At 32.6% G+C, this 57,287-nt stretch overlaps 2 protein-coding genes across 2 annotated transcripts in view; both read left to right on the forward strand.

Moving 5' to 3' along the window:
• The window catches only part of LOC124357090, a 23,243-nt gene extending 17,254 nt beyond the window's left edge, over nt 1-5,989 (forward strand). The window contains exons 3-5 of the mRNA XM_046808564.1: nt 2,993-3,182; nt 4,004-4,075; nt 5,493-5,989. Of these exons, the coding sequence (XP_046664520.1) occupies nt 2,993-3,182; nt 4,004-4,075; nt 5,493-5,989 (759 nt within the window). The remainder of the gene's footprint in view (nt 1-2,992; nt 3,183-4,003; nt 4,076-5,492) is intronic.
• Nucleotides 5,990-12,987: 6,998 nt separating this feature from the next.
• LOC124358873 lies at nt 12,988-56,913 on the forward strand. The gene is made up of 9 exons (XM_046811110.1): nt 12,988-13,259; nt 15,713-15,798; nt 16,853-17,048; nt 22,680-22,798; nt 29,422-29,564; nt 43,250-43,351; nt 51,170-51,331; nt 52,792-52,910; nt 56,615-56,913. Exons 1-8 carry the CDS (start codon nt 13,061-13,063, stop codon nt 52,874-52,876), a joined length of 1,092 nt encoding a protein of 363 aa, XP_046667066.1. The 5' UTR covers nt 12,988-13,060; the 3' UTR covers nt 52,877-52,910; nt 56,615-56,913.
• Nucleotides 56,914-57,287: the final 374 nt, after the last annotated feature.

The following is a 57,287-nucleotide window of genomic DNA, read 5'->3' on the forward strand; positions in this document are numbered from 1 at the left end:
AAGTCTTTTCAAAAACCTGACAGGAGAATTGATTGTAGTTGCCATGTTTAGATGTTGTTAGATGAACTCGTAATGGCATCAGACACAAGATAGTGCATGATGTATAAGCGGAAGGAGTACCTAGTTGATTTCTATGCACGATTGAAACTTATCGTTCAATCGGCTGTTTCACAGCATGACCCTTGCACAATACAGGGTTTTTAGAAATGAATATCAGGGTTTTAACACTTTATAGTTTCTTTTTACATATAACTTAAAATGAATATAATCCATACATCAAATTAAAGATCAACTCAAACAGTCTTGGTTGTTGTCAACTGTGCACTTGGAGATGCAATGTTTCCTACTACATCCGTTAGAAAGCACTGGTAGCAAAAATTGGTGGCTTGTGACCAGAAGGCTTTTGGTGTTTTGAATTTTGCAAAGACTGAATCTGTAGTAACTGCAACGTGCATTCCATATAAAGTTCTGTCGTGATCCTCCAAGTGATAATAACATCCGTAGATGGTATCATCTGTTTGAAGATACTGGCTGTCTTTCCAAAGGAAAGGGTACGAGATGACTAATGGGTAGTGAAGAGTGTTGAGCGAGTGAGAGAGAAATTGCGTTTAACACGTAGCTCACACAAATCAGTTTGTAAGGCTAGTAGTGAATTAGCAATTCTAGTAATGACTGTGTACCAAATGGATGAAACACATGGAGTTTAAAACATGAATACTTGAAGCTAAAGAGCACTCGTAAACTCACCTAAAACCAAATCACAACTGTATTGAAATGAAATGAAAATTCGTTTATTTAAACAGGCAAAGTTAGGGCCTCATGGCCCTTTCTTACACTTAACCTGTCTGATCAATAATTATTAACAAATATTAACCAAATTAATATTAACACTAATCTACCTTACTAAATACATTAAATTAAACATTAATCTAAACACTAAAAAATTATAAATATGATACTTCTAAATAAAAATAAAAAAAAATATAATTATACAATCATAACATAAAATAATATTACAACTTCCATTTTTAATAAGAACCAAAAACTATAATTAATACCTAATAACAATAATTTATAAATATATAATAAGAATATTTTTGAAATAAATAATATATATGCAGTTTTGTCTCACTCACACTCCTCCGGTTGGACCCGCCCCGACTAACCGTTCATAGTACAAACGTCTCAGTGCCGCCACAAACCGCCGATCTCTCTCTCAATGGAAGTGATTTCTGGGGGGAGGGAGTTCCACAGACGACAACCCATCACTTGAAAAGATCTATCAAATACTACAGTCCTGTGTTAGGGCATTCTTAAGGTACGAGAACCAGAGCGAGTGCTTCTTACACTATCATGAGATATAAATTGGAAATAGTTTGAAAAATATTTTGGAAATCCAGATTGTAAAATTGAATGAACTAAATTTAGTATTTTGATTGATCGTTGTTCTTTTAATTTCAAAATATTTTCCTGAATATAGTACGGTGTAATGTGTTGGTCTCGTCTCACATCATGAACGTAACGTAAACAGTAGTTTTCAGTCCTTTGCAGCTTCTCACTAAGTGCTACCGTCATGTCATTCATCACAGAGTTGCAGTAATTGAAGTGTGGAAGTACTAGTGATTTTGTCAACAGTAGTTTGATCCGTTCAGGTAGAAATCTTAGTAAGCGTTTCAGTGAGTGGACAGATGCGAAGACCTTTTTACATATATCCCTCACCGCTTCCGTCCAAGTCAAATTCGAGTTAAATGTCAAACCAAGATTTTTCACTGTTTCGTAGTATGGTAGAGTAGTTCCGTCAATAATTAAGGATTCAATAGTGTTCTGGTCCAGAAAGTTCCGTAAACGTGTGTGGCATATAAGTATTGGTTTGGTTTTTGCATGGTTTAGTGTAAGCACATGGTTTCCACACCATGAAAGTTTATGGGCCTTTCTTTTTTGGAGAAGGAACTGTAAATGGTATTTCATATCTTAATGCATTAGAACTATGGATATTTCCTCAATTGGAAGAAGATCAAATTCATTTGGCAGCAAGATGGTGCACCGCCTCACTGACATAACTCAGTAAACAATTGGTTGAATGTCACTGTACTTGACTGGTGGATTGGCCGCAAGGGGCCTAAATGACAGAGCTTATTACCCATGCCCTCCATGTTTACTCAACCTGACGCCATGTGATTTCTACCTTTGGGGATTCATAAAGGATTGTGTGTATCTGTCTCCGTTACCGGCTGACCTACCCGACTTAAGGAACAGGATTGAAGCTACTGCTGCAAGAATCACTCCAGGCACATTGATCAAAGTTTGGGCTATCGACTTGATGTGTGCCGTGTGACGAATAGAGCTCACATTGAACACCTGTAAGCTTGTTGGTATAACTATTTGAGTTGCTCTATAATTTTATATATTAATTTTAAGTTTTATAAAATAAAAGTACTAAACGTTAAAACTCTAATATTAATTTATAAACACACGGTACATAAGTACAATTTGCTCTAATTTGAATTATGAAAATAAGGATTCGACTGATTGGTTTCGTCAATAAGTATAATCAGCCAAGATATGGTATTGTGTTTGGGTTATAATCAGTTTGTATAATTGGGTGTAGATGATCTGGACAGAGATTAGATGGACCTAATAGGTGTCTAGAGCCTCCTCAAGTGGGGGAATAGTAGAATTAAGATTTATGAGAATGGTAGGACAGTGTGGAAATCTCATCTGCTGAATTAATGTGGGTAGAGAGCCAATATGGATAATGGGGCCCAAGAGGAAGCTCAGTGAAGTTATATGTTTACGATTTATTGTCATTCACTTGCTATCCTGATTCACTCATCATGAATATTCAAATCTAAACTTACCAAAATTTGTCAATATTAATAGCATAATGTTTTTAGTGGATATTTATCATTACTTGCTGACTGACTGAATAAGTTGTAAACAAGCACAATATGTCACATATTTAATTTATTAACATGAATTTGTAATCTTTCAGAAAGAAGATATAGTACAACCATCGGAAGAGGATTCCGATAATGATGATCTGGTGAAGTATGTTAAAAATCCAGAAGCAATAAAAAACACAGTAAATTTAAGTCAAATGGCGAGGAATATTTTAGAGGAAATGGTAGAAATGAAGAGAAAAGAGTTAAATTTAAAAAAAGCAAAGAACCAAAATAACAAAGGTAATAATTAACAATAATTGGTTATAATTACTTGTTTAAGAATTCACTTTCACTGTCGGTCTGTACCTAGTATCTTGAGCAGTCTCACCATATAGCATGCCTTTTGGTTATTAGCTATAAAGAACAGTAGGTTTTAATATTAATTTCAATATAAACTTAGGAAGCTGAACCTAGTTTAAAAAAGGCTACTATAAAAAAAAATCACAAACGTAAAGTTGTCATATGAATCACGGTCAGTAAGGACCGCCAGAAAGTGCAGTTGAGGGAGGAGCCTATTTGGCATGTAACCAACCAATGTGGTCTGAGCGACGTTGCCAAACTATAAAGGGCCTACTTGAGAGTAATTGTATTTTTATATTACAAATAAAAATACTTTTGAATTAGTAAAACCATAGCTTTAAATTACGTAGTACATGGTACCTTACAGGAAAAGAATGAACAATCATTAAAAAAATAAATTTAACTTGTGTAGTAAATTTTGTAAATATTTGAGAATTGCTTTTAAATCACAGTCATTTATTAAAGAGTCAAAGCTCAAATACGTCAGAGTGACATACATGATTGAGCAATTGATGAGTATAAGATTTCAGACACCACCAACCTGTAGGTATGGACACAACCTGTAATTTAACCTGAGCTGTGCGAGAGATCAGTTAGGGCCACACTTAGTGGTCTACTAAGGCCTAAGGTTTAAAATATATTCTGATCTCGTCTTAAATGTGCATGTTGAAGCTCTTTTACTTCTGGCATAACATTTACTAAATTTATAAGAATGTTCTTGATACTGATTGTTATTTTTGTATTGTTTGGTGGACACTTAGATGAAGAAAGTAAAGTTCATAAAAAAGCTACCACTGATGAAGTTGAACCCCGTTGCTCAAGAGATAACCGAAGTAAGTATTGCTTTTTACTTAGTTTACAGTTTAAAAAATGAATGGTGAAGAAAATGATTTATTAAACAAGTTAAATTTAAGAGACAGTGAATTGTTGTGTAAGGTAAATTGATAATGTGTGCAAAATCACGTTAGTTTATTTTGAATGTTGAGTATAGCTCTAGTTCACTTTTCAATTACACGTAGCATCTGTAATCTGATACTGTCGAAGACGACTCCTGAAATCTTGAGTCATGTTCTTCTGAAGGGATACAAAAATAGTCGGGGGCGAAGAACAAAGTAGCTCAAACGAAATCTTTGCATCTTTAAGTGCACTCAATTGTGCACCTGATGAGAAAGTACAGTTTTTACAAAGCAGGATAATTTTTCCTTTGAGTTTTTATAGTAGATCAAATGTGATAAAATATTTTTTGTGTGTGCAGGATCAACAATCAGGCTTTCCTTGAATTTATTGTAGGTTTGGATCATAGAACTATAAATAATTTTTACTTTTAGAACCCTTAGCAGCATAAATTATAAGTATCCAATGGTCACCTGCTTCATATAAATGACTTTTCTCCAAGTATAAAAAATAAATGTAAATAGTATAGTGATTTTTTATTTAATAACACAAGTTACTTTTAAAATCAGTTTATCTTAAGAAAACTGATTAGGTCCTTCCTACATACCAACCTCATTAAATCTGTAGCCTTCTTTGTCTTGTGAAAATCAATGTTTAAACCTCATTTAAATTAATTCCTTTCTATTAAGTGCTTAAATTGGTTATACTCAACCTTTTACAATGCCTGCCATTCTTAATAAAATCTGAATTTTATACAACCTAAAAAATCTCCAGTAATCTCCAAGAAGGTTTGAGCCAATAAATCATATTTGATGTATATATCGTTGATATGGTTTTGATAATTTTTTGTGGTGAACAGTTAATTCAGAATCAAGGTGGGAGTGAAATGTACTTTTTCTTGAACACAGTAAAATATAATCAGCTTTATCACACCCAGATGGGCACTGGACCTTGACGTTTGGAAACTGAATTTGTTAACTATTACGTATTTTACTGTATAGATGTACTGTCAGTACAATATAATAAATAATTAACAGTAATGATAAGGTAACTAAACCAATAACACTGTTTTTAAAAGAAGTAAAACTTGAATTAGAATATTTGTTAAAGTATTAAAATAAACAGTCTATTTTGCAACCTATAAGTTTGAGATATTGATGTGTTAAAAATATTTTTGTTGGTTGATTTATGAATTTTCAAAGTTTTAGTTTTGTTAAAATAACACCAAACACCTTTACCCTTATTTGTTGTAATTGACAAAAACTGGAAGTTATTGCTAGCAAATTGTTTGCTTTACAAATCTAAATGCAGAAATAAACTAGCTACATTTTAATGTAACATCTGTTGTTGTAACAGGAGGCGGCGTAGTTATCTTGGCCAAAGAGAGTTTAAAGATGAAACAGCTGGTTTCCACAAAAATAGATGTACTTTGTCAAGATAAGTTGTTTGAATGCTCTAGTGCTAGATTTGAAACAGACAAGCTTAGCTTTTTATTGGTAGGAATATACAAAACCCCACAATTCGAAAATTCAGAGTTTTTAATTCGCCTCAATAACTTGTTTGAATTTTTAATATCTAAAGGAAAGTATGTCATCATCATGGGTGATTTCAATATTGACATCCTTAAAAATACAAATGAATCAAAAGAGCTAAAGAATATTCTTTTAAGAAATGGAATGAAGTATTTAATTGACTTCCCAACTAGAGTCACTGCCACGTCTAAGACATGTATTGGTAATATAATAACTAATATAAGTATGGATCAGTTAAAAGTTGAAGGAGTGGTAACTGCACTATCAGATCACGATGGACAAATAATAGAACTAATGAATTTTCAAAAACAATACAAATAATCAAAATTTAAAATTTTGGACACGAAATTTCTCTCTAGATAACATGAATTTATTTAAATCTCTTTTGGAAAAAGAAAATTGGCTAACCCTTTTTGAATCATCTATTGAAAATAAATACAACACTTTTCACAACATTTTTCAATATTATTTTAATTTATCTTTCCCGAAAATTCTAAAAAAATCCAACAAAAACAAAAAAACATGGATTTCAGAAGAACTAAAGGAAGAGAAAAATAATCTCATCCATCTAAACAAATTAGTTAGAAACTCAGGCTTAGAGATGTTTAAGAGAGATCTTAAGAATAAAAATCAACAATATAAATGTAATTTAATGAATGCAAAGCGAAGGTTTTATGATGAAAAGATTAAAAACTCTGAAAACATAGGTAAAACCTCATGGGAAATCATAAATAAAGAAACAAAGAAAACTTCATCCAAGGTAGCAGAGAAAAGTTATGTTTTAAAGTCTTATAAGGGGACTGTTTCAGACCCTAGCCAAGTGGCAAATAGTTTTAATAATTATTTTGTTAATATTATTGAAAACCTGTTAAGTAGTATGCCCCCAACTCATGATGAAGATATAACTCCTACCAAAATTCCCGAATTTAGGTGTCCCCCATCAGATGAAAAAGAGGTAAATGATATCTTGAACTCTCTAAAAAACAAGTGGTCTAGTGGGTACGATGAGGTCCCCATTAAAATCATTAAATTTGCAAAGGACCCCTTAATAAAACCCTTAGTACATTTAATAAATGCCTCTTTCATCTCAGGGATTTTTCCTAGTCAACTCAAAATTTCAAAAGTGATACCAATCTTTAAAAACCCACCCCCCCCCCCCCCCACCCCCCCCCCCCCCCACCCCCCCCCCCCCCCACCCCCCCCCCCCCCCACCCCCCCCCCCCCCCACCCCCCCCCCCCCCCAACATTTGATCCACAAATAACATATTTTTTTAGCAAGGAGAAGGGCTCTTTTCGGTGGTAAACAACCAGGCGACGAACCAGATGCTAGTATCGGGGAAAAGCTTCTTAGCCTAATTAAGGGCACAAAGATAGGCTTACCCCTCTAACATCAAAGGGGCACACAATAAGCTCAGGTTGACGTGTGAGGATCTGTGAATCCACCCCAATACCCCAACGCAAAAAAAAAAAAAAAAAAATTAAATAAATAACATTTACATCACTTTAAAAAAAAAATGCGATACAGTACTTTTTTAAAAGCTTTTGTTTCTATGGCGTAACAATTAAATTCAAGCTTGCAGTTGCAAAATAACTTAAATAATATGTTTTTAATAAAACAAAAAAGAACCAAATCACTTTTTACAAAATGAAATAATTACATACAGTAGAACGTCGGTTATCCGATCGTCAATTATCCGAAACGTCAATTATCCGAACACGAAAAAAGGTTGCGTGTAACCTGAACTAGACCAAACGTCACCGCGTAATAAACAGTCGTCAGTTTGACCTTGGTAGTCGGCGCTGCCGTGCGACGTAGCAGACGTTAGACGGCACTCACAGCAGTCGCTTCCTTGTCAATCATTCACTCGCATAGTGCAGCGCTGAAAGTACATTACAGTTTAGTTTATAATTTGTGAAGTTAAGTTTGTTTGGAAAGTACAGTACAGTTTAGTTTATAATTTGTGAAGTTAATAGTATTGGACTGTACAGTAGTTTCAAGAACATCCAGTAAGTTAGTTTTTTCTTTTATTCTGTACATTATTGTTGTTTTAAGGTTAGATTAGTTGTAATATTGTAGGCCGTAGGATGTTTATAATTTGACATGGCGACCTCTAGTAAACCTAATAAAAGAAGCAGAAATTAGCTAGCTAATTTTAGGTCCTTAGCAGCTAAAAAACGGTCCTCAAGTTTAAAGCAAAAGACAATAAAAGACTATTTTACAAAGTAATTCCAATGCAATACATTACAGTATTAAAAATGTTACTTTATCATATTTTTATGTTTCTATTTTTTTTTTTAATTTGACATTATTCTTTATAAAATGTGTGAATATTATATTAACTTCAGTACAAAATTACATAAAAGAGTTGATTAATATAATAAAAGTATTATGTATACGTAAATATGTTGTTTTTAATTTCCACATGCTTAACCCTTTTAGCCCCGGCGTCCGATATATCGGACAGAGGTGGTCTAGCTAAAATGCCCAACGTCCGATATACCGGACGTCTCGAGAATTTAATGTAGTTGGCTAATAATATGTCCAAATGCCATCAGTTTCGGTATAGTAGTCGGTGAAGAAACGGGCTACATGCAAAAACAGTAAACCTTCCAATTGGCATCGTATTTTGTCGTCATTGAGCGTAGTTTATTTGTCGATGTCAGTTGTCAGACGACTTCAGTTGCATTGTTGTTGTATGCTGACTTATAACCTCAATTAGTTTGCGTGATTGAAAGCGGTTGTTTTTCGTGTGATTTATTGTATTATTAGTAAAAAAACATGAGTAAACGTCGTAGAGAAAAGTTACCAGTGAGTGAAAACACTTTGATAAACACTGGTACTTTGGGATTATACCGACCACACCCATACATGAATCGTTATTTGACATTTTGCTTCTACTGATTACTAGATTAGCGTAGAACAATATTTCATCAATATAAAACAGGAATTGTTTTATCGCAAACCACTCCCCATCCTCAGACAGAGGTCAAAGTCGAGCGGTCTAGTAGATAAGTGATTGCAGAGTCCCGCCGCGCGGCCTGCCGTAATCGGGATTCTCGAGAAAGATAAGATAACAGCGACAAAAATACCGATCACAATACCTGGAAATGCTTGTTGATTAATGGAATGTTAGTTCTGTTACTCAACTACATCGTTTTATAACGTTCTAAGTTCATTGAAAAAGGTTTAAGCGTTGGGGGCATATAACGGAATCTGACCCCATTCCCAAAGTACCATAAAATGTATATATTGTAAATATTATTTCTTTTACTTTTTTGAAAAATTAAACAAGTTTTAGTCTTACAAACCATTACAATTAGTTTGTGTTATTTTACAATTGTTATTATTTCAAAAGTGCAAAAACAAGTAAACATATCTGTATACTTCTACTGACGTGTATGTGGAAATATATGAAGAAGTGCTTATGCAGCAATACAATTAATTGGATATATCTCCTGCATTTATCAAGGAAAGTTCTTAAAATTTTGTGTGTGTAGTAAGAAATATGTGTACAACAAAATTGCTTCATTTTTCAGGGGCTACAATTTTTTTTTCTACTGTTTATGTATGTCCAAACTATAAAAAATAAAAAAAATAAAAAAAAGATTTATGTATAAATACGCTAAAAAAAACAAATCATTCTGTAAAAGTATTTTTTAACTATTACATCTAAGAGTACACTTATTTGTGAACAATTTAAAACAAAAACCTAAAAATTATCTTCAAAAATAAGAAAACTAGATGAATTTTCCCTCAATTCTGCACTACGGTCCCTTATCGCCATGGGCTTTCTGGCAAGTCCATGGAAAAATGGCTGGGGTTAAAAGGGTTAATCAATAATTTACCTATCAGTAAGTGCCTCAAATGGCATTATTAAAACTATGTTTGATTATCCGAACATTTGATTATCCGAACACCCTCAGGTCCCAATTAGTTCGGATAACCGACGTTCTACTGTATATACAAAATGTCCGCTTGGGCATGTACCTAACAAGTATGTTTCGGGAAGCAGAATGTGTGTACTGCCCTTTTACACTTTCGGCAGATGTAAGAGGATCTTTTCCTTTTACCACCAACCTGTGTACTAACTTTACTGCACACACAGCAATTCCTTTCCAACTGCTTGCCATTTTTTACAGGTAGTTTTTCAAAAAACTCATTGGAAGCTCTGCCTTGAACTTCATCATGAGATGAATTATCTGCTGGTGTTCCGAATAACACTGGTCTATTTTCATTTAACTGCAGCCATTCTCTGCTCAATTCTTCAACTAATAAAACAGTATACATGAGTCTGTTTACTGGCTTGTCTGTATTTAGTTTTTACAGAAGATAAGAATTTAAAATCATGCGTCCAAAAATATTAAACACTACTTTTTTCCAGTATTTAAGAGCTCTGCGGTCATCAAGGTATTGATACAACATTTGATCAGAGCCAACAACACCTCCCATAAAATCATTGTAGGCTCTGATCACTTTAGGTTTACTAGTTATTGATAACCTCTGACCTCTCCTCTTTGTTCTACGCTCACTACCTGCAACAGAATCCGTTGAAAGCAATAGGACTTGGTCTTTTTGGGACTTTTTCTCCCTGTACCCAAGAAGAAGGATTTGTTCCTTTCTAAGATACTTTTTCTCACCCACATTGAACTTCCTCTTCAAACTATCGGGTATTCCTTTTCTCTTTATCCTAATGGTGCCTGTTAGGAAGGTACATTGAGCATATAAATATTTGGCAAGTTTTATAGATGTAAAAAAGTTATCCACAAATATGTGGTAACCTTTATTTAAAAGGTTGCCCATTTGCATAAGCTTGACTACTACAGTATGCCCCAAACCATTTGCTTTTATTTCGTCCTTATCAGATCCTCTAGCACCTCTATATACAAAAATATTTATGCAATAGTGTGTGACCGAGTCACACAACATCCACAGTTTTATACCCCATCTGTGATGCTTTTTTGCCAGGTATTGTTTCAGTTGTGAGTTGGATTTAGAGCTAATCATACTTTCATCCACTGATAATTTTTGACCAGGGACAAAATAATGCTTGAATAAGCGATTAACATGATCTACCAGGGGATTGAAACGGGCACAAGGGTCATAGTTGGGATCACCTGATTTTGGTAAGTTAGAGCAGTCCAGCATGTGAAAAAACTGCAGGATGGCCTGAAATCTGTTCCTTGTGAACATTTTAGGGAACCAGTGGATGTACTGGCTAGAATATTTCCACCAATAACTGTAAATGGTTGGCTGAGGTTTGATTCCCATATTTATGAGAACTGCTATAAACGCTTTGATTTCAGCGAGAGTTACTAGTTACCATTTCTTGGCGCGACTGTTTTGTTTCAAACGGTCTCTATTTTTATTTAAGTAATCCTCTGCATATTTGTTTGTATATGTAACAAACATTTCCAGTAGAGTTGTAGTAAAAAACAATCTGAAGTAAGCAATTGGGCTTGAGTTTTTTGGAGGACAGTGTTTGGGGCCAGTCAACTCTTGAAAACTAAATTGATGAGCAAAGCCAGTGTCCTGATCATCAAATGTTTCATTCCAGTCAGAATCATTACCACTAGAATCATTATCACCTGCCCTAAGTGCATTAGCGTCTAGCCTAGGACGACCTCTAGGCCTAGTGACATCAACATCTTCATCTGAACTGCTGTCATCAGTGGAATGGCCTACGTTTGGTGTACATGGCAGGTTAGGAAATAACCTAGGCCTACATGAGGTAGATGGTGCATTAACAGTTGGTGAATAATCCGGATCGGAATCTGTATCATCAACTACACTACTCGACTCGCTACTTGAATTATTTCCGTTATTGTCACTAGGAATGTCCACATCCGTAACAAAACTGTCACTCAAATAATCCTCGTCTAAGACTCTATCTACTGCATTGTCACTCAAGGGGGATGCTGCTCTCTTCATTGTATTCAATACACAATCACAAAGTAAAGATAAATGCCACTATTGTACCACTAATACAACATAACCACAACACCACGTGTGGACTGCATGAACGTAAACAATACAGTGCCGTCAGGTGACCAGTTGGTCTAGCGGCAGACAAACGAACTATGAAAACATTAACCTGTCGACGTTATGCGTACATGTATACGCTATAACACTTTTTTTAATTGAAGACAATGAAATACAGAATATTATGATATAAGTATCAATAGTGGTAAATATCATTTTAATAACAAACAAAAATCAAATTGCGGACGGCGGATTACTCGGCCGTTGGCACTTCTCGCTCAGATGCGGAACAGCGGATTACTCGGGCCGTTGGCATTTCTCGCTCAGATATGGGACGGCAGATTACTCGGCTGTTGGCACTCAAAGGGTTAATGTTTATCAAAACTGTCAACCGTGAAATTACTGTTTTTTTTTGTACCATAAAACTGTGAAAGAGCTGTGAATTTCATGATTAAGATTGATTTGGAACTCTGTAACAGGCTAAGGGTTATTAACCCTTTGACCGCCGTGAGCCACTATAGTGGCTCGAGATGTACGGTACCTTGACCGCCATGGGCCACTATAGTGGCTCGCCGTATGTGGTACCTTGAGCGCCGCAGGCCACTATAGTGGCTCTGTGAACTTTACGCCTTTGTCCTTATAGTTTAAACATAATATATAAAATATATTTATATCAACTTTGAATTGTATTGCTCTGCTTCATTTCAACTATAAAATATTGATATATACTTATTTCTATAGTAACAAGTGTATCTTCATCCTACAGCGGAATTTTTGAAATTTTTTGAATTTTACTTAAATTACATTATTTTATGGAATTTCTGTGGAATATATTTGTAACTTTTAGTATATGCTCAAAACAATACGTACTTTTAGGTTAAAAAACGTTATTTGAGCCCAAGTTACTAATTCAGTGTGTTTTTGGACCTCAAACTTAAGATTTATTTTTTTTTTTTTTAATTACGACAGGCATACATACTACTAAACAAATGTAAAAAAAAAAAAAAAAAAACTGTAATTTATTACATCAACTGAAAGTACATCTCTTCCCTTCAAAAACAAAACCAAAACTAAAAGGCTAGCTCAAAATTTACAAAAGTTATGTAATTTAATATGTGACCATGCAAAAACAGGTGATTTTGCCGTGGCGGTATTGGATCCGTGCGGTGCTCAAACGTCTGGCGGTCTAGTGAATGACGGCGCGCGGGAGCGGCGGCGCACTAAGGGTTAAGGAATCTAAAAAGTGACTGTTATACATATTTATAAATTTGAGAATTAAAGCTGATACTTATAAGCAGGCTGCGTATAGGTGGGATGGTTTAGATTATGGGAAAATTTTTTAATTAATTCATACTTTATTCAAGGTTACTTTAATAACAGCCTAATTACACATTTAGTTAAAAGACAAATTTATGTTTTCAGAACACAGGTTCAGTACGCAGCATGTGGTTGAAGAGAAAAAAGCTACTCCTGTCCCTCAATTTGAGGTACCAAACAGTACACATGTGTACGAGGATGAAAAAATGGATATAGATTTGGTTGTGGATGAATTAGAACCAAATCAGGACCTGCCTACAACAAATATAAAAGAAAGCTGCAACATCTCGTCTGGTATGTTATTTGTATGTAAATTCGAAGGAAACTAAAACTGTCACAGCAAGTATATAATGAATATTTAGCTGGTGTAGCCAAACCGTGGCATAGCACTGTGTACTTAATGTATGTTTAATTAATAAATAAATATTGTAATAGGGAAGTTTTGTGGTGACTTAAATTTCTTCAACTGAAGAAACCAAGTTCAACAGATATTCAAGATATGTTTTTAAAAAATGTAGGAAAATACACTTCACAATAAGGATATGCTTCAACATTAGTTCATTCAAAAATTCATAAACACGCTATTATAATTTTATGTAGTCATAAAGAAAGGATAATAAAATGTCATAATGTTTTGAAGGACCCGTCAGAACATAAGAAAACTTTTACCAAACTGGAAGGTGACCTGAACATTCATTGTTATGAACACTTACACAGCCACTCTTAAACTTTTTTTTTCCAGCTCTGATCTTTACCTTTACTGATTACCAGTATCTATGTACAGCCGCTGCACAAAACTGATGCCAAATGTCAGCAGCTGACATGTTTCTTCCAGTCAGGAAATGTATGACTGAACAAATTTTAAAAGCAATGAGCAAGTCAATAATCTTGATCTTGTTAAATACACAGAGTGAGTGTTATACGTTAGCCCTTTGTTTTCCAAACTTTTTGGACTCAAGGCTCCCTCTAGGTTTGTACTACTTTCCACGGCGCCTCTTCTCCTCAGATCATCTCAATAGAGTCAATGAAGAATAACAAGTATTGTGACTTTATAATTCACATAATAATAACTTCACATTATTAAAATATTTGCCTGTATGCCTATTGTAAATTAGTCATCATAAAAACATCAAATAAAACCCATGTTTTTACTAAATTATATAAAACTGTGTACTATTCACAATTACTGATTTTTTTGTGCTACAGTTTTGAAACCATTGGAGATAGAGACAAACTTTAAATGTATAAAATGTTTATTTTTTAAAGACCTTTCTAATTATGTACAACACAACCTAGGTTGCTATTTGATTTTTTTTTAGATTGGGGCTGTTAAGTATTTCAAGATTCTACGTATTTTTAAAATGTGTAAATTTTGGGGTAGGGTGGCTTTTGATATTTTTCGATAAGCTGTCTCATCATTAGTTTTGAATAAAAATATCGTCTCTCTACATTTGTGCAGGTAGTTGCAATAAATTTACCCACAAACCCCTGATTTTTTAATGGTGTACCCTGTACATAAGCGGCAAGATAGGTTCAAACTTTTTGCATCAAAATAATCAGTGAAGCAATACCTTTAAAATGAGGTATAACTCAACATACCTTTACATTTGAAAATTTTACAAAAATCACCCCTACCCCCCAAAAACTACCCTTTTTAGGAGTTTTAGAGATTTCAAAATAATTTCTCCAAATTCATTGGGGTGGAAATAGGGGGGTTTAAGTTGTTACAAATAATCTACCTTGTTTGGTTTGGCTGCTATACGTACTGTACGGGTGGTCTGCCTCACCCTGTATAGTTGTTGTATGAATACTGTTTGACCAAGTTTAATTTGAAGTAACTGATTGTGTATACTTGTAATTCAATAACATAAATCATGTTCTAAAAAATAATCTGCTAAATGTTATATTAAATTTAGTTTAGTACTCTAGACAGCTTAGAATTGAGATGAAAGTGATGGATGCTATACAATATGTGTAATGGTAATAAAGAGATTTATTATTATTATTATTATTATATCTAGTCTAGTGTGAAGGCAATCATTAATATTTGTTTAATTTTTTTACATAATATGATATTAAATACTGTAACTCAACTGCGGTGCCCCAGTTTGCTGTGGCGCACACTTTTGCTGTGGCGGAATCACTGCAAAGGCTACAGAAATGCAGTTGATACTTGTGTGTTCACAAGGAATGCTGGGAAATGGCATGCATGCTCATTGTGACAATTGCGTGAATTATGAGACTATAAAGAGAAACACTTAATTAACTAATTTAAGGCCTTTTATATCCTTATTTATGTTAATACCTTAGCTACTATGGGGTCAGATCTTATTGGCAAAAAACTAACCTCTTAAGGTCATGATCATCTGACTGCCCATCCCTGTAACTGCCAAGTTTGGACAAGTATTTTATTTACCTATTTTAAATACTACGTTAATTCAAAGTAATTTTTATGTAAACTTCATTGATATCTGTTGAATGTAATGACATTGAGTTTTGGTGAACACAAAAGGCCTCACAAAAATAAAATTTCTTAATTATTGGAGTGTTTGTTCATAAATTAAGCATTAACTATGATTCTGTTAACTTCACACCAATTTTTTAATTTTGCGATATCATAAACCATAATATCTCCCAAACAATTTCTATCAAAATGAGAGTAAATTAGAGTAGGAATACACTATTCATTGTAATGTCAACTATTTGTAAAATTAAACTTAACTCTCCCCAAAATTCAACTTTTACAGATAACAGTGATGTTCCACTTCTGCAGAACAATCTACACTCTCACCTACAGGAACTTATGGTGGATTTGCAGGCATTCCTACATGCAGTGAGTATCCACTATTGGGGTAATAAGTCATATTTAATTAAAACCATTGCAAATTGTACACAAATGTTGGAATTTTTATTGACTAATAATTAAACTGCTTCAGAACCAAGGACAATTCAGAGACGTTAGGTGCACTCCTCTTGAGACAAATCAACTTTAAATAGTATAAAATCATAGCCCAAAAATAGTTTATTGTTAACAGTATGACTATGAAATTAATCTTACTGAACAGACGACATAAGTAAACTGATGAACCCAAGTTACTATCAGGCACTGGCTGCCTCTCGAATAATCAGATAAGATTATTGCAGTATTGAACTGTCTGCGACAAAAGTACACTGATGAAACCAAGTTACTATCAGGCACTGACTGCCTCTCGAATATTCAGATAATAATGATAAGATTATTGCAGTATTGTACTGTCTGCAACATAAGTACAGTAATGAACCCAAGTTACTATCAAGCACTGACTGCCTCTCGAATATTCAGATAAGAATGATAAGATTATTGCAGTATTGCACTGTCTGCAACATAAGTACAGTAATGAACCCAAGTTACTATCAAGCACTGACTGCCTCTCGAATATTCAAATAAGAATGATAAGATTATTGCAGTATTGCACTGTCTGCGACAAAAGTACACTGATGAACCAAGTTACTATCAGGCACTGACTGCCTCTCGAATATTCAGATAAGAATGATAAGATTATTGCAGTATTGCACTGTCTGCAACATAAGTACAGTAATGAACCCAAGTTACTATCAAGCACTGACTGCCTCTCGAATATTCAGATAATAATGATAAGATTATTGCAGTATTGCACTGTCTGCGGATATCTCAAAACTTTCAGAATGACCCTCATGTATGGGACTAGATATCCAAGATGTAATGTTGTCCAACATAATCATAAATTATTTAAGAGATATTTTATACACAGGCTGGGATTTAAAAAATAAAATCTGTAACTGTTATTACAAATAAAAAACGTTACAGCAAATATAAAAATAAAGTTAAAGACACATTGTTAATCATTTTAAACAATTTATTGTTGCAGGTACTGGATGAAGCTTTACAAAATCTTTATGGAGATTTAAAGCATCATGCCAATAATATTAGGCTCAGTTGGACACCGATAAACTACATTGTTGAAACAAGCAAGAGATGGTCCATGATTTCATCTCATCCTATCACACCCAGGATACGTGACATTTTCTCTAAAATTATTGCTTCAGTGAAAAAGTATAGAAGTGGTGAGTGCTAATGGGGTAAAATCATACAAATATTATTCTAAATAAATACGATATATTAACCCTTTCACAAAACCTTGTTGTTTTCTTGTACTTACATTTATTTTTAGCGATAATGCATGGCTTTAACTAAAATATTTTTATGATCTTATTTGGACCAATACATAAATGTTGTTTATAAATTCTGGTTAGGCATTATACTGAACACAAATTACTAGCAAAAAACTCAAATTAAAAAAAAGACTATCTACAACCAATAATCGTATTTATAGGCTATTTTATTAAAAAAGCTCAGTATGTAAAAAGAACTGTTCATAGAAACATTTTTTTTATAAAAATTAGTTACACAAAACGTTTGAAGTAGTATGTGTTATTTCATTGAAAGTTGCCAAATAAAAACAATGAAGGTCTGCATCTATTTAAAACAATTTGTTTATGAGGATAGAATCTAGGAACCCTTTTCGTCCTCCCTTATTCGCTTTTAACCTTAAAATCTCAGGCTTCTGCAGTTAGATTTGAGGGCTCTTGTTTTCTGATGTCCTTTGATACAAGATATAAACCCTAGGAATGTTTTTCTGATTTTACAAACAGCAGAACAGTGTAACCATGTGCTCAGCTGATTCTTCTGCCTCTCCACAGTCTGGCTTAAAGCCACCTTCATCAGATGTCTCCGAAGAGGACAATGTCCTGCCAGCATCCAAAGTACTAGTCGTATACCCTCATTGCTTAGATTTAAGAGACTAGTTCAACCCTTATCATACTGAGAGATTAATATTTTTGATTGCCTGACGCTTTTCTTCATGTCTTGGATCTGATCTTCTTTTCCCAGGCATTTAAATTGCTTTGCTGTAATTAAATGCTACTCACAGCCCAGCTTTGGCCTTACCAAAAGGCCTATCTTATGTGTTTGCCGTTTCATTTCCAGAAATGTCTTTATGATCCGGCACCCAACCAAGAATACAACTATGTTTCTACATTCATTTGGTTCCCTATGTAATGGAATTCCATTCTTGAATTAATTTATTATGGGGGGATTTATCTTTGATTTTTAAGGACTCTCATAGAAAAAGTTACATATAGACAGGTCATGAAATCGTCAAGTCTTTATCTCCAGATCTTGAAACTAAATGGTTGGGAAACAGGGGTTGAAAAACTGTCATTGAAGCTTTGCCGGTGTGTGCCATGACTCCATCTTGTTCAAATCATATTTATTGAGGTTTAATTCTTCTCATTTGCACTTCCGGGAATTAAATATTTATTCACCATCTCAATGTAATATTCAAAGATGTAGGGAGTCAGTTTCCTCAAAAACATCAGACCATTATGTTAGGGCTAATTAGCTGTTTTACATGTAACAGGAGCTCAGAAGAGACAGTTTGTTTGTTAACAGCTCTGTTATCATTACTCACAATTACCATTTCTCAATTTTGTTTCAACAGATTTGGTAGTAGCTTTTTGTTGGTAGGAATATACAAAACCCCACAATTCGAAAATTCAGAGTTTTTAATTCGCCTGAATAACTTGTTTGAATTTTTAATATCTAAAGGAAAGTATGTTATCATCATGGGTGATTTCAATATTGAGATCCTTAAAAATACAAATGAATCAAAAGAGCTAAAGAATATTCTTTTAAGAAATGGAATGAAGTATTTAATTGACTTCCCAACAAGAGTCACTGCCACGTCTAAGACATGTATTGATAATATAATAACTAATATAAGTATGGATCAGTTAAAAGTTGAAGGAGTGGTAACTGCACTATCAGATCACGATGGACAAATAATAGAACTAATGAATTTTCAAAACAATACAAATAATCAAAATTTAAAATTTTGGACATGAAATTTCTCTCTAGATAACATGAATTTATTTAAATCACTTTTGGAAAAAGAAAATTGGCTAACCCTTTTTGAATCATCTATTGAAAATAAATACAACCCTTTTCACAACATTTTTCAATATTATTTTAATTTATCTTTCCCGAAAATTCTAAAAAAATCCAACAAAAACAAAAAAAAACATGGATTTCAGAAGAACTAAAGGAAGAGAAAAATAATCTCATCCATCTAAACAAATTAGTTAGAAACTCAGGCTTAGAGATGTTAAAGAGAGATCTTAAGAATAAAAATCAACAATATAAATGTAATTTAATGAATGCAAAGCAAAGTTTTTATGATGAAAAGATTAAAAACTCTGAAAACATAGGTAAAACCTCATGGGAAATCATAAATAAAGAAACAAAGAAAACTTCATCCAAGGTAGCAGAGAAAAGTTATGTTTTAAAGTCTGATAAGGGGACTGTTTCAGACCCTAGCCAAGTGGCAAATAGTTTTAACAATTATTTTGTTAATATTATTGAAAACCTGTTAAGTAGTATGCCCCCAACTCATGATGAAGATATAACTCCTACCAAAATTCCCGAATTTAGGTGTCCCCCATCAGATGAAATAGAGGTAAATGATATCTTGAACTCTCTAAAAAACAAGTGGTCTAGTGGGTACGATGAGGTCCCCATTAAAATCATTAAATTTGCAAAGGACCCCTTAATAAAACCCTTAGTACATTTAATAAATGCCTCTTTCATCTCAGGGATTTTTCCTAGTCAACTCAAAATTTCAAAAGTGATACCAATCTTTAAAAAAGGTGAGGAAACTGAAATTCAAAATTATCGGCCGATATCCATTTTACCATCAATTTCTAAAATTTTTGAAAAAGCAATGTATTTAAGACTAGTGACACATTTAGAAAAATATGATCTTTTTGACTTTGAACAACATGGATTCCGAAAAAACAAATCTACCATTACTGCTTTAATTTGCTTTATAGAATCAATTATCGAATCAATGGATAGGAAAAATAAAGAAGCTGGAATCTTCATGGACTTGTCAAAAGCTTTTGACAGTATTTCCCACATTAAAATGATACAAAAATTGAACAAATTAGGAATAAAAAATTATTATTTAAAGTGGTTTGAATCCTATTTAACAAACAGACAACAATTTGTAGAAATAGCCAAAGTAAACAACAACCAAATTTTGAAATGTAAATCAAAACCAGAAATAACTAAGTATGGGGTACCCCAAGGGTCAATTTTAGGCCCATTGCTATTTATCTGCTACATAAAATACATGCCTAGGTGTCTTAGTCAAATTAACCAAACAAAAAACCAACTCTGCATTTACGCAGATGACTCCAATCTTATTATCTCTACAAAGACAGATACAGAACTAGAAATAAACTCTTTTATTCAACTATCAAAATTACAAGAATTCTTTTTTAATAACAATTTAACCCTTAAAGCGCTAATCTAAATTACTGTCAAACGCTAAGACATAAAAAAATATTTTTTTTTTTTTAATTGTTTCATATACCTTGGTATTACCTTAATAAGAAAAAATAATAAACATGTAATATTACATATTTTTGAGAATTTTATACGACGAAAATATTTGAAATTTTGAATAAACTGCATTGCAGGATAATGGACATAGCAACACTATTTGACAGATTACATTACATTTATACAGGTTATTTATAATGAGTAAATTGTAACTTAAGTTCCTGTATAATTAGTACATAAAATAAATAAGTTCAGTATAAGATTTTGAAATGTAATAATGTGAAATTCAACACAAATTTATTTCTATGATAGCCTACAAAGGAAATGAAACAAATATTGTACTTATAAACCTTATTTATTTAAAATAAATAAACTGGACTTGTATGGTGAAACTGGTATAAAATACAAAACAAATAATTGAAAAAAATATTACACAATATATACCAAAAATGCGCTCATTTGTCAAAACTTGGATCATCTGGATTAGCCATTATAACAAAAAATTATACTAAATGTTAGTAAAAACAATTTTATAAGAATTGTATAAGATAGTTGTATAAGAATTACAACGGAATGATTCAAAACACTTTGTTTAACAATATAACCAACATACGACCAACACACACGTAGTTAAACAGCTGAATGAAACAAACGCGTCTGTAAGCGTATGCCGCGTCACAGGCCATACAAAAAAAGGCGGCGCTTGCTTTCAACCCGAGTAGATACCGTTACAAAGTCCACCAACGGTGACAAAGCGTTTTGTCTAGTCCCGACAGTCGAAAGGAACATCGATCTGCTCTCTTACGGAAGTTTTAACAACTAATTCTTCGCCATTTCATAAGTAAAGCTTTTGCGTTTGTAGACGTAATCCGCGTTTAAAGCATCGGCAGTTCCGCGTCTTTAGGCGTTAGCCGCGTTGGAAGGCTTAATCTTAAACGCTCAAAAGACTAATTACATGTTGTTTACAACAAAACAAAATAGGAAAGATAGCCAAGTCCAAATTCATATTGATACTGAGGTCATATCCCAAGTTCCTAAAACCAAATTCCTAGGTATTTACATTGATAGCCATCTGAGTTGGGATCAGCATATTGACCATGTCTTAACTAAAATTAATTCTGGAATTTATGCTCTAAAAAGGTTGTCTAACTTATGTAATCTAACTGTATTAAAAAGTGTATTTCATGCTCACGTTCAATCGCATGTATCTTACGGAATATGTGTGTATGGAGGTACATCCAACCAAAATCTCCATAAAATTTTAATTTGCCAAAAAAGAGCTGTAAGAGCAATGTTAAATTTACATAATTATGACTCGGTACGACAACATTTCATTGATTTAAACATTTTAACAGTTCATAGCCTGTATATTTTAGAATGTATTATTTATGTCAAAATTAGATTAGGAAAATTTTTAACACACAATGATATTCACCATTACGACACACGTAATAAAAATAAAATAGTTTTGGATAATCATAATTTAGAATTGTTTAAGAAGAAAACCACATATAATGGTGTAAAGTTTTAAAATCTTATTCCAAAAGAAATTGGCGAAATAAATGATCAGAAAAAATTCAGGTTATTGCTAAAAAATTTCTTGCTTAAAAATGCTTTTTATACATTTGACGAATTTTATAGCCTAAGAAACAACATGCAACTTAATTGAAATTTTAAAATGTTTTTGACAAGGTATTAAAGCATAGATTTAGACATTTAACTATAAGGTTTTAGATAAAAATTATATCTGGAACATACTTAGATATAGTCTGATGAATTGTGACACTATTTATTGTATTTCAATGTACAAATATGAATAAAGATTATTTGAATTGAATTGAATTGAATAGTTTATGTTAATCCTGTACATCCAATATTCTGTTTGGATGTACAATTACTAGTGAAATTGATTATATTTGAGTAGATAGGTCCAGGGATTGCAGAATTAATTTCAATATCATACTTCTCTGATGATTCTCTGCAATGTTTGTACTGTATGTCGAAAACTAAGGCATTTATTTTTCTTAGTTGAGGCCACAATACAAAAATTATTCAACCCATGTAAAATTGTGTCACGCTTTTGAACTGAGTCATTATGGTGAATATTGAATCTGTGGAAAAACTTGTGTTGAAAGATAGTCACTGACTCACCACTTCTAGTGTCAACAGCTCCATACTAGCACTTAACACTCTTAGCCCCTTCTGTTTTATGTGAACTGCGCAGGGACAGGTCCCATGACGGTCTCCAGAAAATAACATATAATTGATTTTTTAATGTTGTTTAATTTTTTCAGCTAGAGAAGACTTTACTGTTGCTGATGTAGTTAGTACTTTCTCACTCTGCGAAGATTTAGCGAACTTATTTGCCAAGAAATACACAAAGTCTACAGACATTTTCTTAACAAACCTTCAAGTAAGTATAATTTAATTTTGTTGAAAATAATATAAAATACTATCACTGTTATAAGGACTGTTGTTTACATTTATTACATTCATCTGCTATTTTATCCTATTTATAATTCAATGTATTTAAAATCCTAAGAATTACAGGAATGTTTTGGATAGTATTTATTTTCTTCTATATTGTTATAATATCCATGGGTATAATTCATTTTACAATTTATTTTGAACTGATATAATTTGGAGTTGTGTTATTAATTTAAGAACAGAAAAAGTTTTAGTTTAATATTAAACCATTTTAAAATATTTGTTTTCCTAGGTTTTCTGCATTATATACCATAGTTCTTGACAGAACCTGTTTCTTCAAAACCCATAATTGTTTTTTCAACACCCGATCTCAATATATGATTTTTTATTGGGGTGCAACACTAAATAAATTCTTCACTTCATTGTAATAGCAAATTCTATCATTCTAACCACACGTCATTAGCACTGTTTTACGTTCTCACGAGACGTATCGTTAACGCTATGTTTCGAGATCTGCAATCTGATCTCTTCTTCAGGTAAATAACTAACCTAACACATAATTACAAACTAGGCTAAAATAAACAAATCATACCAGAGCGTTGTTACATGCCTAAGTCAGGAATTACAACCACCGTGTTGTGTAGTAACTTCACTAACTCTAGAACATGCACTTAATACAAAACTAAACACAACACTAATCATTAAAACTGAAGTACAGAATACAGGTCACAATACGTCTGCATTCGTCAAGCAACCACCTACGACTGACCAAAGGCCAATAGCAAATGGCGATTGTGATAGCAGAAACAGGATGGCGGCAATGAAAAGGAAGGGAGACAAGAATGGGCCCTTTTTTTATTGGTTCATGCTAGATGAACTTCTTAAAAACCATATTGTGACTCCGCATTGGTTCATTACAAATATCTAATCTGGTTGATACATATGGTTTTCTTTTAATTCATTTTTTAGAATTGGCAACCAAAGCGGCCTAATCTCGACTGATGGTTGACTAATTGGTTGGTCTGCCAATTTAATGTATGTTGCCTCTATTAATTTCCTTTTTAAAAAATGTGATTCCCGATGTATTACTTTGGCTTCATCCCAATTCATATGATGGTCTTCGGACCAACAATGGTGTGCAATTTTTTACTTTTCTATGAGACCCTTTTTTGTGTTTTCTTTGTGTTCTTTTATGCTTACGTCTAGAAATCTTCCTGAGATCTATTGCCCAGTTTCAATTATACCTGTCCTATCTAAAATAATAGAAATTGTTGTACATGATCAACTTGTTGCGTATCTGAAAATGAACAACTATATAAATTTATCACAATTTAATTTTAGAAGAGGTAAATGCACAATGATGCAGTTGATTCACTAATTAAGGAGGTCCTAAACACTTTTGAGAGTAAAAACTTTGCTCAGGCAACATTTTTTGACTTGAGCAGGGCCTTCAATTGTGTTGACCGTAATGAACTAACTGATCTTAAAACTTAACTATTACAGTATTACTGGGATTCCGGCTAAGTCCTTTAAAGACTATTTATCTAATCGTAGGCAAAAAGTTTGTAATATTGGAAACTGGTCCAATGAAATGGTGATCAGGAATGGTGTACCTCAAGGGTCAATCCTAGGCCCTATTCTGTTTTTATTATATATAAATGATTCTCCTAACACTTTTAAGGCCAAATCTCTTTTAGACAATAGACAATAGACAAAATTCTTTATTCATAATCTTCAAGATTAGAATGGTGTCATAAAGTTTACGATGGTTGTGTAAGTGTAAATAAGTTATCAGTTCTCCAGTTAAGAAATTCTTCAATTGAGTAGAAGGGACGTTCTTGGAGCCATCTGGTTAGTTCCCTTCTGAATTGCTGTTTGTCTGCAGTATGATTTTTAACTTCAGGCGGTAGTATGTTCAGGAATTTGGCACCCGTATAAGTAGGTTGCTTCTCAAATAGAGTCAATCTATGAAAGGGAAGTGAGTAATTGTTTGCTGCTCTTGTGTTGTGTGAATGTACATCTCCTCTTCTTGGTATGTTTTGTTGACTGGTATGGACAGTTACTTCTAATATGAATAGGGCAACTGTTGTTAGAATATTTAAGTTTTTAAAAGCTTCCCTGCATGAATCTATTGGTCCTAATCCTGACATTATGCGGATTGCTTTCTTTTGCAGCACCATGATCCTGTTAGTGTTAGTTTTCGAGGAGCTGCCCCAGATGGCTATACCATATCTCAGGTGGCTTTCAAAGAGAGCGTGGTATGCACATTTAATTATTTCTGGACTACCAACTTGTTTTAATCTCCTTAGCACATACAATGATGTACTGAGTTTTCCACATAGCTGGTCTATTTGGTCAATCCAGGAGAGAGTTTCGTCTATGACTAGTCCAAGGTACTTTACATTTTGCATTCTTTCAGCCTCTGGTAGTTCCAAAACTTCTCCTTTGCTTCGTCCAAGTATTAGTTGCTGAGTTTTAGTGCTGTTCAGTACTAGATCGTTGGCTTGACAATATTCTATTGCCATATTAATAGCTATATATGAGTCTATTTCCAGTCTGGTGGGCTTTTTGTTTTGTAACAGGAGTACTGTATCGTCAGCATACAATAGCATAGAGCAGTATTCTCTGAGGTAGTCAGGGAAGTCACTAACAAAAATTATATACAATATGGGGCCCAAAACTGAGCCTTGTGGGACTCCTCTACTGACTGGCAGTGGTGTCGAGGTAGTTTTTGTTGTCACTCCTTGTGTTGTGCTTCTTATTTCTACTGTTTGCATTCTGTCCGTTAGGTAGCTCGTAAACCAGTCAGCAGTTTTCCCTACCACTCCCCGAGCCTTCAACTTTTTCACTAGCATGTCATGGCTTAAGCAGTCAAAAGCTTTTGTAAAATCCAAGAAAATAGCAGTTGTTGTATCTCCTTTGTCTATTGCTTTTATTAAATATTCGACAATGCTTGTCAGTCCAGTTGATGTAGATTTACCTCCCATAAAGCCATGTTGTTCTTGGGGAAGAAGGTTGTTAGTATTAAGATGGTTTAATAGTCTTGATAACACAATCTTCTCGATAATTTTGGATATTGCAGGCAGTAGGGATATTGGCCGATAGTTACTGGCTTGTGTTGGATCCTCTTTTTTGAGTTTAGGGTACACTTTAGCTAACTTCAATTTTGTTGGGAAGATGCCCTGTGCGAATGACTTATTTATTATGTTGGTCAGAGGTAATATTAGATGATCTTTACATGCTTTAATAAGTTTAGTCGAGATGTCGTCAAAACCAGCTGAGTTTTTCTGTTTCATTGTCTGTATAGTTTTCCTAACTTCCTGTTCAGTTGTCGGTGAGAGAGTTAGCGTGTCTTGAATGTTGTGTATAGTGGAAGGTCGTTTAACTAGGTGACCGTCATATGTAGCTTGTAGTAGGGTGTTATTAGCGACATTAGCAAAGAATTTATTGAAGTGATCTGCTGCCTTTATGGGATCTGAAATTAAAGTTCCATTATTGTTAAGTTTTATCGTTTCATTACTATTTTTACTTTTGTGTCTCTCCTTATTAATTATATTCCATATTGCCTTGCTTTTATTTTCTGCTTTATTAATGTGTTCAGATGTCTTAAGTTTCCTTTGGTTTTTGAGATGAATGTCGTATTCCCTTTTCTTTTCTGTTGCCTTAGCCTTGTTTTCATGTGAGCCAGTAAGCGATATTTTTCCTGTGCAGCTAGGAACTGATTTCGCTTTTCCATTGTCTCTTGGTTAAGTACAGTTGGCTGTTGCAGTTTCCTCTTGCGAGTTCGAGTATGTGGGCATGCTACATCCATGTTATACGTCAGAGTTCTTAGGAATGTGTTATAAGTGTCTTCTACCGTTTCCAATCTGAGAATGTCATTCCAAGTCTCCTGTTTGAGTAACCTATTAAGCAGTTCCAAGTTTCTGTCATTGAAATGTCTACTATACATAATTTGGTCAAATGGATTGAACTTGTTGTTGTTCAGTGTCACCAGTTGTCCTGTATGGTCGGATATGAAAGTGTTAATAACATTGACTGTTGGTTTGCAGGGAATTTGATTGGAGCAGACCATATCAATGGAAGTTGCAGTGTTCGGGGTGATACGTGTAGGTGGTAGTTGATGTTTTTTGATATTATAAGAATTAAGGGTCTCTTGGAGTTGGTTGTCGTTTCTATTTGTCTCAAGGCAGTCAATGTTGATGTCACCGATTATCAGTACTGGGCTATTCCATGTAGGTATAGTTTCTAGCGTGCTAGATAAGATGTCAGTGGCTTCGTCCAAATTCGTGTTTGGTCTGTAGATTCCGACAATGTATGTGATTTGTTTTTTTATTGTCAGTTTTATTGCAGACAGCTCACATACAAGTTCCTGGCTATGTATATTTCTTTCCAGTCCTGAAGCGTAGTTCTTAAGTTCATCTTTCACTAGTATCGCCACTCCCCCTTTTTGGTGGTGCTCTCGACAAAAACTCTCTATTAGTGTATAGCCTTCTAGGTTGGTATTTTCTAGATTTGACTTTGAGAGGCCGTGTTCTGTTATTATGAGGACATCTGGATGGGTATTGGTGAGGAGGTCAGTCATCATATCTATTTTATTTGAGATTCGATCTGTATTTTGATGTAGTATTGTTAGTGAAGTGTCTTTTTTTGTAGAAATTGTGGGTCTTTCCTTTTTTTTGGGTGCTGCATCTGTTGGTTTTTGTTTATTTAGGATATTTTTGGGAGGAGTACATTGGTTTCTAGCAGGTTTAATTTTGTTAACTCTATGTTGCGTATTGGGGTAGGAGCAGGGTATGGTCTTGTCTTGCATCATGATCCGGTTTGGTGTTGTTATGTATTTTTCTGTGTCATGTGGTGGTCTTCTAAAAAATGAGTTGAAGCGCTGGTACCTGGAATTTTGTCCTGAGCAACGTCTGGTAGTTTGATTGTTTTTCTTGTCACTTCTTGTAGGTGTTCCATTAAAAATTCTTCAAGCGTTTTACCTTTAAGTTTTGTTGCTGTAATTGGGGGCCTGTTTTGTACACAAAAAGTACTAAACTCTTTGGCAATTTTATTAGCTGGTGTTTTTTTGACGGTTTCATTTTTGTGTTTCTTTATTTCTTGGAGTTCTTTATTTTTTACTACCCGTAGCGAGATACTGAAAATATTTTGTTTCTTAGATCCTTGTTTTTTAAATTTTTTATTCGTGCAATTTGGTGATAGAGGTTGTTTAGCTGGAGATGTTTATATACTGACAACACAATTCTTTTAAATATCCATACAAACTTTGACAAACTACCAATTTATTGTCAAAGAAACAGTTGAGGAAGCCTCATTATGGCTTAGATCTAATGGATTTTTACTAAATAAAGTCAAAACCCAAAAAAATGTGATTACTCTATGACAAACCCCTTCCGTTGACACACCAAATAATTTATTTTCTTGTGCTAAATTTCTAGGAATATTTATGGACAATAATTTAACATGGAGTCTTCATATTAATTATATTTCAAAAATATTGTCTGGAGTAATATTTTTACTTAGACGTATTATAAATCTTGTTACTGAAAACTATGTTAAATCTGCATAATATGCTTATTTTCAATCAATAATCAGATATGGCCTAGTATTATGAAGTAATAGTGCTCAAATTAATGAAATCCTTATCCTGAAAAAGAAAGCTATCAGAGTAATAACAAAATCACAACCACTAGAACACTGTAAACCACTTTTTCTTAAGCTTGAGTTGCAAACTGTTATTTATTTTTTTATATTTTTGACTCAGTATTGTATATTTGAAGAAACATTTTATCATTCATTTTGACTAGCAACAAGCATAATTATAATACCAGAAATAAAAATATTGTTATTGAGCATTGTAGATAAAACAACAACAAAAAATAGTCATGTTATAAATACTCAGAAGATTTACAACAAATTACAATATCTGGTTAATAATTATCCAACAAAAAAGTTCATAGTCTACCTGGCTTCTCTAAAACCCATTTTATGATTTGTTTTATGAGTTTTCAGTATGGAAGATGTTAACTTATAGATAGTTGAGTATAACTATTTACTGTTTCTTTTTCTTCATAATGTTATAAACAAAAAACACATGTAAAAATGTGTATTATAATAATACTTACTGTTTTGACTATGTCACTTAGATGTATAATAAGACTTTGTCAATGCTTTCTGTAAAATTACAATAAAAGTTTATCTATTTATTTATTTATTGAAGTTGAGTTTTTGAAATTTCTAAGTATGTTTGAGCTTTGACCTGTCATCAATTTGTTTGTTTTTTTTAAGTAACCACGTTTAAAGTATCAACTATGAAAATAATTTGTGTTACTTATTCAACTAAGTGTGAAGTAAGTGTGTCTGTGTCTGAGGAAAACAATTAGACCACAATAAATGATTAAGTATATGTAAATTTATATGCATTTTCACTTGTCATTTAGGAACAGATGATATCAATGGCTGTAATCTGTTTTACAGTTTTGGATGATCATCAGTTGACCGTATTAATTTGCAAAACACACTGTTACACTTGTTATGCATTTTATTATTAAATGAAACATGAAGTATTTAAGTAGAGTTATAATAATTTATAATCTCTGGATATTGCAGAATCATAGAGAAGAATGGGAGGCTGACTACAAAAGTAGCTTGTCGATGTTGAGTGTGGACTCCAACTCTGTAGAGAACGATCTTTCGATCCAGCCAGTAGATCTGGCTCTACAGAACATCAAAAACTGCCTTCGTACAGACTAGTAAGTTTTACTTGTGTACACGTTACGGCGCGTGATACGCCTTGAGTATTGGAATTATGATTAGTCTTTAAATGAAACACTTTGGTAACTTTGAAATTGTAATGAGATGTGTACTATGCTATTGACAAAAACTGTACTGATTTCGAGAGGATTTTATATTGTGAATTTGAAGAAGTACTAAAGTGATTTGACATACAGTGAGCTACTGATCTCTGTCCTTAACTATATGAAATGTAGAGAGCTGTTACTCTCTACTCTAGCGAGTCCCAAACTGGACTCATTTGAGGAGAGTGGCTCTGGGTCCTTGTCCTGAGGAGAAAATATTGCTCTTCCCACGAGACGTGAAGTCCAGCCCTTCACACCTCAAGGCAACCGTACCATAAACTTGGGGGTTACATCCTTTGGTTCAGGGAAGGCCTATTCTTTTCTTGGAGTGAAAGCTCTGTTACTTCCCACACATAGAAAATTAGAAATTACCACATCTAAGCAACCCTGTTGTAAATATTATAGATGTCACCCGTAATATTTAAACTGCACCAATTCCCCTCTCAAACAATAAAATAATGTCTACCCTGTGCTTTCACCAAGATAATAAGCTTATTATGATATATTTATATGCAACATAAGTGAACTATGATTCATAAACAAATAAAATGAAAAGAACCAAGGACGGGCCAGAACAGTACACAATACAAAGTATATAGAGGAAGACTTTGACATTGTGGAGAATTATTAATCAATCTAATCTCATAATAACCTTTGCGTTTGTATTTGTCAGAAGATTGATAAATAAACATAATTGGTAAATAAGAATATCTCCCAGCAACACAATATGAAACACTCCCAACCAGGTTGACAGTGGTTACAACCAGCTGCGAATGGCTGGTCAGATTCACTCTTTATACGATGAAAAATTACATATTTATTTTCTAAAATGTGATCTATGGACTAAAAAATCAAGATATAAGAGCTTAAACAACCAATAAACATAGCCAGATAGTTTGAACCAGAAAATAACAATCCCTCGAACTATGTTTGTGCGTCAGTAGTTGGTACTGAGGTTATGGTCTAAAGTGTACTCATTTTTATTTGTAATATAACTAGATAGGCTCACATATGGTATTGTTTCACATTTTTTAGAAAATTCTAATATAACTCTTCTCAAATTTAGTATGAATACATAGAATATGTTTAAACCCTGGAACTGGCCATCATTTTTCCCAAAATGGCAAAAGCTTTTTATAATTTTGTAAGGGTTTTTTATTTTCACTACCGTTTATCTATTTTTCAGATACAGAAATTTAAAACATGTCAGTGTTTTTTAGAAATAAACGTAGTTTACAAAAGAATTAAATATTAAACAATTTGAATTTTACTTTTAAAAATAAATTGATTACAATAAAAAAGGAGAAAAGAAAACATTTTTTTCAAAGTATAGCACCCTCACAGCCAATGTGAAATTTATTTGAATAAATCCAAAATATACAAAAGTTTTGTTATATATCTCTCACAAATAAAAAAATTCTGCAAAAGAAGTTTTTTGTACTTTTTAATAATATATCTATAAAAAATACAAAATCTGCAAAAGGTTCTTATTGCACTATTTTGTGTATAATTATGACAGTATGGATTATATTAAATAAACTCATTTTTTGACTAAAATGTAAATATGTGTAGAAGAAGAAAAATTATATTTATAGTAGACTATGTTATATAAAATGTGTTCTATGGGAACACATTTTGTTTAATATAAAAGTAAAAGCTGTGAAATAAAGGCCCAACCTTTTTAAGGTAACAATTTTGTTTTCATCAAAAGATTATTTATAGGCATATAGAAGGTACATTTGTTTAAGTTTACAAAAATGTACAACAATGTATTTTTATTTCTATTATTTTCAAAGTCAGTAGGATCAGGCACAAGTAATTCATTAGGCAATGTTCATCTGTCAGATAAAACTTCACTACATTCACTACCTAGTGCCACTACTATTAAAATTAACACTCATTGTGAAATATACAAGCAATAAAAATATTGAAGTTGGCAAACCTGCAGGTTGCCTGGAACTTTACACAAACTTCCACATTTTTCACTTCAATAATTTTCTAATTGTTTGTTTAATTTTAATTGTTTACACAAACATTTATGTGTACATAGTAAACAATTAAGAAATCACTATGGCAACCACATGATGCATAAAATTCTTATCTACTAGGTAAGTCGGTGATTGTGCAACAGCAGAATAAAAATAAAGTAATAGTTTGTCGTCTTTAGTGATTATACTGTTTGCTTAGAGAAGTTTCTCTTTGTTTGGTATGATTTTTACTACTTCCAGACAACGAAAGAGTACAAAAAATAATACAATTTAAAGAAGCTCTTTTGAACGCATTAGACATTTTGGGATTTTACAAAACATAATCTTTTCAAAGAACTATTTTGTAAACATTTGCTTATGGGCTGAAAGCCAAGAGTACACACTTTCCAAAAACGATACTCAAAATCGTGTAGAATGTAAACTCTCAACAGGGGATTTTGACAAATATATGGTAATTTCTGCATGTTCAGCAATTACATGAAAAAATTGCAATTGGAATTGTGAACATCCTAGTTGAAAATTTTCTAATGGAAAATTTAATGGTAATATAGAATGTTTTACAATATAATATTTATGTATGTTTTAGTTTAAACAAAGTAAAAGTAGACTTGCTGTATGAGATCATATTACAACATAGTTAATGCGTCGAAAACAGCTTAGTGCCATTTGAAAATGTAGTTAATGTGTCAATAATCGCTTAAAGCCAGTTAGTTGCAGGGTTAAAAAATGTAATATATGTTGTAGTAAAATTATTTTACAATGTTTGATTATAATAATAAAATATTTTATGTTTTCATTACAAAAGTTTATGTTTTAATATAAATAGAATTATTTCTCTTCAATTGGGTGAAAGTTTTATTCAGTTCTTATAAAAATTATTAAACTCATGAATATTTTTTTGGACAGCAACCAAATTTTCTTTTTCAGTCTGGTCTTTTTAGGACCTGCCAATTAAAAGTTGCAAAAGGGGCAAAATAGCATAACATATTTTTGCACAAACCAAAAATAATGTCTGGTCCTCAAAAAGAAGTACATAGCAAAATTTTCTAATCAAATGTTTCTTAAGGAAATCACATTTTTATAAATAAAAACACGTCATTCCCTTTAGTCATCTTTATATACATATTGAACAATTGCATATACTTTATCATCTACTTTTTCTTTTGGTCCTTATTACAAAACGTGTATAAATTCTTCCTCAAATGCTTTCAACTCTTTGAAAAAAGAAATCAATCTGCAAAGATCAGGCAAGACCCCTGTAACTTGTCAAAAGTTTTAATAAACATAATTTTATTTTTTTAGTGTGTCTGGTTTACAACTTTCTTATTCTACTCAGAATTGACAAATGCTATCTGTACAATTGTAAAAAATTACATATTAATATTGGTATGATTTTCGTCTATGCCTTTTATTAGAGTTATATTTCATAATTTTGTATTTTTTTATTATTTTAATCTATTTTGACTTTTCAGTTTTTAATCTCAAAATGTGAATTTTTGTTGCATGAGAATATACTATCAATTCTTTTCTATGATTGATTCATCTAGTCAAGTTTACATTATCAATAGCTCTACTAAGTTAAACAATATATCTCTGGCTTAAATATATTAAACAACAGTTTATAGCACTTAATGGAGACTAAAAGTAAGAATTAAATGAGAAACAGTTTGTATTAACGTTCTGAAAACTTTAAACTGTAATATTAGTTTTAGATTATGATAGTTTATAGTCAACAATGTTTCAAACTTCTTACTGAATCTTTATATTAAGAACAGTCAACAATAAATAAATGGATTTATGTTTATTTATAAATGTATATATGTTAGTTGAATTTTTTATGAGGTTACATGGTACAGAGGACTTTATAGTCCTATTTTTGTCCCTAATAAAGACATTTTTCATATCATTTCAATGTTTCAAACTTCTTACTGAATCTTTATATTAAGAATTGGTTGACTTTGTGTTATTTAAACAAATGTTTAGCGATAACCCTATGACTTTATATTGAAATCTATGACAATTCTCTATGTACACTATGTATTGACTGAGAAATAAAAATCTACTGTAAAACAGTAGCAACAAAGAACGTCAAGGCCGTACAGCGCATCACCAGCAGCATAGTCCGTCAACTGTATGCCGTACGCCTCTACTCATAAATACCAATTCATTTTAAATAGTTTATATTCATAATATTACTCATCAGCTGATAATGATTCAAGTAATATTACGAATATAAACTACAAGGCATGTTTTTAAAGTAAGTACCGTTTTGATATAAAAAAATCAACAAGTAAATTTTTCAAACAAAACTTTATTTACCTGAAAGAGCATTCTTTCCTCTACTTCTCTACATAATTTCCATTATTATTAAGGCACTTAATGTATCTTGGGACTAGCTTTTGTATGCCTTTGTCAAAGAAGTTTGCTGCCAGACTGGACAACCGCTGTTGCACAGACGTTTTTACTTCTTCATCATTGGAATGACGCTTTCCCACCAAATGCGTCTTCAAGTGCATAAACAAATGGTAGGCGCTAGGCGCTAGATCGGGACTGTATGGAGGATGGTCCAATTGTTCCCAGCCAAATGAAGTGATGAGCTCTTGCGTTTTATTTGCTGAATGTGGACGAGCATTATCGTGGAGCAAAACGACGCTTGCACTCAGCATGCCACGCCATATGTTTTGGATTGCGCTGCACAGTTTTTTTAAGTTTCGCAGTACGCGGCTGCATTAATCGTTTCACCATGAGGTAGAAAATTGACCAACAACACACCCTGTCTGTCCCAAAAGACAGTGCACATAATATTCTGGGCAGAAATTGTTTGCTTGAATTTTACTTTCCTAGGGGATGTTGAATGCCGCCATTCCATTGACTGTTGTTTTGATTCTGGTGTAACGTAGGCTACCCACGTCTCATCGCCTGTAACGATATGGCTTAAAAAATCATTGCCCTCGTTACTGTAACACTCGAGAAAGCTCAATGCACTGCCCAATCGTTTGGTTTTGTGCTCATCATTCAACATTTTCGGTACCCACCGTGAACACAGTTTCCGATAATTTAAACGTTCGAACACAATTTAGTAGAGAACACTTCTTGATACAGCAGGAAATTTTTCAGCTAAGGACAAAATTGTGAACCGTCTGTTCTCTTTCACTTTACAGTCCACTTTTTGAATGAGATCATCGGTAATGACTGAAGGTCGGCCACTTCGTTCCTCATCATGAACGTTTGTGCGGCCATCTTTGAAGGCCCTAACCCATTTCCGCACCATTCCTTCACTCATAATGTTTTCACCATTGAACTGGACGATGAATGTCAATTGCTTTTAAGCCTTTAGCACAGAGAAAACAAATCACAGCACGCACATCACAGTCGGCGGGATTCTCGATAGTCTGCAGCATTTTAAAATCACGTAAACAAACGAAGACTCGATCAAACGGCGTCTGTGGCTTCCCAACTGATGTAGCTACACTACGCGCATGCGCTAAATGGCAACTGCAGCGCTGCGCCGGCGTAATTTAAAAACGGTACTTACTTTAACCCTCTAAGTGGCAAGCGCCGTCTGAGACGTATGATTCACGCCGCCGCGAAGTGGCAAGCGCCGTCACAGCCGTCGCTTCACATTTAAGGCCGTTGCTCCGCAACCGTCCATTATTTTTAGGCCTAGTTTGAGCTATCGTATTCTCCATGAAATTTACCATACGTATCATATAATATAGTGTGTATTCATGTTACTAATGTTTGCTGGCTTAAATGATTCCGACGGTTTTCGTTTGACCTGGCGGCAGACGAGAGAACAGCTGTCTACTCGTCTCGTCACTGTTTTGTTTGGTGACTTTGGTTATCAGTGTATTATTGTTTATCGCGTTGTTTGTGTTACCGGTAAATGTTTAGGTTATTAGTTCGTCATGGAAAATGTTGGGGTATTTTGGGATTACACCGACTACACCAGTATGAGGAACACAAACAAATAAATTTATAGAAAAAAAACATTGTAGAACGAAAGAGCAACTCTTCAATTACAAACTTACAGTGATTATTAATTGTTAATGGGTTTCCTGTGACGCCCAGAAAGCAGCAATATCAAGGATGAGTGAGTGTAGTGGATTTCCGCCTTCAGCCGCAACTACAGACCGCCACGAATATTTTAGATTTAGGCAACTAGTCACGGTCTTGTAAAAAACGAATGGTCCCCTCTTCCTCCTGGGTAAATCCCAAATTCTCATAGTGTCATCCATCACTAATCTATTACACACACAGTAAAACACAAAAGTACAAGAATGCGGCGCACCAGCTGAACGGGCGGCGAGATTCTGTAATCACGTTATCTACTAGACTGCTCGACTTTGACCTCTGTCTGAGGATGGGGAGGGGTTTGCGATAAGACAATTCCTGTTTTATATTTAAGAAATATACTGTGCTATGACAAACTAAGCCACTATTATAGGCCCTACACTACTGGGAGTAAAAGACAAGCCCTAGTGACTAGTGACTTTAGTGACTCGGAGTAAAAAAACTACAAACAAAAAAAAAAACAGTTTGTACATTGATTTAGTTTTTCCCTTCTAACTTTTTTGTTCTTGTAAATAGAATAAAATGCATAGGTAGTAATTTGTTTAGAATAAAATTGTGTATATTCTGTGAATTTGACATTATATTGTAGCTCCAGTAGTTTCAAAGTGACGGACAGTAGAACTTAAAAATTATTTTCTCTAAAAAAATTTTTTTACACATCTACAATGATATTAATCTGAAAATAATGGTAAGGCACCAAATATTATATTTTTTCTTATTCTATAGTTCATAAGGAAAACAAAAATATATAATGTTGCAAGGTTATCACTTAGATAATATTTTCTAAAAATAAGTTTAACGATCACAGCAATTTACCCAAAAACGGCCTGCCACTGAGACCACAAATGACCGCCACTTATAGGGTTAATAACATGCCTCGTATTTAAAATGAATTGGTATTTATGAGTAGAGGATTTGACTGGTACAAGTTATGTCTTTATATGAAAATCTGCGTTACATAGATTTTGGTAAAGCTTCTGGTTGTGCTTTGGACTTTCTTATCATCTGTGCATAGCTCGAACCATTAATTACAGCCTCTTAGTTGATGTTAAGGTCACCAGTCAGTCCCTCATGGAGTTTGGCAAAGCTTCTCTGAAATCTATCTGTTAAATTTTGAATGTTCCCTTATCAAAATCATGGTTCTAAAGTTCACTAATTTCATATGGTCATCACAGGCTTTCTTCAATGATGTAAAATCATGAAAAAATCCTCGGAGAATAAAAATATTTACATCAATCAAGGATAATCTAAATTATTCATTAATGTACAAGGAGTAAACTTCATTATTTCTACAAATTTTTATATCTCATACTCATCACTAAATACATCATAGTAATAGAGCAGTTTAGGTTACAATTAAACTAATTTGTTTTGAGAATACATGGACACCACAGTATAGTTTGCAAGAGTTCAGTTGATGGTGAGGTTGGGACTAATATAGATAGATAGTACGTGTACTCATATGTATAGGTAGTAATGAAGAAAAACGGTATATTGTGTGACATGGAACAATCTGGTGTGTTTCTTCAAGTAATATAATATTATGTCGCATCACATGATACATATCTTATTTCAGATGATCACCTGGCCGTCTTGACAAGGAATCATAAATTCTCAAGGACTTTTACCTAATATCATATGGAGAGTTATCTAAACGAGCATAGGACAACTGCAAACAAAATACAAATTGTAAAATTTGTATTCCAAAAGTTAGTTTAAAATGCAAAGTGAATATTTTATTTCCTCAACTACTATAAAGTGAAGATATTATTTGAATTGAATGTCATAAGTTTTATATATGATGACTTTGAATCATAGCTATATTCATTTTATCCAAAATTATGTCATTTTTAACATTGACTATATTTTATTGTTATTTGAATGCAGAATGTTTTATTTATTTGCTAATTTCAATATTCACACAACTCAAATTTTTAGTGTGATTTGTACGATTCTTGTAACTTCCTACCTATACCTGTTTATCTACAAGTTTTTTTTATTGTAGAAGAAAAACTAATGTTTTTTTTATTTAGCAGTTATAGTGTAAAATGATTGCTACTTAAATTGTTTTATGTTATACTGTACAGGTTTCATATCATAAGAAAATCTATTTTGAAAGTTGGCTTAAAAGAATTATTTTTGTATTTGAGGTCTTTCTCATGTTATAATGAAGCATGAGATTTTTCATTTGTTTTTATGAATTTTGCTATATTATAATTTAATTGTTTTAATTGAAATTTGGTTAGAATCTCTGTAAGCTTTGATAAAATTAATGTCTTTTAATTTTTTAAGTGTTGTAGCATAATCTTTCCATGTGAAACCTTGTGGTTACTATAATTTTTCACAATATCAACGACACAGTTGTTTTGCTTGGTTTAACTTTGTATGAATGAAATGAACTTCAACACATTGAGAGAAAGTATATTACCTTGTGGTTACTATAATTTTTCACAATATCAATGACACAGTTGTTTTGCTTGGTTTAACTTTGTATGAATGAAATGAACTTCAACACATTGAGAGAAAGGGGATACTACAATTATAACGCGACTATATATTGTAAAACTTTTGCTTAAGCATATGTAAAGGTTTATAGACTAGTTACAATATTTCATACAAAAAATTTGTTATAGAATATTTTAGAAATCTATTAATGTTAACAAATGTAAATTCGGGTAACATTTTTTTCTTCAAGAGATTTTGAACGTTTTGGAAAAATGTGTTGGTATCTCATTTACATTACCCTACTGTTTTACAATAATACATCTATAAAACTAAAAGTATAAATAATCTATAGTATTAAATATGGGTTTTCCCTGACTTTGGAGTTTTTAAAACAGTGCAAACAGTTTTTAATGAAAATATTCACAATATTGCATCCTTTTTAGAATAAAGAGTTATAAAAAGTTAATCATTAATTTTTTTAATACACATTAAGTGAGTGTTGATTATTTAGAAACATAATTTATTATTGTAACTTGGTAACTCTCAGAGAATATAATAGTACTTTAATATATTAGTTCATTCTAATCAGTTAAATTACAATTTGTATGAGTACAATAAACTTGTTCTTAGATTTATCATAATAATGTTTATTTCATAGTAAATTATATTAAATAAATCTCCTAAGAGTATTTTGTATAAATTTTGTGGGCTTAGCTACCATATAAATGTATTTTTTCTTTGAATTTTGTAATAGCCAGTACTGTAAAAATATTTTGTTTTTATTATTGTTATTTTTATAGTTATGGATATTGTCATATTTAATGTAAAAAGTCTGTATTATTTGTTGTTTTTTATATTCTTATATATAAATGTAAAATTCTGTTTTAGTTTAGACTGTTCTATGTTTTGTAAATAAAAGTATGTACAAATTTTGTTTTAATTTTTACGTTTTTTTGTTTGTAAATAAAAATGTTTTAGTCACTTTTTTATGTTTTAACCTTTATTCTTAGTTTTTAGCTCCTTTTAAAACGGTTTCTTTTTTGTACCTAAAATTTTTTGTTTTGCTGAATTTAGTTTTTGTGTGTTTTTTTACAGAGACAGGTTTGTAGAGTTTAGATATATACTTTTTTATGTAAAAAAATTTATGTGTATGTGTCTTTGTTATTTTTTATACATTGTCCTATAAGTTATATTCACTATATGATGTATGTGTTATCATCGCCATGTAAACAAAGCCAATCATCTATTTTTGCATCAGATATTCCCATGGTACGATAAACACTAGAAATTAAATTATAAAATACTCCAGGATGGGTGACATGCGACAACACACGGTAGCTGTCTTAACTGTGCGACTACAGCAAACTCATCAAGGTGCAAACATTCATGACAAAGAACCAAGGAAGTGCTGACATATAATACAAAACACCAGAAGTACTTGCACAACACGCAGTTGCCATAGAAATGCTTCCTGCATAATATTATGGCAGAAAACAGAATAAAACAGGGTCAATAACAATGCATAATACTACATGATTAGCATTTTTTGTCTATCGCTATGATCGTAATATTACATCAAAAACCATGAAGGGGTTAAATGTTGTTATTATTACATTGTTCAGTACATTAATAATTTGAATGGTTTAAGAAGGATTGAAAATTCTAATTAAAGGAAACATGAAAGCTTAAAGAAACAAAGTTGCATCAGTTTAAATTGACCTGGTAAAGGTCCAGATTTAAGACAAGGAACATTATTAATGAGATAATACTTCCAATTAAATATTATCTTCACTTAATTCTCTGTATCTAAATCACCATAAAAATACAACAATTTAGAATTGCATTGACGTGTCCAAATGCAGATTATTTCATTAGGGCATGTTTTATTTAAATTTAAATTCATTCAAGCTGAGCTCTTTCGGCCAGAGGTTGGAATCCATTCATTGCACTTGGTTATTGTTATTAATAAATCTTTTGTTCTAGTAATTTGGGAGCGAAGGTAGATCAGTTAACATTATTTTGGCGTAAACTTTGCTTCTTACTTTGTCCAGGTGTATGATTGAAATTAAAAGTAGTTGTAGGCTTAAAGTCATAAAACAAGGAACACGATAAATTCAAAAGTCAGATATAACATATGACAATGTTTGTCTTCAGGTTTTTTTACTTAATATGAATTATTCAGTACTATAATCTTAGTCATAATGATGAAATCTCTAATAAAATAGATGTAAGTTAAGAGTAGAGTGCCTTCCACACACAAGTTAACAGAGAATAATTAATAAACAAAACACTGTTTTAATATCAAACAAAACTCAAAGTAGTGTTCATTTACTGCCACATGGAGTTGTTAGGCCTTTTAGTACCTAAAATCGCTATGAGCAACGATCTGTACAAGTGCATAAAATGCTGGAATCAACGACATGGACACTACAGTCTGCTTCGTTTTTCCACTTTATTGTCCAGCATTCTGACTAATACGTTTAAAACTTAAAAATGTTTCAGTGCAGTATTTTTTTCTTTCTTTGTCTCTTGTTGGTACATCTGGGTTTTGTAACTTTAATTTTAGTTTTGCCCAGCGTCTGCTGTTTGTTTTTGGGTGTTACATTTGCTGAACTGTGCAAATATGGAAAAATATTTTGTTTGTACTATTATGTGCACATTGAGTGACAATGAATATGAAAGCCATAATTTCAAATAAATCGGAAGCAAGTTTTCCCTTTATTTTGAAGTTAGACTTGGTAATTGTCCATTAAAATATGGTTTTAACTACAATAAACATGTGTAAACATTGTTATTCTCCAAGAGTAACAAAATACTGTTCAGATCAACCTATCTTTAAATTTGCTCTGTTCTGAAATTTGACCTTAGAATTGATCGGACAGTATTGGTTATTTATAACATTTTACGCTTACGGCAAAAGAAATCTGTGTTGTTTACAAACATACAGGTAAACTCGTCCCTGGTATTTTAAAAGTAAGTAAATTGCCATTATTTGTATTGATTGATACCTTTTTGACTACATAATTAAATGTTATAATTATTTTTATTGAATAATGTTTCTTAATATTTACGTTGTATTGTTATTAGTCCAGACATATTGATAATTACCACCCTCTTGGCCACAAATGTGTCATTACTAAGGTTTAACTGCACTCTTACTGAGTCTCATGTCGCAGTATATCCCTTTCTGATATTTCGGACCCTTAACCTTATATCAATATATTACATCGATGATTATACCAATAGTTATGATGATAACCTTCAACACCTTGCATTCAATACTCCTCAGCAACAACAGCAAAATTCTATTTACATTAAACTGTGGATTTACTTATTGTGTCGCTGAAGACTGTGTTGTTTATACAGTGTTCAAAAATGTAAGGAAATATTTTTGGTATATAATTCAATACAAAGATTTCCTCTAACACTGTAATATGCTTTTTTTTGTTTGGCGTCTCTGTGTGTATTTGAAATTTAATATTATATCAAGGCAATGATTCAAGTTACAGAATTATAACATTGCATGTTTGTATGTGTTATTAGGATTTTACTTTTAGGAAGAAAAAATCCATCTTAATAGTTTCAGAATGGTGAAATTTTAAAATTACATAACAGATAGCTTGTAAAAATACAAGATTTTGATATCTTATATCATAAATGACAGGATAAATGTGTATTTACTAATCTTGTGCAAATTAGTCAATAAGTATTCTGATAAAGGTTGCACAAGAGTAGAAAACAACATTTATTCCAGTATTTTGTTATCAGTTCATAACAAATAAGGTATCAAAATACTTGCATATTTTTAAGTATCTTTTATATGGCTTGACAATTTTTCTCTTTTTGTCGGTTTATGTGAAAGTTTACTTTATAATTTGTAAAAGATCATCATGTTGAACCTATTAAAGACAAATTGTCCTATCAATCAAGTGTAGAGATACAGGTTGCACTGGCCAAAAGGTATCAAATCAGTTACTCCAATCCACAGAAGTTATGTATTGCATGTTAATGTATTAATAGTTGACACACTCATCGCTCATTTATCCTGCTCCAAGCAACTCGGTTAACTTGACCAGTCTGGATCATGTATGCTGAGGGTAAAAGTGGTGTAGAACAGATCAGGTGCAGTTTTATAGTATATCAAATGATGAATCTAAATATTAGGCCTGCAGGTTGTCCATAAAGATATTGCCTCCCCACTTATGCTTTTTAACAGTTGAAGATATTCAAATTCTTTTCAAGAACTGGTTATATGTATTTTATGGATTTAAAAATAAATTCCGCCTCCATAATAAGCGAATTGTAGAGGAACAACTTATCGGAAGCCATGATATGTGAGATCTGAAATCAAGAAGAGTCTTGACAAATCCAATAATCTCAAAATATTGTTTTTTGTATCTTCCAATTTGACAAACATTTCCTTGGGAAATGTGAGAGCATGCAAGGTATTTTAATTAATTTAATATGTCTCATCTAAATAAAAAGTCTTGAAGGGTTCAAAACCAGTATTTATTTCAAACCACTCTGTCATAAATTACTGTTTTATTTGTAAAATTAATATATTTACTGTAGTTGATACCTAAGTACTTACTGTCTTTTATGTCTATTAATAGTAAGACTGAACATTGTGTTGCAGTGAAAGTGCTTGTGTCAATGAATGTGCTATGGTAAATGTGTTAAGATACTTTTAAATTATATATAACGTATAAATAGCTACTATATTGAGTAACTGTATATTAATAATAATTGTATGTACATAATAATGCAAATATATAGCACTTTTAGAACTTTGGTATTATCTTTGTCTTTTCAAAAAGTTTTATTTGATATATCATATATTGACCATGATTTATTGATTTCCAGTCATACTATTACATTTTGAGTTTTTCCATTCCTTAACTTTTCATAGTGTCATAAAATGCCTTTTGCTAAGAACAGGATTGTTAGAAACAAGTTTTATCAGTATCATTGATTAAAAAAATATGTTATTGTTAATTTCAAGTGTACTTATTAATAGATTTTATTCCTTTATTGAAGTTTAATTAATACAAATCTGACTTTTCAATATTTTAGTGAAGATTGGAAAGAACGAGTTGAGAGCGGAAATGCCAGTGATGTGGACTCCTTAACTCTTTTTTATGAAAACATCGCAAATTTTGTGGTAACATTGAAAAGGTGAGTCATTCTTTAGTTCAAGACAATTAAAATAATGTAATCATGATTGTACAAGTTATCAACCCCTTAAGTGTGACATTCACTTCTCATAACCTCACATAGTGACATAGACAAAGTCAGATTACCCAATACTGTATATGATAATTGTCGTATCCAGTTTTACATATTATAAAAATAACGATCACTAGGTAAATAAATAATGAGGCAGTTAAAATACCTTAGTCTAGGTGCAATTATTTAAAAGTTACAAACAAATATAATAGGGCAAGCATGACAACTATACCTGTATGTGTAATAGTTTTAAAAACTTAAGGAATTAATATCACAGGCCAAGTAATCTGTAACAGAATAAAAATAGTTTTCCTTTTAATGATTTTTCTAAAACTAATCTAAGTTTATTAAAGCTCACATTCCATGCTTCCTCTAGAAAAGTTGTACACAATTTAATAAAAATCAACAAATATTGTTTGATTTTGATTAAAAATCAAAATAATTAATAGAAACCAGTTAATAGCAACAATTATAACAATGAAAACAACATTTATTTTTATTGAATCAGAAGCTTATCAGTCTCATTCATTATATTTTATACGCCATAGTCTGTTAACAGTAAATGGAGATTGATGGTGTACAGGCAGTGGTGTTGCCAAGGCCGTTGGTTGACAATATGATAATAGTAATAAATGCTTTATTTTTCTCATTAAAATACATATTGTAAATAAAGTACCCAACAATATATATTTATTAATGAAAGAAATATACTAACCAAAAAAAATATTGTACAGTGGAGTCCCGCTAATCCGAACACGTGTAATCCGAACGTCGGTTAATCCGAACAGGTCCAGGAGGAATTATTTATAACGATAATGAACAGTTATAGGAACTAATTACTTAAAAAATGAAAATGGGTGCATCATTTCATACATAAACAAAGAAAACTTTAATTAAATAGACATACAGTATTTTATTAAGACAAGTTGTGTACGGTACAGTGCATAAATAATGAAGTTAAATACAGTACCAAATTGAAACTTATAGGTTAAGTATTAGTTATATTACTGTATTAAGAAGTGAAATCAAACAAAAATTGGACGTACAGTACTGATATTATTATTGAGTATAATATTAATTGTTAAAAGACATAAATTCAGTTATTGTCTTTTGTCGCTTTGAAGAGAGTTTATTGGATGACTCACATTGCTTAACAATAGAACTCTCACACTAAATACGGTAAATGTGCTTAGTATTCGCAAACACGTTTATTTGTCAAGAAATACAATGCAACAGTCATAAAACATGTTTTAATAAACAATGTTGATAATTCTATAACAAAATAGACCCATTTTCAAGTTTAAAACCGTATTTTTCTGTAATTCTGGCTAATCCGAACAATCACATAATCCGAATAGGGGGCGGTCCCAATTAGGTCGGATTAACGGGACTCTACTGTATACTGTGTGGTGTGGTCGAAAACCCATCCGACCTAGACAACATGTTGGTTAGGCCAAGGTTAAGTTCAATAATGTAATGCAGTTCATCTGTATTGGTCTTATCCTTACTTTGTGTCATATTCACAACATTTTATAGATATTTTTTTATAATCTCAAATTTAGTACCAGTGGATTTTCGTTTTCAATACGACCACTGGAAACATTTCAGCTGTGTTTTAATCGTATCATATATATAGCTTAATAATTGTTTTAAAATATTTAACAAGGTGTTTTGAACTGTACTAGTTAAAGGGGTTTATTTATAATGAAGACATGTAAGTGAACTTTATAAACCTATTCCAGAAATTTAAGTTTATATCAACATTTTTAATATTTTTTAATAAATAGTTTCTACATATTAATTCAATATTTGCACTAATATACCAGTATAAATAGGCCTTAAAGAAGATATAACCTAAAACACATAATCCTCTATGACTGAAATGTTTAAAAATTAAATTAATGTTTATATATTCTCACTTTTGAAAATTACTAACAAGTCACCAAGTAACACAAAATATAATTTAGATTGATTTCAATAAATTATAGTTTTGGTAGTGCAGCTACTGTATATGCATGTCATTGCCTGATGCTGGAATAGACATTGACAACTGATAACAGTGTAGTAGTCTGTCTCTTATCAGAAGCAGATGTTTTACTAGGAGTATCACAAGGCTCAGTACTCAGTCCTTTTCTTTTTGTAGTAGCAATAAATGATTTTTCATTTTTCTTGTAGGTCTGTTCTATATGCAGATGATACAACTATTTTAAATAGCAATAAACATCTGGAAACTTTAATTTTAGAACAGGAGCAGGCAATGACTGAAGCTATTAAGTGGTTTAAAGCCAACCTTTTCGTAGTAAATAATAGTAAAACAGAAAATTAAATTTTTACTCTTGATGGAAACTGTGTCCTTGATAGTAAGTACACAGAACCTATTAAGCTATTAGAAATGTACATGGATAATCGATTAAATTGGGATGCACATGTAAGTTTTCTTTGTAAAACATTAGCTTGGGTTACATACCTTATCAGGAAACTAAAGTATAATATCAGTACTGAAATGTTAATCACAGCATATTATGCCCTTTTCCATTCCCAGCTCAGGTATGGTGTAACACTTTGGGGAAACAGTACTAGTGCTAAAACTGCTTTCATTTGGCAAAAGAAAGTAATTAGAATTATTACAAATGTTGGCAATAGAGTTTCTTGTGTCCCAATTTAAAAAAATTTAGAATTATGACCCTTCCATCCCTGTATATTTGTTGTACTTTACTTAGTATAAAAGAACAATTAGACAGTTTTATTAGTAGACAAGAAATACACTCCTACTGTACAAGAAAAGAATATATGCTTGAACAGATGAAGGTTTGATTGGAGAAAACCAAAGGCACTTTTATTTATATGCAGATTAAACTTTTTAATAAACTTCCTGAAAAAGCATGGCATGTGTCTATTAGTAGATTTAAAAATGTTGTGAGTAATTGGCTTGTTGATAACACATTTTATTCTTTAAATGACTACTTAACCTGTGATATTAGTACTTTAATTTTTTTAATAATTATGATTTTGTTGATAGTTATATTTCTTGTTATTTATTTCTTGTTACTCTTTATTGTTTTATTGTTATAATATATTTATTGTTTTTATTTGCTATTTAATTTATTCTGTATATAATTTCTTAGATATATATATATATATATATATATATATATATATATACATTAAATTGTATAAATGGCAATAGCCTTATTTAATTTCAATAAACATTGAATCACAAAAAGTACTTGCTCCGCCGGGAGTCGAACCCGGATCTCTCACTTGCCGGGTGAATGTGCTACCATTACACCACAGAGCGCTTACTTTTTCCGATTCAATTATTTTGTATTTTTCCGTATCTGTCACATATGTGTTTAAATAAGCAAACTAACATATGATCGGAAGACCAAATACCTGTCAAACGACTTTTAATTTACATTAAATTGTATAAATGGCAATAGCCTTATTTAATTTCAATAAACATTGAATCACAAAAAGTACTTGCACCGCCGGGAGTTGAACCCGGATCTCTCACTTGCCGGGTGAATGTGCTACCATTACACCACAGAGCGCTTACTTTTTCCGATTCAATTATTTTGTATTTTTCCGTATCTGGCACATATGTGTTTAAATAAGCGAACTAACATATGATCGGAAGACCAAATACCTGTCAAACGACTTTTAACTTACATTAAATTGTATAAATGGCAATAGCCTTATTTAATTTCAATAAACATTGAATCACAAAAAGTACTTGCTCCGCCGGGAGTCGAACCCGGATCTCTCACTTGCCGGGTGAGTGTGCTACCATTACACCACAGAGTGCTTACTTTTTCCGATTCAATTATTTTGTATCAATAATATAACATTATATACATATACGAGGGCCATCCGGAAAGTAGTACCCGTTTGTGAAATAAAGACACAGAAGTAAATATTAACAAATATAAACATTTTTATTGAAAAGAGCATACCTTAAACTACTTCTCCACATAATCTCCAAGCAAATTTAAGCATTTGTCATAACGTGTGATGAGTTTTTGTATTCCAGCGTCATATTCCTCCGCCGCCAGCCGATTGAAATACGTAGTCACGCCTTCTTTAAGTTCTTCATCGCTGTCAAATCTTTTTCCCGCCAAAAACTCTTTAAGTTTTGTAAAGAGATGAAAATCTGAAGGGGCCAAGTCCGGGCTATACGGTGGATGGTCAAAAATTTCCCAATTGAATTGCTGCAGAAGTTGTGTTATCCCCGCTGCATGAGGCCTGACATTGTCATGGAGGAGAATAACGCCATCAGACAATAGACCTCTCCGTCGATTTTGTATTGCCCGCTGTAATTTCTTTAATGTTTCACAATACGCATTAGCGTTAATAGTGTCTCCACGGGCCATAAAATCAATAAGCAGTACACCACGTCGATCCCAGAAAATGGTTGCCATAAGTTTCCTGGTGGACAGAACAGTCTTGAATTTTTTTGGTTTCTTTGGTGAATGAGTATGATGCCACTCCATTGACTGTCGTTTACTCTCAGGTGAAGCATAACAAACCCACGTTTCATCACCAGTAACTATGCAAGAACGTGTCTGCTTCATCAGAATAACGTTCCAAAAATGTGAATGCAGCAGCCATACGCTTGGTTTTGTGCTCATCTGTAAGCATGCGAGGGACCCACCTTGCACAAATTTTTGAATAATGCAGATGGTCTTTGACAATTTCATGAACAATTGTTCGAGAAACATTAGGGAAGATGTCATCAATTGTGACGCGCCGGTCGTTCCTCACGAATTCGTCTACTGACCCCAGCAGTTGATCTGTAATGACAGATGGTCTCCCTGAACGCTCATCGTCGTGTGTGTTCCCCCTCCCCAAGTTGAAATTATGACACCAGCGCCGAACAGATGACTCTTCCATCACATTGTCTCCATACACTTCCTTTAATTGGCGATGAATATCACAAGGTCGAACGTTTCTTGCGTTGAGAAATTTTATTACAGCCCTCACTTCACAACTGGCGGCATTTTCAATTTTTTTAAACATTATGAACTGCCACAGAAACAACACAGGCAATGCTAGCGTCACGGAACTTGTAACAGAGAAGGCAGACAAGCCACTGAAGCGATCTGACCTTGACCGACGGCTACTCGCGTCGTCAGCGCCTCACGCGGCAGAAACGGGTACTACTTTCTGGATGGCCCTCGTATATATATATTTAACGAGATGCTGCTAATATCATATTTGCTTTTATTTTCTTTTTAATGACCAAATTGTGGCGTTATTCACATCTACAATGTACATATAAAATTTATTTTGACTTACTGTCTAATCATTACACTTGTATTATGGGATTTTAAAGGTGTGATAGGAGTAGGCCTTTTAGATATAAGAAAAAGTGACGTTGTCCATTGCATTGTCAAGTGCTTAAAGACAATAAAGATATCTTGATTCTTGATTTCTTGATCTTGATGTGGACTAGGGGTAAGGTCACTGGCTGATAGTAACTAACTGGATATTAAGAACCAGTTACCTTGTTCAAATCTAACAGTGAGCAACAACTTTTTTTAGCAAAACGTTACTATTTAATAGTAGGAATTTAATTACTTACTTTCCAAACTTTTCAGCACATTTTTGTGACTGCTATAATGGTAGAAAATAGTAACAATTGTTCTAAGTGTGGAGGGTATGTCCACCGTGGAAGTGTATTTTGCTCAGGGGTTTACCAAAGTTGGGTACATATGCGATGTATCAACTTGAAATACTCCGAAGTTAAAGACCTAAGAAAAGAAGAGCTGGAAAAATAGAAATGTCTAGACCGACAGCAAGAGTAATGAAAATCCTGTAAATAGTAGTAGTCCTAATGAAGTCTTGGAGCTATCATTGTCTCTTGCTGCTGATATAGGGAACATCCTTTTACATGAAAATTAAGCTTTAAAACAAGAACTACATAACATTAAAAACAGCAAATCATCTCGTGAACTAGAACTTGAGTGCAAAATAATGCTAAAAGAAGATGAAATAAAAGAATTTAAGGAGAAATATAATATCGTGGAAAAACAATTGATTAATGAAATAAACAGTTTAAAGGATAGATTAAAGACCGAGCTTATCCTTCTTTGTGATCAAGAAAAGGAGGAAATCAGAAGCCTAAAAAAAACTTGCAGAAGTCTAAAAATAATTGCAAATTGTGTAAAATTAACAAAGAAGTGACCAAAATGTTTTCCTCAATTAAAAGCTTAGAAGAAGTCAAAAAAATACTGCAGAAAGACGATATTGAACTACAGACTAAACATAAAGCCATAGTAAAAGATGTATCAAAGTGTCTCTCATGCTTCTCTCCCTTGCCAACAAGGCTCAAACCACTCGGGTTCAACGAGTTTTTGTCAACCGCAAAATCAGACCTGGCCAACAATACTAGTTTTAATAAGGTTGTTTATAGAAGAGGTGGTTCAGCAGCACAGAGGAAAATTGTAATGTTTTGTGTCACAACAAAAAGATCAATTACAAATGAAAATCACTTTGAACCTCTTTCTCTCACAAACAATGATTCGGCGACTTGTGCAACCAATACTAATGATGAAGCCATATCTCCAAGAATGTTGCTTTGTTCTGGCAGCCATGGTAAAGCTCTAGCAATGTGTATTAATAAAAACAAATGCCAATGTGATGCAGTTGGTTTTTTAAGGCCTGGAAGAAGATGGAGAGGGTTTGAAGAGCAAGGATATTTTGTTGATTTGAATTATGTATCCTGTAATGAAGCCCAGCTGGTGATTGACTCTATAACTGATACCTTAAAATGATACAATAAGAGAAGAAGTAGTTTTGATTGATCTTCCTAATTGATATGATTTGTTAGTTTGGTCTTGTGTTAATAATGAAACAAGAAACAATAACGTGGCCCTAAAGAGCATTTGTGAAAACTAAAATAATGTCACTCTTGTGGAAGGAAGCCAGTAAGGCTACCAGAGACCTCCATACAAGACATAGGATGCACTTGAACCGTAGGGGAGAGCTATGGTTGGTGAGCAGAATATGTGAGGCAGCTGCATCAGCGGTGTGGGAGAAGCGGGGGGTTATTCATTATCAACCTCTACAGAGGATTTGAGCATCAGTAAGGTGCCAGCAAAGGTCACCTCAAACCTTGAGCAGTTAATATCAACAAGACCTCCATCGGGAAACTCACCATTGACAACCCAACACCTGGCAACAATGTGGACAAGAGAGATAGTGTAAATAAGTCTAGTTTAAGTCACAAATTAGTCAGTGCTAAATTAAGTAACACTACTTATACATTTAAATATCCAATCAATTAGAAACAAATTAGAAGCTGTTGTATTGGATGATGCCAATTGTGATATTGTCCTTATAAATGAGCGCTGGTGACACAAAATGGAAGTCTCATTGTATGTTCCATCTGGTTTTACATTGGCTGCTGCTTTTTGCAGGGAGAATGTCTATGGAGGTGTTTGTTATTCATTTCATCATTTTCTCTCTTGTTGAATCACCACCCATCACAGATCGTAATAAAATAGGTCATTTTTACACGACGATTAACTCTTTTAGTCATAAATCAACGCCAAACTAAGTTGGTAAACATTATTAAAAGGTTAAAAAGGTTCTTACCTTGGTAAATTAATATATTAAAGTTTATTTGTTTTGTGTCAAAACTGAAGATGAAGAGGATGACTGCCCAAAGAGTATCTTTGATCCTATAAGTATAGGAACAATATGTTATTACTATAGTATGCTCTTTTTTGGTTTGCTGGTGTAATATTCTGTAATTGTTTGTTACAGAATTCTTGGGACAGAAAATCCCAAAACCTTTACCATTACTAGTGAGATAGTTATTCGTCTACACAAGGCAGTGACATGTTTCTCTGATGCACAAGGAAATAAATTTGGATTTGATTGCACTGTAGAAAATGTTCTGGAATTGCTACAAGACAATTCTTACAGGTTTGTTAGAAATTAGAGTCAACATTTTTACCACTATTTTTTTAATTCTTACAATTTCTTACTAATACGTAGTAAACTAATTGAGATTTTGTAATAAACAAATTAAGATATTGCAGGAAACTATATGTTATACCCATCCTTCTTTATTTTTATTCCATGCATTTATATTTATAATATGCAAGTATATTGAATTGTAAACATGTAACTACTGAATTATCTTCCAGAAATCAAATTGAAAATGTGGTGTTATAAATTTAGGATCTACAAATGTTCTCACAGTATATTTAGTCGGGTTGAACTTTGGTACTAAATTTATGGGCAGATAAAAACATTACAATATCTAAGTAAGTGAACGTATTGCCTAATTTTCTTCCAATTGCCTTTCATCTTAGTCACGGTACATAACAGGTCCAGTTAACCCTATGTGGTGGCTCTGCCTAATAAGCATAATGTAGTAATTAAGGAGTAGTTTGATGTCATCTAATCTTGCTCGATAATTTTTATTTGTATAAGTGTGTGCTTCTTGGAAGGTTTATGTATATATGATTGTGGGCGCGTATTTAATAATTATTGTAGTTTCTCTTATCCCAAGTTACGACTTTTTGGGATAATATTATATATTCATTTATCGGCCTAAGATAATATACAGTATAATAAGTAACATAGTTTAAGATGTTTCTTTCCAAAAATGTTATTTAAAAAATCATGATCAATTGTGACTTGTTCGCGAAATTGTAGGAAATAAAATTCTAGTAAAAATCATTTATTTCAAATTAAATTTTTTAATTCACCTAGGTCAAATATTACCATTGCAACGAAAAGTAGAAAGCAAACAATACTGAAAAATGTAATAACAATATTTTGATTTTATTTGCGTCTTTAACGGGTTGGCACACCTCTACATGGGGACTCAAACATGAACAGGGAATTTTCCTTAACATCACTGAATTAAATGAGGTCATTGGTAGAAAACTTCCATCAATTTCAAATAAAACCCAGAGCTAACTATAAAAATCTGTAGGCGTAAGTAGGGAAAATTATGGTAATTTCAAGAACACTACAATTTATTTTGTTCAGGTTAACTCTGGCATCAATTGTGTAATAGTTACTTTTAATAATATTTTGCTGCTCCAGGAATACTCCACAAGCTAACTACCTGTTACTATACACTTTTATTTATAAAGAACTGCCCAACATGAAAATAGGATAAAATAATTCAAAACCAATTGTTTTACTTGTAATAAGATGCTTTCTTCATTATTCTAATGCAATGTCAACTGGTGTGTTGTGTTGACATTCACTATTTTCCATTCTCTACTTCAGCATGAATTAATTTATCCTGGAAAAAGGACCAACTTGTGTATTGATATAGACCCATGCAATTTTGAATAGTTTTGTCTATAGATTATTAAAATGTACATGTGTTTATATTTATATATACCTTATTTGATATTTTTCAGAAAAAACTTGGAGCAATCGTTAGATAGCTTTATAAAATTAGAAAAACAAGTTGATGGACTACTTGATATCATTGATGACCTATAGTTTGTTTGCAAAGTCCTGGAAATTAATTTTTCAGGTAAGTAATAATATTTATAAATTAAATGTATTCTCTTGTTGTCACAGCCTAACATTTCATTGATGCAAATATTACAAAATAACTGTAGGCCTACAATTAATTGATGTTTAAACTTTGTTATGTCATAGTAATCCTGCAATATTGTTCTATTAACCTGTTAAATAAATAAACCTTGGATACCAAAGCAATTGCTTCACACTTGTATTTCTCTATGAAATTACAAATAAAAAATGGAAATGGAATTAAAGACATTCATATATATATATATTATATGGCATTCTTTGTATAGAGCAACATCTAATTTGAATCTAAATAAAAGAGTATGAATTAAAATATTAGAATAATTGTTGGCTTAGTTTATAAAAGGTCCTGCAGGGAATAAATTCAAAGAACTTAAGATTATAACAGCGTAAAGCCTATTTATACTTAAAACATTACTTTTATTAAGGAACACCAGTCTGTCATTTCAGTGAAAGTTGAATGGTGTTGAGATACCATACTTGTTGTGTTTAATCTGTTCTGTGAAACACTTTGACTGTGACTCTGAATCGTTTTTAGCTCATTGGTAACAAACAGATACCATATTTGTTCAGATCGTCAATGCGCTATTTTATTTGTGTTCTGTGACACACTGAATCGCTTTTACATCATTGGAAATACACACATACCATATTTGTTGAGGTTATCATTGCTCTGTGTGATCTATGTTTTGTGACACTGTGACTGTGACAATCGGAATTGCTTATAGCTCATTTGGAAGATGCAGATACCATAACTGAGGTCAATAATGTTAATAAACGAGACAAGAGCTCAGGAGCGCTTTCGAGCCCGACAGCAGCATTTGAACGCCTCTCTTCTCAAGCTGGGATGAAATTCATTAACAATCTCCCTGAAACACTAAATTTAGAAACAAATCCAAAAAATTTTTAAACACTACCTGGTGTATTGTGCTTTTTACTCAGTTAACAAGTTCATGGAGCACACTATGGATTGATATTCACGGCAGTGTTGCAATCATGGGAGTTGATCCCACAAATTTTGTTTCTTTGTATGTGTATGAATGTGTGCCTGCATGCAGCTGTATGGAAAGTCGAATGAATAGATTTAGTTTTTAAAATAACCACTGAAAAAATTGGTATTATTATTAACTATTGCCATACAATGTAATATATATTGTCAATGCAATAAATATATTCTATTCTGTTTGATCCGTATTCTGTGTTACACTGTGACTGTGAAATTGAATCACTTTTAACTGATTGGGAACACGCAGATACCAAATTTGAGGTCAATAATGTTCTGTTTGATCTGTGTTCTGTGACTGTGACACTGAATCGCTTTTAACTCATTGCAGATACCAAATTTGAGGCCAATAATGTTCTGTTTTATGTGTGTTCTGTGACTGTGACACTGAATCGCTTTTAACTGATTGGGAACGCGCAGACACCATATTTATTTTGAGGTCAATAAAGTTCTGTGATTGTTACACTAAATCACATTTAACTCATTTGGAACACACATACAACATATATGTTGTGGTCAATAATACTCTGATTAATCTGTGTTCTATATGACCGTAACACACTGAATTGCTTTAGCTCATTGGAAACACACAGATACCATTTTGTTGAGGTTGAGGTTATCATTGCTCTGTTTGATCTATGTTTTGTGACACTGACAATCTGAATTATTTATAGCTCATTAGGAATATGCAGATACCATATTTGTTGAGGTTGAGGTTATCATTGCTCTGTTTGATCTATGTTTTGTGACACTGACAATCTGAATTATTTATAGCTCATTGGGAATACTCAGATACCATATTTGTTGAGGTCACTAATGCTCTGTTAAATCTATGTTTTATAACACTGATTGTGACAATCTGAATTATTTATAGCTCTTTCGGAATATGCAGATACCATATTTGTTGAGGTTGAGGTTATCATTGCTCTGTTTGATCTATGTTTTCTGACACTGACAATCTGAATTATTTATAGCTCATTAGGAATACGCAGATACCATATTTGTTGAGGTTGAGGTTATCATTGCTCTGTTTGATCTATGTTTTGTGACACTAACAATCTGAATTATTTATAGCTCATTGGGAATACGCAGATACCATATTTGTTGAGGTTGAGGTTATCATTGCTATGTTTGATCTATGTTTTGTGACACTGACAATCTGAATTATTTATAGCTCATTAGGAATACGCAGATACCATATTTGTTGAGGTTGAGGTTATCATTGCTCTGTTTGATCTATGTTTTGTGACACTGACAATCTGAATTATTTATAGCTCATTAGGAATATGCAGATACCATATTTGTTGAGGTTGAGGTTATCATTGCTCTGTTTGATCTATGTTTTGTGACACTGACAATCTGAATTATTTATAGCTCATTAGGAATACACAGATACCATATTTTGAGGTGAATCATTGTTCTGTTTGATCTGTGATTTGTGACACTGACAATCTGAATTATTTATAGCTCATTGGGAATACTCAGATACCATATTTGTTGAGGTCACTAATGCTCTGTTAAATCTATGTTTTATAACACTGATTGTGACAATCTGAATTATTTATAGCTCTTTCGGAATATGCAGATACCATATTTGTTGAGGTTATCATTGCTCTGTTTGATCTATGTTTTCTGACACTGACAATCTGAATTATTTATAGCTCATTAGGAATACGCAGATACCATATTTGTTGAGGTTGAGGTTATCATTGCTCTGTTTGATCTATGTTTTGTGACACTAACAATCTGAATTATTTATAGCTCATTAGGAATACGCAGATACCATATTTGTTGAGGTTGAGGTTATCATTGCTATGTTTGATCTATGTTTTTGTGACACTGACAATCTGAATTATTTATAGCTCATTGGGAATATGCAGATACCATATTTGTTGAGGTTGAGGTTATCATTGCTCTGTTTGATCTATGTTTTGTGCTTCTGTTTGATCTATGTTTTGTGACACTGACAATCTGAATATATTTATAGCTCATTTGAGGTCAATATTGTTTCTGTGTTTGATCTGTGATGTATGTAACACACTGAATTGCTTTTAGCTTGGAAACACGCAGATACCATGTTTGTTGAGATCAATAATGCTCTGTTTAATCTGTGTTCGTGACATACTTTATCACTCTTGAGTTGGTGCCCAGTACAAGGATTAATAATGCATTTTGGAATAGGTATAAACTACATAAAATTTAATAAAAAAAACTAATATTTTGATCTGAATGACCAATAAAAAATACAATACTCAGAGCGTTTGGATGTGTATCCAGTTTGAAAGAAAGGTATAGACAAATCATAACATCTATAGTATTTCTTATCAAAATGCAGTATTGGAAATAACGTAAACACTATTCCATCTTGCTTGTATCCCTTCAGAGCAGTTGAAATGAGATAGTGCACAACTAAAGGTAAGTTGTTCACTATCAAACTCACCACCGCCGTCACCCTTAAGCGGCTGGTCCCCAGGTTAAGTGTGAGAGAGGGCTTCTTAGCTTTAACTTCGCCTGATAAAATAAGACATGTTTACTTTTTTAGTAATGGTGAAATACTTTGTTTATTTCTGATTATTTAGAGTGCTCAAATAAGGTGTGGTTCACTTAATTTGTCTTAACCAAAGTATATATAGTAATCTGTTCATATTATAACATAACATTTATGGAATTTTTATTTCCAGGTTTATGATGTGATCTTCTTTTCCAATGATTGTGCATGAATCTCCAACAGTGTACATTTTAGTTTAGTAAAAGCATTTTAGTTGTTATAGTGATATGAAAAATATCTGTAAATAGACTTGTATATTTGTACAGTGTTTAGTACCTAGTAATTTAATGTAATATTTTAGTATTGGGAAAATGTTTCTATTTTGCTACCTCAGAGTGAACATAACTGTTTTTTAAATAGAATTTTCTGCATTGTAAATAAATATTTTAATGCGAGTTACATTTTTAATTTAATAAAAAGTATGTAAATCTTTTTGTGCATTAATTAGAATACCTTTACAGTATTTACCAAAAATATTGTCTAAATTATACTGTACAATTTTAGCCCAAGCATAGAATTTTGTTTTTCTTCTGAATGCAGTACTCACACTCAGGTAAGCTGTTATTTCTAGCTCTGTACCTGTCTGGGCAATCATGGTTATTAAACACAATATACACATTGAGCTAAATTGTTATTTCTAGCTCATGATGCAAGGAGAAAAGGGTGTTCATGCACTAGTCAGCCGTGTGCATGACATCACTCAATCAACAACTAACACTGTGACTGCCTATCTGTAGAATGCTCTGCCCTATTTCTCACAGTTTTATTATATTTTATACTATTTTTCTTACAAATATTACAGTTTT

Source organism: Homalodisca vitripennis, chromosome 1 (genome assembly GCF_021130785.1).
Source record: "Homalodisca vitripennis isolate AUS2020 chromosome 1, UT_GWSS_2.1, whole genome shotgun sequence".
Taxonomy (NCBI): domain Eukaryota; kingdom Metazoa; phylum Arthropoda; class Insecta; order Hemiptera; family Cicadellidae; genus Homalodisca; species Homalodisca vitripennis.

Excerpts from the sequence above, each read along its gene's own strand:
- LOC124358873 (XM_046811110.1), top strand. The coding sequence starts at position 13,061 with ATGTTTTCAGAACACAGGTTCAGTACGCAGCATGTGGTTGAAGAGAAA. Across the intron at positions 29,565-43,249 it reads AACTGCCTTCGTACAGACTA|TGAAGATTGGAAAGAACGAG; the intron begins GTAAGTTTTACT and ends TCAATATTTTAG. Across the intron at positions 51,332-52,791 it reads CTACAAGACAATTCTTACAG|AAAAAACTTGGAGCAATCGT; the intron begins GTTTGTTAGAAA and ends GATATTTTTCAG.